This window comes from Cannabis sativa, chromosome 3 (assembly GCF_029168945.1).
Source record: "Cannabis sativa cultivar Pink pepper isolate KNU-18-1 chromosome 3, ASM2916894v1, whole genome shotgun sequence".
Classification (NCBI taxonomy): Eukaryota; Viridiplantae; Streptophyta; class Magnoliopsida; order Rosales; family Cannabaceae; genus Cannabis; species Cannabis sativa.
In genome coordinates, this window is record NC_083603.1 from 68,069,637 (window position 1) to 68,141,725 (window position 72,089).

Here is a 72,089-nt window from a genome sequence, read left to right on the forward strand (position 1 = left end):
GGTTTCATGTTGGTTTATGTGTTAGTTGATGAATGTTGATGTTGTACAGTTTCGTTTTCCATGAAAAATATTTTTTCATTTTTTTGAAAATATTTTATTTGGATTTCTTGTGAATAATTAAGCAATTTTTTTTTTTACGGAACTCGATTCCGATAAAAATTGAGAAAGTTATGAATTTTTGAATGTTGGATGCCATGGCTGTCGAGTGGGTGCATCGAGTGCACCAGGCACTCGGACGAGCCAGGCACGCGCTGACCGAGGTTTCTCGGTCAGGCACCCTGCAGGCGCCGAGAATTCTCGGCAGTTCCCCCCCCATCCGCGCGCGCATGAAGATCTTGGGCAGTTTCCCAAAAGTTGCGATTTTTGGGGTTTTTCCCCAAAAATCCAATTTTTTCATGGGATTGTTTCCCAAAATTCATTTTTTCATTTTTAAATATTTCTAAATTGAAATTTTTCCAATTTTAAATATTTTCAATTTGGAATTTTTCTAATTTTAAATATTTCTATTTTGGAATGTTTCCAATTTTAAATATTTCCTATTATGGTCAGATTTAAAAATTTGTTAACTTCTTTAATATTTATTTATTATTTAATTATAAGATTAGATATTTTGATATTTAAGATATTTTAAATTAAAAGATAGCTTTGTCTTTTTATTTAAAATATTATATTAAAATTATCTTATATGACAAATTAAATAATTAATAAATTTGAAATTAACATAGATATTTTTATAGATATACTTACCATAATATTTTCAAATTCAAAATTTGTTATTTTGTTAAATATTTAATTATTTATAAATTATAAGTCTGAAAGTGATATTTTTCTATATATATATCATTTTTTCCTTATTAGAAATTTATAAATCATATCTTAAATATTTAAATAACATAGATATTTTTGTAGAGATTTGAATATTGCTTAATTTGAGATATTTTGACATATAATTATGGTAATTATTATTCATTTATTATTTTATTCCTAAAATAATAATTATCTAACCAAATCTATTTTAAAATTGGTTTATTTTATTAAATTATAAGATCTGAAAGTGATATTGAAGATTCTTTCCTTTCAAATAATTGATCTTATTAGATACTTAATTTGATTCAAATAAACCTAGACATTTTAAAATTAGTTTCCTTTAGTTGGTTAGTTTAAGAATAATAATTTAATTATATTAATATCTTATTTTCACATCTGTTACATGGACAATGTTTGTTTATTTATATTGTTTATTCAAATTTTTTAACAAACCTATTATTTATCTGATCTAAATTGCTATGATTAACTTGTTGACAGATCCTGATCCAATGATCTGATTTTAATCATAGTCCAATTGACGATAGATCTTATAAATAATTTGTAACAGGTAAATTTTGTACTTCTTTCATCTGTGTAAACCTAGTAACATGATAGGGCCTATCCAAATCATTTGACCTGTGTGAGCCTATATCTTTGCTTTTGGGCTTAGATGCATATAGGAAGCCCATTTAAGTTTATACTAAGTAAATGGACTAGGTTGCTAAAATAAATTTTGACATAAGGAAATTTATTTAGATCCAATTAGATTTGGGCTTATTCAATGAATAACAATTGTTTATTTTAAGGTTAAATTCCTCTCTTTTGGGCCTTGTGTGAGAGTTGGGGGCCATAGAAGTGGGTACGACATACTGAACCCATGTGACAGTCAGTAGTCCCGTGATCCGTAAGGGGAAATACCGGGTAAGCTGTGCAATCCCACACCGCCTGGGGAAGGTCAAGTGGGATGATTTTGAGACTGTGTAGGTATGGGACTGCACAGTTGAAGAGAGCTTAAATGGATTGATTGGTACTACCTATGTCAACAAGGTGCATCTTGTTTTTCGGTAGCCCATCACAAAAAAACTCCACAGTTAAGCGTGCTTGACTTGGAGCAATTTTAGGATGGGTGACCTCGTGGGAAGTTTTCCCAGGAAGCGTGCGAGTGAGGACAAAGCATGCTGGAAACACTCGTGTTGGTCTGTAGGGCCAGTCATCAATCCATAAAGCAGCCAGAGTGGCGTACTCGTGTATAAGAGCCATTCATTCCGTGGGTGTAAGGGCCCAATGGAGGCTTGAAGCGGGGACGTTACAAATGGTATCAGAGCCTTGACCCAGCCGGAAGTGTGGTCGACGAGGACGTCGGACCCCGTAAGGGGGGGTGATTGTGACAGTCAGTAGTCCCGTGATCCGTAAGGGGAAATACCGGGTAAGCTGTGCAATCCCACACCGCCTGGGGAAGGTCAAGTGGGATGATTTTGAGACTGTGTAGGTATGGGACTGCACAGTTGAAGAGAGCTTAAATGGATTGATTGGTACTACCTATGTCAACAAGGTGCATCTTGTTTTTTGGTAGCCCATCACGAAAAAACTCCACAGTTAAGCGTGCTTGACTTGGAGCAATTTTAGGATGGGTGACCTCGTGGGAAGTTTTCCCAGGAAGCGTGCGAGTGAGGACAAAGCATGCTGGAAACACTCGTGTTGGTCTGTAGGGCCAGTCATCAATCCATAAAGCAGCCAGAGTGGCGTACTCGTGTATAAGAGCCATTCATTCCGTGGGTGTAAGGGCCCAATGGAGGCTTGAAGCGGGGACGTTACAACCCAGCTCCCTATCACATGAATTACCCCAATTGTGAAGGCCCATTTGCCTTATTTAAATAATTGTATTAGGTTAATTATATTAGTCTAACCTAATTAAAATTAAATTAGCAACATAATTAACTTTTAAAATATATGAAATTTATTTTTCATTGTAATATTTTAAAGTTAATTTTAGAAAAATACTTAGTTAATGATATATTCTAGATAGTTATTTCTAGTACTAGTTATTATTTCTAATATTAAATAGGAAAATATCATTGATTGTGAAATTAATTGTTTCTTAATTAATTTTGGTACAATCTAAGTTTAGTATATTTTCCTAGTATTAAACTAGAATTAATAATTAAGTTTCCTCTTTACTTAATTATTTGTATCTTTAATTTAATACATTTAATTAAATTGAAAATTTCAATATCTAAGTTGATTTTCATCATGATACTTTAATATTGTTATTTTCCTGTTATTTAATTAAAGTTGAAAATTATTTTAAGTTTGGAATCTTATATTCAGAATAACTTAAAGCTGAATAATTTTCAAAATGTATTTTATTTTATTTTATTAATCATTTCCCAAAATTTCGAAATTGCATTTCTTTAATGCAGAAATTTCGAATTTTATTTGAAAAATGGATTAAAGTTGAAAATTATTTATTTAATTTTGGACCAACTTAAATCAATAATTTTTTCATTTAATGATTAATTAAAATAAATCAACTAAAATATATTATAATTAGAAATTGAATTATTTAGTCTATGAAAGTCTAGATAGATATTATCTGATTTGCTTGAAGTATTTTTCTAGTGTATTTAATTAAATAGAAAATTAATATTTAAGTTGATTTTTAATCATGATACTTAAATATTTGAAATTTTTCATAGATATTTAATTAAATAGGAAAATTATATTTTTGTTGAAAATTAATTTTTATTAATTTTGGACCAACATAAAATTAGAGTAATTTTCCAGGATTTATTTTTATTTTATTTTAAAGTATTTTCGAAATGCAATATATATTTATAGAAAATTAAATTTGAGTTGTAAATTAATTTAAATTAATTTTGAAACAACTTGAATTGAATAATTTTCTAAATATTTATGGAAATTATTACTAAGATGGAAATAATTCATATTATTTTCATATCCATCTAAGTATAATTTATAAATATTACATTAAAATTTATATTTAGAATATTTTATTCTAAATTGGAAATTTTAATTAAATAAATATATATTTAAAATAAATTGATTTAAATAAATATTAGAAGAAAATACAACCCTTCATTAAAATAATGAGCTTTATTATAAGGATATTCGATCTCCATTGTTGGTTTTACATAGCTATTGTTTTAGTGAGTAATCCTCCCTAATGGAGGAACGCTCATTAGCAAGTTAGCACCGTTTAATCTCGAAAGATAAGTAATCTTGTAAATTTTTATATAGTTTATGACCACCCTAATGGTGGCAACTGTATAAGACTTGCAAGAATATGAAACAATGGTGGAAGCTCATAAGATAGAATAGCCTTGACTCTCGCCTAAACGGGACAACGCAGATTCCAATCTTGATCGAATAAAAGGTTGCTAGAATGTTGATCATTTTAGATGAGCTGACAACTCTGTTCAATGAATGGTAGCTTTGACTCTCGCCTAAACGGGACACTGATATCAGTTTGTTAAAAACCTTGGAAATTATTTAGGATTGTATGTTTTCGTATTTTCACTTGTCATTCCTACTTGCTATGTGCTTCATAATTTCTGAATTGTGTATGAATTTGTATTGAACCATGTTATTTCTGTTATTAAATTGTAGTTTAATTTCGAATCTTCATTGTTGGTCTAACTTAGCTTGTTTTTCTAATGAGATAAATCCCTACTGGATTTTCACCATTAGACTAACATAATAGTGTTAGATCTCGAAAGATAAATATTGTATATGCAACATCTAGCTGTTCATCAATTGATGACACCTTAGACTAGTGTTTTACAATATGAAACAAGAAGATTGTATAATTAAGATTACTTTGACGCTCGCTAATCGGAGCATCGTTGGATTCTTATTTAAAACAAAATTATCCTAATTCCTCTTAGCTTATTCATTTCGAATCAGCTTAATGACATATCATTGGATGAATGGTCTATAAATCATATAAAGTCTTATTTTCTCTTAAGAAATTAGATGACGCATATGATTATATTCCCAGAATTCTATACAAAAATGATATAAATCCTCAATCTTAGATATCTCCTACTTGTATAGGCAAATCATAGAGTTAGATTAGTAGTGGTGGTCCAAGAAAGAATGACTAATTATACAGTTACACTTTCACAAGTGTTTCATAACCGTTTTCTATCAATGGATTCAAACTGTATGAGTTTAGTATTCTGTGACCAGAATCCACTTGTACTATTCTAAGAACTCTTTGATGTAACTAAAGTAAGTCATCAAAAGATACAACCACATTTTTTATAAATCTATGGCATTTGTATCTTGTTCATAGTGGTTTTGACAAGATCATTCTCTGCAAAGAGTTAATATGCCTATATCCTTGAAAGTAATTTCATCTCATTCGCAGATGGATGTACATTCAGGGGTGGATATGAGTTTTCATTGTATTCTTAAAACGATCACTCTAGATTTTACCTTATGCAAAAGAAATTTGAAATGTTTGAAAAATTTCATGAATTTCTAGCAATGGTGAAGGTGAGTGGTTAAAGATCTTGCGAACTGATAGGGGTGGAGAAAAAGTTATTAGATATGCAGTTCAAAGATCATTAATTTGATTTTGAATTATATCCAAAATTACCTCCCCAGAAATTTGAGTTGCATATTGATGATTAGTTACTAGTCGTTGCCTAAATCCTTCTATGGAAATAAAATTTCAGAATGATGCAATGGTTGTATACTTAATGTAAATTATTACTAGATTCATGGATGACCCAATCGAAATCTTAAGAAAAGCTAGAACTGCTAACCTTGGTTTGCATGTTTGTTAGCTATTCTAAGTGATTAGGGGTGGAGCATCCCATAGTCATTAGATAAGAAAGTGTTTGTTTAAACAAATACTACTTTTTTAAGAAAATGACTAAGTCTGAAAATAAAGTAGCAAATAAAGGAGATATTTTTTTCTTGATTCCAAAAGTGTTCTATCATCTTATTTTACAAGATGATCCCACTACCTCTGTTGTCTTAACACAACTGAAGAGGTCTATACCATTTAGTTTTCTTAGACATAGTTCACGGTACCATGTCGTAGTGGGAGAGTTTCTAGGAACTCACTCTTCTTATGACTTGGAAGATACTAGTGATTAAAATCCATCGTGAGTTTAAACAAGTAATGGATTGTCAAGATAAGAAACTAAGAAGAAAGCCAATAGAACTATGGTTTGATCCATTCATATGGAGTAACCTAAAGTTTTCTGTTACAAGGACCTGAAAGGAAATTTTTGTTCATAAGTCTATTCAATAGACTTAACAAAACTTCCTGTTCCTAGTATTGTAGGTTTGAGTTTATCTAAACCTATGGCTTGTGGTATACCTGGTAATTACTTACTCTAATGCAAGCATAAGATGCTGGAGCTTTTTCTTTCCAATGGCAATCTATAGAAGCTTCACAACTTCTTAGATATAGAATTTATTTATCTAAGGAAAAGTTTCAACTATTCCAGAAAAGATAAAGCCATGAAAGAATTTCTTAAATCAATAGTGAGAGGTCTCAGATATGCTTTATTATGCCTTAGACCAGACACCTGCTGTTGAGTGGGAGTAATGAGTAAGAATCAGATTAATCCAGGAGAAGAACATTGGAAGACAATCAAGTAAACCTTAAGATTAAGAAGAGAAACTATATGTTAGTCAATAAGGGTGGTTTTGAAATTCTTAGACTACACCACATCAGATTTCGAGACTTGCCTGTGTGCTAGATAATCTGCTGATGAGATGGTGATTACTTTGGGGGTGGAGTAGCGATTTTGGAGAAGTGTAAAAACCTATCTGAAATCTCTTGGTCTACCAGAAAGAGACTGAATGTTAAAAGTTGCAGGAAAGATACTTATTCAGTCTAAGGAAAGTTCTATACATTTGTGGCAGTGTTCCAACTTGCCTTAACTACTAGGGTTACTTCCTGAATAACCAAGAAGTAGTTGTCCAAAAGTATAGAATCCAGTATCCCAAGAGAGTTGACATATAGAGAGGAATTTCACAATATCAAGGATTTTGTGATTAAGGAAGAGTAATGGTGGAGAAGAGGTTGTGTTTAATTCAACCCATCAGATCCTATTACGAGGAGTTTACTACTATTACACTTCATTGGTATATCAAGGTGTTAATGATTATTTGAAATGCACTTTTTGTTTTATATTGGTGCAAGTGGGAGTTTGTTGGGTTTTATGCCCTAAATAAAACTCATTTCACATAATCAGATTTACTTATTAATAAAGATCAGAAATAACATTTTATGTTGCATGGTTCACATGATTTATTTCATGATTATATGTATATAATGTATGAATTCTTTTTAAGTCCAGAACATATGAATTTGATAAGATTATAGTGTTGTCAGCACAGTAGAATATAATCTTAATTATATGTTCAAAAGTTTATTCCCTGAATGTCAGAACACTTGATTTAGACTGACATGGCATAATCAGCGATAGGTATTCTTACACCTTGGAAAAGTGTTATGTCCTTTCCAGGACATTGGCAAAGTTTACCAGTATCGGATGTATGGAGTATACATCAGAAGGGACCGATATTGAACTTTGATTAGATATATTAAAATTTACCGTAATATCTATTCAATTCAATATCACCTGTTGATCCTAGATCAAATGATCTTAATCCTGATATGGTTAGGTTCAATCTCAAGACTGTTATCCGTGTTCTTTGATTTGATTAGTTAAGCCTACTTTTGTGTCACGGTGATATGTACATTTTGGGAACACGGTAGTGCAATTGAGTGGGAGCGCTAACATAAATATGGAATCTATAGCTTCTATTTGGAAAATAGAAAGTAAAGGATGATTTACTTCGAGCTTAACCAAACGAAGATAAATGGTGGAGATCTCATTTCACTTAGCTGAAATATCATTTATACAGGGTTAAGTGTTTTAAGGATAAAATACATTGAAGGTGTAGCGGTAATAGTAGTGCCTTTTCAATGTAGATCATCTATATAGAGGATCATTGATCACATTAGGGTTATAACAATGGATAACTAATGACGTGTCTATATCGTGGAACATATAGAGCGTTCTATATGACTGAGAGTGCAATTCCAAGTTCTAAGTGTGGATTCAATGAGGAATTAATAAGTTAGGGAATTTACTTGGTAAATTCGGTTTGACTTATTGGAAGCTCGGTTATATAGACCCATGGTCCCCATACTAGTTGAGACCATACTGCTTGTAAGACTCAGTTAATTGATTTTAATTAATCAATTATAATTCTAAAAGTTAGACTATGTCTACTTTATGAATTTTCACTAAGCAAGGGCGAAATTGTAAAGAAAAGAGATTCTAGGTTTATTTATTAATTAAGAGACTTTATATGTCTAAATTAATAAATATATTAAATGGCAGTATTATTTAATAATTATTTTCAAGTTATTAAATAATTAGAATTGGCATTTAAAAGGTTAAATTTGAAAATTGGCATTTTTGAGAAAATGGGAATGGAAAATAACAAAATGGGAAAGTTGCAAAGTAAGGCCCAATACCCTTTGTATGACCGGCCCTATGCATAGAAAATTCCATTTGTAGTTTCCATTATTTTAATGCCATGCAATTCTAACCTAAACCTAGAAGGTTTTCTATAAATATAAAGTGTTGGCTTGAGAAAATGTACACACATCTTTTATCACTTTGTTTCCCTCAGAAAATGCCTCCCACGCCTCTCTCTCTCTCTTTTCTTCTCTCTATTTTTCGAAACCTTTGAGTGAATGAGTAGTGCCCACACACATCAAGTGGTACCTCAATCATAGTATGTAAGACTATGGAAATTCTGTATCAAAGAAGGGGAAAAGAAGATCCAGGTTCAGATCTTGGTGATGCTCTGCTACAGAAAGGAATCAAGGGCTAGAGATCTGAACGGAAGGAGTCATATTATTCCGCTGCACCCACTGTAAGGTTTTCTAACTTTATATGTTTTTATTTTCATTGTTTTAGAATTCATATTAGGTTGTTAATCCAACATACATGATAGTAAATATATCCTGGTAAAATTATTTCCAACAGTGAGTTCCTTAATACCCTCCCACTACGATAAGGTATTGTGACTTACTGTCTAAGAACACTAAATTGTATTGACCTCATCGGTTGTGTCAATACAACAGAGACAGTGAGACCATCTTATATAGAATAAGATGATACAACACTTTGGAATTAAGAAAAAAATATCTCCTCTACTTTACTACTTTATTTTTCAGACTTAGTCATTTTCTTAGAAAAGTAGTATTTGTTGAAAACAAACACTTTCTTATCTAAATGACCATAGGATGGTCCACCCCTAACCACTTAGAATAGCTATCAAACATGCAAACATGAGTTAGCAGTTCTAGCTTTTCTTAAGGTCAGGATCAGGACATCCATGAATCTAGTAATGGTTTACACTAGGTACATAACAATTCCATCATTTTGAAATTTTCCTATCACTAAGGTATTTCCCTAGAAGGACTTAGGCAATTGCTAGTAACTAATCAAAGACCTTATACTATTATCAATATGCAAATCGAATTTCTCGGGAGGTAAGTTTGAATACAATTCAAAATTCAAATTAATGATCTTTGAACTGCATATCCAAATATTTTTCCACCCCTATCAGTTCGCAAGATCTTAAATTACTTACATTAATATTTTTCAACATTGCTAGAAATTCATGAAATTCTCAAATATTTCAAATTTCTTTGCATAAGGTAAAATCTAGAGTGATCGTCTTCAAAATATAACGAAAAACTCATATCCACCTCTGAATGTACATCCATATTCAAATATAGATGCTCTTACTTTCAAGATATAGGCATATTCACTCTTTAGAGAGAATGATCTTGTCAAAACTATATGAACAAGATACAAATGCCATAGATTTATAAAATATGATTTTGGTCTTTTGATGACTTAGGTTTATTTACTATGAAAGAGTTCTTAGAATAGTCCAAGTGGATCCTCGTCACAGAACAGAAACTCAAAATCCATACATAAACATACAGTTTGAAACCATTGACAGAAAATGAATGTTAATAACTTGTGAAAGTCATACTATATTGTCTAATGTATTCTAGGAAACTGAATTAAAATTTCTATTGGGAATCTAAAATTTAAAGTCAAAGACTTAAATTTATACTAAATATACATGAGTAATTATTCTAGCTTGGACCACCATTTCTAATCTAACTCTAAGTTTAATTTGCCTAAAGTAAACATATACAAGCAGGAGATTTCTAAGATCGAGGATTTATATCATTTCGGGAAAGAATGTCGGGAATATAGTCATCAGCGTCATTCAATTTCATAAGAGAAATTAGAGTGACATCATAAGTAGATGATTTATAAACCATTCATCCAATGATATGTTATTTAAGAATATTAGAAATGAATAAGCTAAGAGGAATAATTAAAGGATAATTTTGAATAGAATAAGAATCCAACGATGTCCCGGTAGGTGAGAGTAAAGTTATTCTTATTTTATTATTTCTTCATTGTTTTATATTGTAAACACTAGTCTAAGTTGTCATATTTAGATGTACAACTAGATGTTGCATTTAAAAATACTCTGTCGAGATCTAACACTATTATGTTTGTTTGATGGATGACAATCCTTTGGAATTTGTTGCATTAAAAACAACAAGCTAAGTTAGACCAACAATGAAGATTCAAAATTTTACTATAATTAATAAAAAAAACAACATGGTTCAATATAAATTCATACACAATTCAGAAATTATTAAGCATTTAGTAAATAACAAAGACATGTGAAAATACAAAACTATCATATCTTATATAATTTCAAAGGTTTCCAAAAAACTGATACAGTGTCCCGGTAGGTGTGTTGGGATTTATGCCCTAAATAAAAACCATTTCAATGTAATCTAATTTGTTATCAATAGAAGATTAGAAATCATTTATGTTTACATGTAGTTTTCATGTTTATGGTTTAATGTGTACAAAATCTACTAAGTCAGAACATATAGTTATTCACAATTACAGTGATATCAACACGGTGGAATGTAATTATGATTATATGCTTCAAAAGATAATGTCCTTGATTCATCAGTGCACTGGATTTATATTGACGTGATAATCAGCGATAAAGTATACTTACACCTTGTATAAGTGCTATGTTCTTTCCAAGACATTGGCAAAGTATGCTAGTTTCGGATGTATGGAGTATACATTGGACTGGGACCGATATGGAGTATATATCGGTCCCTTCGAATGCATACTCCATACATCCAATACTCGTAAACTTTGTCAATGCCTTGGAAAGGACATAACACTTATCCAAGGTGTAAGTATACCTATCGCTGATTATCATGCCAATCTAAATCTAGTGAACTGACAAATCAGGGAATTAAACTTATGAACATATAATCATGATTATATTCCACTGTGTATAATCATGAACAAATACATATGTTCTAGACTTAATAGAATTTATTCATTAAACAATCATGAAATAAATCATGTGAACCATGTAACATAAAATGCAATTTCTGATCTTTATTAATTAGTAAATTTGATTATATTGAAATGAGTTTTATTTAGGGCACAAAACGGAATAATTATATTTTCTAATATTTAATTAATTAGGAAAATATTTTTAAGTTGAAAATTAATTATTTATTAATTAATTTTTGACGAACTTAAATTAGAATATTTTTCCTAGTATTAAATTAGAATTAATAATTAAGTTGATTTTATATTTAATTATTTAATTTTTTTATTTAATATATTTAATTAAATTGAAAATTAAATATTTAAGTTGATTTAGTCTAGATACTTAAATATTAGTTATTTTCAGAATATTTTAAATAGATAGAAAATTATATTTAAGTTGAAATTTTTTATTTCAGAATAACATAAATTAGAATAATTTTCAAAGTATATTTTATTAATCATTTTTCCATCAAAAAAAAAAATCGAAATTGCATTTATTTAAATGCAGACAATTTTGAATTTTTTTTGAAACATAGATTAAAGTTAAAAATTAATTGTTAATTATTTTTAGATCAACTTAAATCAAGTCAATTTTTCATTAATGATTAATTAAAATAAATGTACTTAAGTATATTATATTTTAATTAGAAAATTAAGTAATTAGTTAGTGAAAGTCTAGACAGTTATTTTCTGTTTACTTGAAGTATTTTTCTTGTTATATTTAATTAAATAGAAAATTAATATTTAAGTTGATTTTATTCAAGATACTTAAATATTTGATAATTTTCTTAATATTTAATTAAATAGGAAAATTATATATGTGTTAAAAATTAATTTATTAATTAGTTTTTTATCAACATAAATTAGAATAATTTTTCTAGGATATATTTTATTTTTATTTTTAAGCATTTTTCGAAAATGTATTTTTTTAAATACATTTGATTTTTCAAATTTTGCTATATATATTTAGAGAAAATTAAATTTGAGTTGGAAATTAATATTTTAATTAATTTTGGATCAACTTAAATTGAATAATATTCATAATATTTATTCAAAATTATTACTAGATGGAAAATAATTTTATTTATTTTCAAATTTATCTAAGTATAATTTAATAAATATTTAACTAAAATTTATATTTAGAATTTTTTCTAAATTGGTAATTTTAATTAAATAAATATATATTTTAAAATAAATAGATTAAAATAAATATTAGATGAAAATACACTTTAAATAATCAGCTTTATTATAAGGATATTCGATCTCCATTGTTGGTTCTACATAGTTCTTGTTTTAGTGAGTAATCATCCGTAATGGATGAATGTTCATTAGCAATTTAACGCCGTAGAATCTCGAAAGATAAGTATTATTTGTAAGTGTTTTATTCCTAGTACTGATCACCCTAATTGTGGCTACTAGGAGTAAGACTTACAAAAGTATGAAACAATGGTGGAAGCTCATAAGATAGAATGGCCTTGACGCTCGCCTAAACGGGACAACGCTGGATTCTCATCTTGATCGAATTAAAGGTTGCTAGAATGTTTGTCATTTTAGGTGAGCTGAAAATTCTATTCAATGAATGGTATCTTTGACTCTCACCTAAATGGGACACTGATATCAGTTTGTTGAAAACCTTGGAAATTATTTAGGATTGTATGTTTTAGTATTTTCACTTGTCATTCCTACTTGCTAAGTGCTAATAATTTCTAAATATGATTTTGTGTTAAACCTTATTGTTATTTGTAGTATCCAACATGACTATGAAAAATCCCATGGTGTCACTGTTGAGTGACAACAAGTTCAATGGAGCTAACTTTATAAAATGGAGAGAGAACATTAATATTGATCTCACTGGTGAAAATGCCCTATTTGTGTTGAATAAAGAAGCTCCTGAGCAGCCAAATGAGAATGCAACCAAGGCAGTCAAAGAAAAGTTCGAGCGTTGGTAGAACGTTAATAACAAAGCTCGATACTTTATGTTGTCTAGCATGGTCGACACCTTGAAAGCAAGGTTTGCAGACACTCTCACAGCTGCAGAAATCATGAACAGTTAGTTGAACTGTTCGAGATGACATCAATTCAAGCTCGCTTTGAGGCGACCAAGAATTTCATCAATGCATAGATGAAACCTCATCAGAGCATGCGTGATCACCTTCTCCAGATGATTAGTTACTTCTAGGAGGATGAGAATTATGGAGCTGTTATAGATCAGACAACTCAAGTGAGTTTGATCTTGAACAGTTTGACTCCAGCTTTTTTGCCCTTTACTTCAAATTATGTCATGAACAAGTTGGAGCTTGACTTTCACGAGTTGATCAACAACCTTCAGACATTTGAAAATTTGATTGGAGGACCACAGAAAGGAGGAACTAAAACTCCTGATTCTGGCAATGTTAATGATACGGCCAAGGCTGAGGCAAACATTGCCTCTGCTTCGAAACCTAACAACAAGAAGAATTGGAAGAATAGCAAGAAGCCTATTAAAGCTGTGAAAATAGTTAAAAAGAAAAAGGCTGTTAATCCCGAGGGAAAGCCAAAAGGAAAATGCTTCTATTGCAATGAAAAGGGCCATTGGAAGCCCCAATGCCGTAAGTTTCTAGCAAAGGAACAAGGTATTTCTTTCTATGCTATAAACTCATGTGTTTTAAAGAATTATTATCCCCTTGGGTTATTAATTCTGGATCTACTAACTATGTTTATTTTCTTCTTATTTCAGCTCCAGCTGCTTAAACTTGGATTGCTATCCTAGTGAGTTGAGTCGGATGGTTGGACAGAAGGGTAGAGATTGTCCAAGATTGAAGATGAAGCTCAGAATTTTTTTAAATTTTTGAATTAATTGTTTTATTTTATGAACAATTTAATTTTAATTATTGGTTTGGGATTTTATTCCCTATTTCATAATTATGCAGACAATTCACTTTTTTTTTTAGAATATTAATAAAGTTTTTCTCTTTTAGTTATGAATTGCATTTATGAATTGAGCTTCATTTTTTTCTTTATCTTAAGTATGCCAATCCCAATTATATTTATATATTTATCATGTTTGTATGTGTTTATATTTTATTATTGATACAAATCTATGGTATAATCATCTCTTCAAAGAGATATACCACATAAACACTAGACTTTAAAATCAATGTTTATGAATAATTGTTAATTCTTAAACAATTATTAAGATTTTGTTTAATAAAAAGATCTTTTGATCTGATAGGGGTGGAAAAAGTTAAGAAGTAATATATGTAGTTCAACGATCTTTTATATCTATTGAACTCTAGTCTATATTCATAACTCTACAAGATCTCTATGACATTTAGGGGTGGATGAAGTTATTGACATATCTAGTTCATTTTGAACTCTAGACTATACTCTATACATGTTGGAAATTATTTTACCAGGATCTTAGATCTACTCACAAGTATGTTTATTAACATCCTAAATATGAACTTTCTAAAACGATAAATTAAACACATATAAAGTTTAAGAAACCTTACATTGGGTGCAGCGGAATATAATGACTCCTTCCGTTCAGATATCTAGCCCTTGATTCCTTTCTGTAGCAGAGCATTATCAATATCTGAACCTGGATCTCTTTCTCTGAATCCTTGATGCTGAATCTCCTTTGCTGATGATCTTTCTTCACGATCTTCCTCACTATGATTGAGGTATCACTTGATGTGTGTGGGCACTACTCTAATCACTAAGAGAGGTTCGAAATATTGAGGAAGAAAAGAGAGAGAGAGTGGCGGCTAGAGAAGAGAGTGGAGGCTCAGGTTTTTCTGATTCAGAAAGTGTAATTTTCCTGAAGCCTTCACTATCTATTTATAGCATTCCTCTAGGGCTTGATTTGAATTATATGGCATTAAAATAATGAAAAAATCATTTAAAAAAGATAACACAAGTGGCCGGCCCTATGCTAGGTGGACTGGGCCTTGATTTTTGCAATTTTGCAATTTTACCACTTTTGTATCTGATTTTCTCAAAAATGCCAATTTCCTAATTCAATCATTTAAATGCCAATTTTAACTATTTAATAACTATAAATAATTATTAAATAATATTGTCATTTATCATATTTATTAATTGAACCATACAAAGTATCATAATTAACAAATATGCCCCTATAAACTCTTTCTTTACAATTTCGCCCTTACTTAGTGAAAATTTCACAAATAGACATAGTCTAATTTGTGAATTATAATTGATTAATCAAAACCAATTACATGAGTCTTACAAGCAATATTATCTCAACTAGTGGGGGGACCATGGGTCTATATAACCGAGCTTCCAATAAGTAGATCAAGAATTTAGCACTAAAATTCACTAACTTATTAATTCTTCGTTGAATCCACGCATAGAACTCAGAATTGCACTCTCAGTATATAGAATGCTCTATATGTTCCACCATATAGACACATCATTAGTTATCCATTGTTATAATCCTAATGTGATCAATGATCCTCTATATGAATGATCTACACTGTAAAGGGATTAAATTACCGTTACACCCTACAATGTATTTATTCCTTAAAACACTTGACCCCGTATAAATGATATTTCAGCTAATGTGAAATGAGTACTCCACCATTTATGTTCGTTTGGTCAAGCTCGAAGGAGATCATCCTTTGCTTACTATTCGCCAGATAGAAGCTATAGATTCCATGTTTATGATAGCGCTCCCACTCAATTGCACTACCGTGTTCCCAAAATGTACGTATCACCCTGACCTAAAAGTAGGCTTAACTAACAAATCAAAGAACACGAATAGCCTTTCAAGATTGAGCCTAATCATATCAGGATTAAGATCACTTGATCTAGGATCAACTTAGGCGATATTGACTTGAATAGATATTACGGTAAGTTTAATAAATCTAAGTCAAAGTTCAATATCGGTCCCTTCCGATGCATACTCCATGCATCCAACCTGAGCTTTACTTTAACCAATGTTCTGGAAAGAACATAGTATTTCTCCAAATACAAGTAAACTCTTGTTGTAGATTATCATATCAGTAAAACCACCGTGTCCGATAAATCTAGGAAACTTTATTCACATAGTCATGTTTACTTTCCAATGTGTTGACGACACAATAAACAGGATCAAGTATGTGAAAAGGGTTTCAGATGAATTTATACATTATGTACATATAATCATGAAATAAATCATGTGAACCATGCTACATTAAATGTTATTTCTGATCTATATTAATAAGTAAATCTGATTATATTGAAATGAGTTTTATTTAGGGCATAAAACCCAACAAACTCCCACTTGCACTAATATAAAACAAAAAGTGCGTTTCAAATAATCTCAACACCTTGATATGCAAATCAAGTGTAGTAGTAGTAAACTCCTCGTAATAGGATCTGAAAGGTTGAATTAACCACAACCTTTTCTCCACTATTACTCTTCCTTTAATCACAAAATCATTGATAATGTGAAATTCCTCTCTATATGTTTACTCTCTTGGGATACTGGATTCTATACCTTTGGCAACTACTTTTGGTTAATCAGGAAATTAACACTAGTAGTTTAAGGCAATTTGGAATGGTGCCAAAGATGTATAGAACTTTCCTTAGACTGAATAAGTAACTTTCCTGCTGGCTTTAACATTCGGTCTCTCTGCGAGTAGACTTAGAGAATTCAGATAGGTTTTTACACTTCTCCAAAATCACTATTCCACCCCCAGAGTAATCACCATCTTATCAGAAATATTTACTAGCACATAGGCAAATTTCGAAATCTGATATGGTGTAGTCTAAGAGTTTTAAACACACCCTTATAGACTAACATATAGTTCCTCTTCATAATCTTAAAATTTACTTGATTGTCTTCCAATGTTCTTCTCCTGGATTAATCTGATACCTACTCATTACTCCCACTCAACACAGTGTCCGGTCTAAGGCATACAAAAGCATATCTAAGACCTCTCACTTGTTGATGTAAGAAATTCTTTCATGGCTTTATCTTTTACGGAATAGTTAAGACTTTTCCTTAGATAAATAAAATCTATACCTAAGAAGTTGTGAAGCTTCTATAGATTGCCATTAGAAAGAAAATGCTTCACATCTTACTAAAGTAAGTTGCTTGCATTAGAGTAAGTAATTACCGGGTATACCACAAGCCATAGGTTTAGATAAACTCAAACTCGTAATACTAGGAACAGGAAGTTTTGTTAAGTCCATTGAATAGACTTATAAACGAAAATTTCCTTTTATGTCCTTGTAATAGAAAACTTTAGGTTATTCCATGTGAATGGATTAAACCATAGTTCTATAGGCTTTCTTCTTAGTTTCTTATCTTGACAATCCATTACTTGTTTAAACTCACAATGGATTTTAATCACTAGTGTCTCCCAAGTCATAAGAAGGTGAGTTCCTAGAAACTCTCCCACTACGACAAGGTACCGCGAATTATGTCGAAGAAAACTAAATGGTATTAACCTCTTTGGTTGTGACAAGACAACAGAGGCAGTGGGATCATCATATGTCATATAAGATGATAGAACACTTTTGGAATCAAGAATTAAATATCTCCTTTATTTGCTACTTGTTTTCAGACTTAGTCATTTTCTTAGAAAAGTAGTATTTGTTTGAACAAACACTTTCTTATCTATTGACAATGGGATGGTCCACCCCTAATCACTTAGAAAAGCTAACAAACCATGGTTAACAGTTCTAGCCTTTCTTAAGATTTTGATTAGGTCATCCATGAATCTAGTAATGATTTACATTAAGTATACAACCATTACATCATTCTGAAATTGTATTACCATAGAAGGACTTAGGCAACGACTAGTAACTAATCATCAATATGCAAATCGAAATTTCTGGGGAGGTAAGTTTGGATATAATTCAAAAATCAATGTAATGATCTTTGAACTGCATATCTACTAACTATTTCTCCACCCCTATCAGTTCGCAAGATCTTTAACCACATACCTTAATGGTGTTTAACCATTGCTAGAAATTGATGAAATTTTTCAAACATTTCAAATTTCTTTGCATAAGGTATAATCTAGAGTTATCGTTTTAAGAATACAACGAAAAACTCATATCCACCCCTGAATGTACATCCATCTGCGAATGAGATGAACTACTTTCGGATGGATATAGGCATATTAACTCTTTGCAGAGATTGATCTTGTCAAAACCACTATGAACAAGATACAAATGCCATAGATTAAAAAAAATGTGGTAGTGTCTTTGGATGATATAGGTTTAGTTACATCAAAGAGTTCTTAGAATACTTCAAGTGGATCCTGGTCACAGAATACCTAACTCACATTCCATACAGTTTTAATCTATTAATAAAAGATGGATATTAAACACTTGAGAAAGTGTAACTGTATTGTATTCTGGAATTAGAAATTTAAGAAAATTTCTATTTGGAATCTAAAATTAAAGTCAAAGACTTAAATTTATACCAAATATAATGAGTAATTCTATCTTGGACCAGCACTACTAATACAAACTCTAAGTCAGATTTGCCCATACAAGTAGGAGATTTCTAAGATTGAGGATTTATATCAATTGGGAATAGAATTTCGGGATTATAATCATATGCGTCATATAAAATGACATGAAATGATTTATAGACCATTCATCCAATGATATATTATGAAAGCTAATTCGAAATGAATAAGCTAAGAGGAATTAGGATAATTTCGTTTAAAATAAGAATCCAACGATGCTTCGATTAGCGAAAGTCAAAGTAATCTTATTTATATAATCTTCTTGTTTCATATCGTAAAAATACTAGTCTAAGGTGTCATCAATTGATGAACAGCTAGATGTCGCATGTACAATATTTATCTTTCGAAATCTAACACTATTATGTATGTCTAATGGTGAAAATCCACTAGGGATTTATCTCATTAGATAAACAAGCCAAGTTAGACCAACAATGAAGATTCGAAATTAAACTACAACTTAATAACAGAAAATAACATGGTTCAATATAAATTCATACACAATTCAGAAATTATAAGCATATAGCAAGTAGGAATGACAAGTGAAAATACTAAAACATACAATCCTAAATAATTTCCAAGGTTTTCAACAAGGCGATATCGTTGTCCCGTTTAGGCGAGAGTCAAAGCTACCATTCATTGAATAGAGTTGTCAGCTCGTCTAAAATGTTAAACATTCTAGCAACCTTTTATTCGATCAAGATTGGAATTCAGCGTTGTCCCGTTTAGGCGAGAGTCAAGGCAATTCTATCTTATGAGCTTCCACCATTGTTTCATAATTTGCAAGTCAAGTATGGTCGCCACCATTAGGGTGATCCATACCATACAAAACACTTACAAACTACTTATCATGCGAGGTTAAACGGTGCGAAATTGCTAATGAACGTTCCTCCATTAGGGAGGATTACTCACTAAAACAAACGCGGTGTAAAACCCACAATGGAGATCGAATGTCTCTTGATAATAAAGCTCATTATTTAAAAAAAGTTGTATTTTCTTTTATTCTTTTTATTTATTCTATTTATTTTAAATATATATATTTATTTAATTAAAATTTCCAATTTAGAATGAAAAGTTCTAAATATAAATTTTAATTTAATATTTATAAATTTTACTTAGATGGATATGAAAATAACATGAATTATTTCCATCTTAGTAATAATTTCCAATAAATATTTAGAAAAAAATATTTAAGTTGTTACAAAATTAATTTAAATTAATTTACAACTCAAATTTAATTTTCTATAAATATATATATTGCATTTCGAAAAATTAAAGTATATAAGAATACAATTTTCGAAAAATGCATATTAAAATAAAAAATAAATCCTGGAAAAATTATTCTAATTTAATGTTGGCCCAAAATTAATTAATAAAATTAATTTACAACAAAAAATATAATTTTCCTATTTAATTAAATATATATAAGAAAAATTTCAAATATTTAAGTATGATGATGAAAATCAACTTAAATATTAATTTTCTATTTAATTAAATACACTAGAAAAATACTTCAAGCAAAAATATCACCTATCTAGATTTTCCTTTGACTAATTAATTCAATTTCTAATAATATATTTTAATTCAATTTATTTTTAAATTAATCAATAAATGAAAAAATCATTGATTTAAGTTGATCCAAGAATTAATTAAAAGAAATAATTAATTTACAACTTAATCTATTTTTCAAGATAAAATTCGAAATTCTAGCATTTAAGAAATGCAATTTCGAAAATTGATTAATAAAATAAAGAAAAAATATATATTTTGAAAATTATTTAAATTTAGTTGAAAAAATAAATTTCAACTAAAAATAATTTTCTATTTAATTAAATGTCATGAAAAAGAAATATTTAAGTATGATGATAAAAATCAACTTAGATATTTAATTTTCAAATTAATTAAATGTATTAAATTCAAGAAATAAATAATTAAGTGTAGAGAATGCTTAATTATTAATCTCTAGTTTAATACTAGGAAAAATATACTTAAAATAAATTGTACCAAAATTAATTAATAAATAATTAATTTCACAATTTATAATATTTTCCTATTTAATATTAGAAATAATAAGTAGTCTAGTAATAACTATCTAGAAAATATCTTATTTGACTAAGTATCTTTTCCACAAAATTTGAAAAAATATCTAATTTAAGTTGTACTAGAAAAATCTAGAACTTAAATATTTTCAAATTTAAATTTAATTAAATATCAAAAAATTAAGTTGTAACCACTTAATTTGAAAATATTCCATTTTAAGTTAATATTTGAAAAGATATTAACTTAAAAAAATATCTAAAGAATCTTAATAACCAATGCCTAAAATTCCTCAACTTAATTTTGAAATTTTGAATTCAAAAGATATTCGCATTTAAGTTGGTTAGTTGAAGATAACTAAATATCAACTTAAATAGGAATATTTAATGAAAAATTTAAATTAAGTTCCAGAAAGAATCTAGATGGTTATAATTCTATATTTAATTAAATACAAGAAAATACATATAGTTTAGCTTAGAATATAAAATTCCTTAAACTATATTTTTCTTAAATTAATTTCAAAATAAATGAAATTAATTATGTTGCTAATCAATTTTATTAGGTTAAACTAGTTTAATTAACCTAGTACGATCATTCAAATCGAGCAAATGGGCCTTCACAATTGGGGTGGTTTGTGTGAGGGAGTCTTTGAGTTCGGTATGTCGTACCCACTTCTATGGCTCCCAACTCTCACACAAGGCCCAAAAGAGAGGAATTTAACCTTAATAAGAACAACTGTTATTAATTGAATAAGCCCAAAACTAAATGGGCCTAAATAAAATCTATCAATGACTATGACATTTTATTTAGCAACATTAACCTATATGCATCTATAATAAAATTAAACACATAGGCTCACACAGGCACACTTTGAATGGGTCCTATCATGTTGCTAGGTCATACACAGATGAAAGAAGATTGTAAAATTTACCTGTTACAAATTATTAACTTGACCAAGGGAGCCATCAGATCATTAGATCTGGCAAAAAGTAACCATGGCTATTTGCAATCAAGTAATAATAGGTTTTAAAAACTTACACATAAGCTAAAACACATACTCCTGCAACAAGGTTAGTTGGATAGTTGGATGTAGGACTTATTTAATTTTAAATTAAATATTTAATTTCTAAAATAATTAATTAAATAAAAAAAATAAAAAAATTTCGAAAATTTTTAAAAAAATTTAAAAAAAATTCGAAATTTTTTAAAAAATTTAAATTTAAAATTAAACCTACAATTTTTGAAAAATTAGGTTTCAACCAACCTAAATATCATTTCAAAAATTTGCTAACTACTTTTAAATTTTAAATGTTATTTTATAAATAAAAATTAAATAAAAAATTAGAAAAGATAAATAAATATCTTTTTCAAATTTTTAAATTTAATTTAAATGAATAAAATAACAAAATTTAAAAAAAAATTAGCAAAATATCTTATATCATTTAAAAATTACATAATTATAAATATCTTATTTTTAAATTTAAAATAAGATAAGATATAATCAAATTTTAAAATAAGATAGATTTTTAAGCAAAAAGATAAATACTAATTCTATTCGTATTCAAATTACACTAATATCTTGAATTAATTTAAAAAAAAATTAAATTAATTCAAAATGATAATTAGAATTGAATTAGGAATAGTAATAGTATATATACAAAACCATACAAAAAATTGGAAGTTAATTCCATGAAAAAGTATGAAAAATTGAAGAAAAAGGAAAAAATCCGAAACTGTACGGACAGTTCTGCGATCATGAAACTATCAAAGACAAATTTCGATTTTGTCAAATCTTCAAAAAATCATAACTAATTCAAATAAAATCCAAATTGAGTTCTGTAAAAGGCTAACTTGCTTAATTTTTTCCATACTATCCAATAAAAATAATGCCAGAACCGAAATAACAATTATTTTTCACGAAAATTTCACAATCATCAATCAATCATCAAATAACACTCAATACAACATGATACCATCCAAAGAACATACAAACAATCGTTTTAAAGTCCAAATTACATGTAAGTAAATCAATTACCATGGCTCTGATACCAGTTGTTGGAAATTATTTTACCAGGATCTTAGATCTACTCACAAGTATGTTTATTAACATCCTAAATATGAACTTTCTAAAACGATAAATTAAACACATATAAAGTTTAAGAAACCTTACATTGGGTGCAGCGGAATATAATGACTCCTTCCGTTCAGATATCTAGCCCTTGATTCCTTTTACGTAGCGAGCATTATCAATATCCGAACCTGGATCTCTTCTCTGAATCCTTGATGCTGAATCTCCTTTGCTGATGATCTTTCTTCACGATCTTCCTCACTATGATTGAGGTATCACTTGATGTGTGTGGGCACTACTCTAATCACTAAGAGAGGTTCGAAATATTGAGGAAGAAAAGAGAGAGAGAGTGGCGGCTAGAGAAGAGAGTGGAGGCTCAGGTTTTTCTGATTCAGAAAGTGTAATTTTCCTGAAGCCTTCACTATCTATTTATAGCATTCCTCTAGGGCTTGATTTGAATTATATGGCATTAAAATAATGAAAAAAATCATTTAAAAAAGATAACACAAGTGGCCGGCCCTATGCTAGGTGGACTGGGCCTTGATTTTTGCAATTTTGCAATTTTACCACTTTTGTATCTGATTTTCTCAAAAATGCCAATTTCCTAATTCAATCATTTAAATGCCAATTTTAACTATTTAATAACTATAAATAATTATTAAATAATATTGTCATTTATCATATTTATTAATTGAACCATACAAAGTATCATAATTAACAAATATGCCCCTATAAACTCTTTCTTTACAATTTCGCCCTTACTTAGTGAAAATTTCACAAATAGACATAGTCTAATTTGTGAATTATAATTGATTAATCAAAACCAATTACATGAGTCTTACAAGCAATATTATCTCAACTAGTGGGGGGACCATGGGTCTATATAACCGAGCTTCCAATAAGTAGATCAAGAATTTAGCACTAAAATTCACTAACTTATTAATTCTTCGTTGAATCCACGCATAGAACTCAGAATTGCACTCTCAGTATATAGAATGCTCTATATGTTCCACCATATAGACACATCATTAGTTATCCATTGTTATAATCCTAATGTGATCAATGATCCTCTATATGAATGATCTACACTGTAAAGGGATTAAATTACCGTTACACCCTACAATGTATTTATTCCTTAAAACACTTGACCCCGTATAAATGATATTTCAGCTAATGTGAAATGAGTACTCCACCATTTATGTTCGTTTGGTCAAGCTCGAAGGAGATCATCCTTTGCTTACTATTCGCCAGATAGAAGCTATAGATTCCATGTTTATGATAGCGCTCCCACTCAATTGCACTACCGTGTTCCCAAAATGTACGTATCACCCTGACCTAAAAGTAGGCTTAACTAACAAATCAAAGAACACGAATAGCCTTTCAAGATTGAGCCTAATCATATCAGGATTAAGATCACTTGATCTAGGATCAACTTAGGCGATATTGACTTGAATAGATATTACGGTAAGTTTAATAAATCTAAGTCAAAGTTCAATATCGGTCCCTTCCGATGCATACTCCATGCATCCAACCTGAGCTTTACTTTAACCAATGTTCTGGAAAGAACATAGTATTTCTCCAAATACAAGTAAACTCTTGTTGTAGATTATCATATCAGTAAAACCCTGTGTCTGATAAATCTAGGAAACTTTATTCACATAGTCATGTTTACTTTCCAATGTGTTGACGACACAATAAACAGGATCAAGTATGTGAAAAGGGTTTCAGATGAATTTATACATTATGTACATATAATCATGAAATAAATCATGTGAACCATGCTACATTAAATGTTATTTCTGATCTATATTAATAAGTAAATCTGATTATATTGAAATGAGTTTTATTTAGGGCATAAAACCCAACAATACACCACAGTATCTCTATGGCACACATATTTTGATTAGACATGGATGTAATATAATTAGCAAACTATTAGAACTTATTCTTGACTCTATTTTTTGTTCCCATTAATATGTTACTGTTGTAATAGAAATTGATACTAATAAAGTTCTTGGACATAAGTATCACAGTACCTTATTTGAGTGGGAGAATTTTAAAATTCTAAGCCCATCGTTATTTGGATGACACTAGTGATCGATTACTATGTTATGATCATGATAGGAACTTTAAAATTCAACTGTGAAAGTAAATCTAACCATTCATATGGATAGAAATAACTTATCAGAATTATGATAATAATATAGTAGAATTTTGCATAGTCTATTCGAATGACTTAGGAAAAAAATTCCCTAATCTTCATGAAATGTTTTATGGTATGTCTAATGATTACTTAATGTTAAGCAAGTATTATACATTAAAGTTAATACTAGAATGCTATGTTGATGACTTAGTCTAGAAAGAACTTATAGTTTCAGACTAAGATAATATGTCACAACAAGATGTCCCTGAGGACCAATAGTAAGAGGCTAAGTTGTACACTATGTATGAACTTAACCAAACTCCTACTGTTGAATGGGAGCCATATAAGATGTAATCAAACAAGGAACATTAGGAGACAGTCAAGGAAGATCTCTGAAAGTGACCTATATGTTAGATGATAAGAAAGTATATTAGAATCCTTATACCTACACCAACTATTCGAGATGGTGGTTACCCTGTGGGTGGAGGGATTATTCTAGAAGGATGTAAAAATCCATCTACAATAATTTAAGCTCCATTAGTGAAGCTACATAACTTAGTTGCTTTCAAAAGCACTGGAAAGTTATTCAACTGAAGAAAGTTCTTAACTGGTTTATCTCTATTCCATTTTTGGATAGAACTAGAGATATGCCCTCTGTATATTCAGATGCACTTAATAAGCAGTGAAGAATTCAGTATCCCTAGATGAGTAATGCATATATAGAAAATAATGTTGCATAATGTTTTATGAACACAAAGGAAGTGATGGTGGAGAAAGCAGTAGCTTACCACAGACTTACAGTTCCAGTAATTTAGGTTTAGTCAAATACACTACACTTGATTTGGATATCAAGACAATTTATTAATTGAAATGCACTACTTTTTTTATGTTAGTGCAAGTGGGAGTTTGTTGGGATTTTATGCGCTAAATAAACCCATTTCAATGTAATCAGATTTGTTATCAATAGAATATTAGAAATCATTTATGTTTACATGTAGTTTTCATGTTTATGGTTTAATGTGTACAAAATCTGTTAAGTCCAGAACATATAGTTATTCACAATTACAGTGATGTCAACGCAGTGGAATGTAATTATGATTATATGCTTCAAAAGATAATGTCCTTGATTCATCAATGCACTGGATTTACATTGATGTGATAATCAGCAATAAAGTATACTTACACCTTGGATAAGTGTTATGTTCTTTCCAGGATTTTGGTAAAGTACGCTAGTTTCGAATGTATGGAGTATACATTGGACTGGGACCGATATTGATCTTTGTAAAGATATTATAATCGTACTGTTGTATCTTTCTAAGTCAATATCACTGGTTGATCTTAGATCAAAAGCTCTTAATCCTGACATGCTTAGGTTCAATCTCAAGAGTGTTATTTGTGTTCTTTGATTTGTTAGCTAAGCCTACTTTTTGGTCTGGGTGATATGTACCTTTTGGGAATATGGTAGTACAATTGAGTGGGAGAGCTAAACATAGATATGGAATCTATAGCTTCTATCTAGACATAGAAGTGAAACGATGATTTCCTTCAAGCTTGGCTTAATAGAGATAAATGGAAGAGCTCTTGTTTCAGTGATTATAGTAGTTTACTGAAATATCATTTATAGGAAGCTAAGTGTTTTAAGGATAAAATATATTGAGGGGTGAAACGGTAAATTTTTCCCCACTCGGTGTAAATCATCTATAGAGGATCTTTGATTATTGGGATTAGAACGATGGTTAAATGTTTATAATGTATCTATATCATGGAACAAGGAATTAATAAGTTAGGGAATTTACTTGGTAAATTCTAGTTCTGCTTATTGGAAGCTCGATTGTATAGGCCCATGGTCCCCATACTAGTTGAGACAATACTGCTTGTAAGACTCAGTTAATTGATTTTAAGTAATCAATTATAATTCTAAAATTAGACTATGTCTAGTTTATGAATTTTCACTAAGCTAGGGCTAAATTGTGAAGAAAAGAGATTCTAGGATTTATTTGTTAATTAAGAGACTTTATTAAGTCTAAATAATAAATATGTTAAATGACAATTTTATTTGATAATTAATTTTTAGATATTAAATAAATAATATTGGCATTTAAGTAGTTGAATTTGAAAAATGATATTTTTGAGAAAATAAGAGAAATAGTTAAAAAAAATGATAAAATTTCAAAGTGGGGGCCCACATCCATGGCCGGCCACTTATGGCTTATTTTACCATTTATTTATCATTTTTTAATGCCAAATAATTCAAACATAAACTTAGTTGAGTTCCTATAAATAGATAGTAATGGCCTCAAATTGAAAAATGATAAAAACACTTGCCTTCAGTCAAAATTTTGAGCCATCTATTCTATGCCATTTGAATCCTTCATTTGTCTTTCTCTATCTCTTCATAATTTCGAACCCTATAGTGATAGAGTATGTGCCCACACACATCAAGTGGTACTCAATCATAATGTGTAAGGCTGTGAAGAATCTAATCAAGAGAAGGAGAATCGGGCTCAGATCTTGGTGATACTCTACTATAGAAAGGATAAAAGGGTTAGAGATGTGAGCGGAATGAGTTATTTAATTCCGCCGCACCCAATGTAAGGTTTCTCAAACTTTATTTGTGTTTAAATTATTACATTGCTTTAGAAATTCATATTTTGGATGTTAAACAACATACATGGTAGTAAATCTAGATTCTTGTAAAACATAATCCAACAGAAAGCGTGTATATGGACGGATGCTTGTGCACGATTTTTGAATTTTCTCTAACAACAGATTTATCTTGATGAATTGTATTTTTTATTAAAAAAAAATACATCACGAAATAGTTCTTTTCAGGCAAATTTCATTTGATATTACATGTATATATATCAGGGAGAATAGCACTGCAAAGTTTTTATTAATAATTAATTTTAAATTGCACATTAAAACTACGTACACAAAGATTAATTTTTGTTTTCTTAGAGCGGGACTGTTATTTTATGCAGTGGTGGACTTAGATTTCAAAGTGAGGGGGGCGTAATTTTTTTTTGGTAAGTGAGGGGGGCAAAAAAGTAAACTTAAAAAGAAAAAAAAAATGAATTTAATTGAATTAAAACTCTTGTCCTCTAACCTATATGTTAAGTAGCTTAGCCATTACACCAAAATTAATATTATTCTTATAAATATAATCTTTTATTACAAATATATGTTATAACAAATTAAATTGCTTATATATTTTTTTTCCGATTCAATACTAATAATTTATGTCAAGGTGTTTTTATACATTATTAATTAGTTTTATTGCTAAATATAAATATATATATCCGTAATTTTTTTTTTTTTTGAAACTAATTAAATACATATCAATTTGAATATAAATTATTATTAATTTAAAATTCTATGACAGCCATATTGCCACACATTTTAAATAAAATATTATACTATAAAATACATATATCATCCAAAACATTTCTATTTTCTTAGAGAGTATGATTACAAATGCGCAATGCTATAAAATCATATAGCACTACTATTGGTGCGAACATCTACAGTTGAAAAGCTCACTACTATATAGAAAAACATACTATACATAATTAGGGTTAGTTTGAAAATAAATTTAAAAAGAAAACATGTATAATATGAATTCAAGTCTAGCCAGAATTTAAAGACAAACTGGTAATACATATTGAGTTCAAACATACAGTACGAACCAGAATTACACAGAACAAAGCAAGCATTAACCATACAGACCCTTACAAGTTTAGCCTTTACTGACGATAATACAAATAAAGATAAGTAACTAATAACCCAAATATGCAGACTACAGTGGTGCTAATATTAATAACTTCCCTACATATTAGCACCCAAAAGAAACCCTTTCCCATAAAAGATGATACAAACCCAAAAGGAAATGAAACAAGTTTTTTCAACTTTTCAAATGATAAAACTAGCACAACATAAAATATATATGACATGACAACATGGCTTAAGAGCTAGGGGTATGCTATATCAGTAAACCCTAGGAATGACCTTGCAAACCAAAGAGTTCTTCATCTCCAAGGAAAGTTTCAGAGTCTCAGACAAGTCAACCCCAGAATCATTATTAGCAGGAACCCATTTGAAGCTTTGGAGCATCTGAGCTAGCCATAGCTCAACTGTGGCTAACCCCATGGCTTTACCTGGGCAAACCCTTCTTCCAGAACCGAAAGGAGCCAACCTAAGATCAGAACCCATTATGGAAAACACAGCACTACGATCATCACCTAGGTCTTGTTTGATCATAAACCTATCGGGGTTGAAGCGGTTGGGCTCGGGCCAGACCTGTTCATCATGGGTTATACTCCACATGTTAACAACAGCTGTGGTGCCAGCCGGGATGAAGTGTTGGCCTATGTTAGTGTCGTGGATGGAGAGCCTGGCCCATGATAGGAGAGGCCCAGGTGGATGGAGCCTTAGGGTTTCTTTCACAATGGCTTGGATGTAAGCAAGTTTTGGGAGGTCAGAATCAGATACCTGACGGTGATTTCCGCCAATCACCGCATCTATTTCAGACTGTGCCTTTGATTGGATCTCTGGGTGGAGAATCATTCTTGCTAGAATCCATTCCAGGAGGATTGCTACTGTGTCTGTTCCTCTAAATATCATTTCCTGGGAAAAAGTAAAAGAAAAAGATTCCATAAAATTAAAACAAATTTATAGACTTTAGCATCATATGTAGTGCATGGGAAACATTAGAAAACTAGGATAACGTACCAGTATGTATGTATTTGTACTGAATATGTACCTTATTTTATGTATATGTGTGAGTATATATATATATATATATATATAAGAAAACCAAACCATGCAATCTTCATCAATATATATATATGTGTATAGATTGATTAATTTCCATGTTCAGATAAAACCAGACGCATCATTTAAAAGTCACATGAAGATCCAGATTAATATCACCCAAAAATAAAAGTGACATGTAAAAATGAATTAATTTAATAATTAATATAATATTTACCCATAACACTGCAATCATATCCGAGTTACTGAGTCGATTTTCCTTTTCTAAATCGAGGAGTACATCAACAAAATCACGGCCATCCTCATCCTCAGATTGATCGGAACCCTTGATCGGACACGATCCTCCATGAGTAGCATTAATATTATGAGTCCTTCTTTCCCTATGCTCCTCAATGATTTTTCCAACGAAAACATTCACTCTAGATACAAGTTTCTTACACCTCTTTTTCACTCCTTGAATATCCAATAACCCCAAAAGAGGAAAATGGTCACTCCAGTTAAAAATCCCAAGTAATTCATACCCTTCACTAACCAACCCTTCCAGTTCCGCCGCCTCGTTACCAGCGCCGGAATCACTACGATGACTTTGGCCCAGTTCAGTAACAAACTCATAACTTCTTCCAAAAACGCTCATCATTACATTGTTCAAAGACCCGTAATGCAAGAGTTTCCTGACTTGAATTTCCCCATTCATCTGCATCAAGACCCTCATGGCTTCCACCATTTCGACCCCGATCCTTGCCCGAAACTCGCCGAAACAGGCTATTCGTCTCGGGCTGAACAAGTGGGTCGCAGAGATTCTCCTCAGGTTCCTCCAGTACTCCCCGTAAGGAGCGAAACCCATGGCCCGGTGAAAGAGAAGCTCGTAAGCCGACTCCTTAACGGGTCGATCTGCGAAGGCTGAGCTGTTCAGAAGCTCTTTCGCCGTTTCTGGTTGGCTCGAAACAACAAAACGGGTGAATCCGACTGAGAATGCCATTAACGATCTCGCTCTGAAGCTCTCTGAAAGCTTAGCGAGAACCCGGTGGGTCAAAGACCCATTACAGAAAGCCAAAACCAGACCGATGAAAGGAAGACCTGAAGGTCCAGGAATAGCGGTGGGAGCATGGCCATGGTGACCAACTCGAGACTTGGACAGAGCCCAAGCAATCCCACCGGGTGAAAGGCAGAAAGCGAAAACGGCGACGAAGAGAAAAGAACAGAGCAAAACGTTGAAGTTGAGAAGCAACGAGGAGAACCCGTTTTGAGGAATGAATAGGAAACAGGATTCCCACGACATTTTTTTTTTCTTTTTTCTTTTCTTGTGTAGCAGTGTTTGTTTCGTGAGAAAACAAGAGACAAAGGTGAGAAGAGAGAAAGTGAAGGGGTGAGGTAATTCAGGAGTTCAGACAAAGGGCGTGAAGGTGTGTTTGTACAAATGATTCGGAAGAGGAAGGGCTTATATAGAGAATACTCATCATGGAAATGGTGCATATAATAGTGGGCTGTATGTAAGCTATTTAACCCTGGTTATAAAACCTGAGTTTACCCTGGTTAGCTTTTGTATTAATTCTTCCAAAGGGTGCTTATATTTACACCCCTAATCTAAATACACCCAATTTTATTTTATTTTATTTATTTGAATAATATTTTTTATAATCACACCCCTTTGTATTTACATACTAGGCAAAATAATCTGATTATAGGAAATATTATGAAGGAGAATATAATTATAGAGAAATGTGTAAACTGTGTTTGGCTGTGTAGGGTAATATGTAATCATATTACTGTTAATTAAATTACACTGTTTGATTGAATACAAGAATCTTATATATATTATTTTGAAATATTAAAATAAAAATATTTTTTTTATTATATCTATTTAATGTTAATTACATATAAAAAAAAATAGTTATTTATTAAAGAAATATATTTATTAATTAGTAAACATTAAATTTTATTGTATTTTTTATTAATTAAAATGATCATTTCTCTATATTTTATCGCTATGTTATTTATTTTTGTTCGATATGTTATTTATGTACATCATTCGCATAAAATTTTTGCATAATAAATATATATATGTGATTGCTAATAATTTAAAATAACTCAGTTAAAAAAAATTGATCTCACAGACTAAATTTATATATCATAATATTTTATTAATAATAAATGATAATATTATTAATATTTAAATTTATTTATTAATTTAAAAATGTTATTCAAATTAATATGATGGAAGGTAATAATTCAATCCTACTCTTTTTTAAGGTATGAACATTACCCTCCTCAAGGGTAGTTATATTACTAGGGGAATAACATTCCAAGACTAAACCCTCCAAACAAACAAGGTAATGTTTCACATTACCATTCCCTTACTAGGATTAACCTATTCCAAACGGGTTTCTCTTAAAAAATAATAATACACCCCATCTAATAACTATCCAATTAAAGATTTTTTTTTTTCAGTTCCCTTTTTTTTTTTTTTTAATCTCTTCTTCTTTATTTTTATTTTAAATAATAATTACTTTTTGTAGATTAAAATATACATGCATATACATCTCAAAAGAGTTCTCTTTTATAATAATTATAAACAATCAATCAATATTTTCATATACATAACAATAAACAAAAATTAAATGATTAAAATAATAAAATCTTACATACATTAAATAATTAAACATATAATTTTTTATGCGTTTATTAAATGTTCTTCATTGATGAAAGTTCAATTGTTTTTTCTATTAATATGAATTTTTCTTAAAACTTGAAGAAGGAGATTTTTAATTTTAATGTTATAAGTAAATGGGGTGTAATTATTAAAATAAAAATTAAAATAGGCTCATCATTTAAAATTGTATATTTTGGTAATTTTGTTCAAGGATAAAAATGTAATTAAAATTTTTATTTAAAATAAGTTGTATTTATAACTTATTAGGGTGCAAATATAATTTCACTTTTCCAAAAATATATATACTATTGTACCCTTATAATTGTATCTCAATTTAATTTTTTTCAATTTTTTTTATTAATAATCTTGAATTTATTGTATCATTAATCTTTATTTTGATTTATTTTATTTTTTTAAGAATATAAAACATTAAAGGTTGGCCATTTAGTTATAGATAAACATTAAATTACGTGTGTTTCGGGATAGTGCATGAGAAATGAGTCAGTTCCCTATCTCTCTATTTTGATTTGTTATCTTGACTTCTCTCTCACTCTCTCTGTGATTTGTGCATTCATGGGTCCACCTCTCTCTGCCATTGGAGAACCCATTCTCAGCAGAGGAGAGATTCAGCTTGGACTATTGGAGAACCTCTGTGGTGACGGTAGAGTCGGGGATCTCAAATCTCTGATCTCAGATCGCATCTCTCTCTCTCTCTCTCTCTCTCTCTCTCTCTCTCTCTCTCTCTCTCTCTCTCTCTCTCTCTCTCTCTCTCTCTCTCTCTCTCTCTCTCTCTCTCTCTCTCCCCTCCAGATCTCATCCCTATCTCGATATCTGGTATGGTTTCATCTCTAATTTCATCTTTTCTTTCGTGTTGTTTCCGAATTTATATACAATTTCAGGTGATTATTTTTGTTAATTGATGTTGAGAAATGGAGTAGCTGGTTTAGTTGGGATTTTATGCCCTAAATAAAACTCATTTCAATCTAATCTGATTTGTTATCAATAAAAGATTAGAAGTCATTTATGTTTACATGTAGTTTTCATATTTATGGTTTAATATATACAAAATCTGGTAAGTCCAGAACATATAGTGATTCGCAATTACAGTGATGTCAACATAGTAGAATGTGATTGTGATTATATGCTTCAAAAGACAAAGTCCCTGTTTCATCAATGCATTAGATTTACACTGATGTGATAATCAGCGATGAAGTGTACTTACACTTTGAATAAGTGTTATGTTCTTTCTAGAATATTGGCAAAGTATGCTAGTTTCGGATGTATGGAGTATACATTGGACTGGGACCGATATTGAACTTAGTAAAGATATTATAATCTTACCATTGTATCCTTCTGAGTCAATATCACTGGTTGATCTTAGATCAAAAGATCTTAACCATGACATGCTTAGGTTCAATCTCAGGAGTGTTATTCATGTTCTTTGATTTATTAGTTAAGCCTACTTTCTGGTCATGGTGATACATACATTTTGGGAACATGATAGTATGATTGAGTGAGAGCGCTAAACATAGATATGGAATCTATAGCTTCTATGAGGACATAGAAGTGAAACGATGATTTCCTTCGAGCTTGGCTAAATAGAGGTAAATTGAAGAGCTCTTGTTTCAGTGATTATATTTTAGTTCACTGAAGTATCATTTACAGGAAGCTAAGTGTTTTAAGGATAAAATAAAATGAGGAGTGAAACGATAAATTTATCCCTACTCGGTGTAAATCATCTAGAGAGGATATTTGATTATTGAGATTAGAACGATGGTTAAATGTTTATAGTGTATCTATATCGTGGAGCATATAGAGCGTTCTATATGACTGAGAGTGCAATTCGAAGTTCTATGAGTGAATACAATAAGGAATTAATAAGTTAGGGAATTTACTCGGTAAATTCTAGCTCGGCTTATTGTAAGCTCGGTTGTATAGGCGCATGGTCCCCATACTAGTTGAGACCATACTGCTTGTAAGACTCAGATAATTAATTTTAATTAATCAATTATAATTCTAAAATTAGACTATATCTAGTTTATGAATTTTCACTAAGCAATGGCTTAATTATGAAGAAATGAGATTCTAGGTTTTATTTATTAATTGAGAGAATTTATTATGTCTAATTAATAAATATATTAAATAAAAATTTTATTTGATAATTAATTTTAATTATTAAATAATTAGTTTTGGCATTTAAATGGTTAGAATTGGAAAAATAGAATTTTTGAGAAAATAATTGAAAGATTGTCAAAAGTGAAAAAATTCGAAAGTGGGTCGGGCCCATTAGTATGGTCGGCCACTTGGTTGGTAATTTGCACTTAATTTTTCTATTATTTTAATGCCTAATAAATCCTATCCTAAACCTAGGTGGTTGCCTATAAATAGATAGTGATGGCTCACAGTTAAAAGATGATGAAATTTCTTGCCTTCAGAAAAATTGAGCCATCTATTCCTTCTATATTCAAACCACTTCTCTCTTCCTTCTTCATCATATTTTTCATATCTTGAGTGATAGAGTGAGTGCCCACACACAGCAAGTGGTATCTCAATCATAGTGTGTAAGGCTGTGATGAATCAAGAATCAAGAGAAGGACATTCGGGCTCAGATCTTGGTGACACTCTACTACAGACAGGATACAAGGGTTAGTGATCTAAGCAGAAGGAGCCATTAATATTCTACTGCATCCAATGTAAGGTTTCCTAAACTTTATATGTGTTTATTTACATTGTTTTAGATATTCATATTTAGGATGAAACCTCCACTTTCCATTCCCATCGGGAGTACCAAAACAATAGAATCATGCTTCGACTAGTAAATCTAGATCCGGGTAAAACATATTCCAAAAACTGACCTCAGAGCCATGGTAATGATTTACTTTCATGAAATATGAGTTAAAACGATGTTTTGTGTTGAATTAGATAGTTTCATGATGGTTTATGTGTTTATTTGATGATAGTTTAGAAATAGCAGTATATGTTGTAAAAATATTTTTTACTTCGATATGGAAATATTTTTACTGGAAAGTAGACAAAAAATTAATGAATTTTGGCTTTTACAGAACCTAATTTGGATTTTTTATGAATTAATTATGATTTTTTGAATTTGGATGAAAATATCTTGTTTTGGATGCACGTGTGCACGCGCGGGGGATGAGTTTTCACTCGGACAGCAAGCGCCTTTAGACACGGGCTGACCCAGGATTCTTGGACATGGCCCTGTTCGAAGAGCTGCTCATGCCGAGCTACCTCGGCCAAAACAGGTTGCACGCAGCCCCTTTTCTCGGCCATTCCCTTGCATCCGCGCGCGCAGGAGTATGTAATGTGTTACGTGCGGTCCAAGAGAGCACGTTACAAGCTAAGTGATGTCCACAAGTTGGCCAAGTGGTGGTCAAGTGGTGGCGCATGTTGTGGTGCATGCGGGCGGCATGCTGATGCTTAGTTTGTAGGTAGTGGAATTTTCATAAATATCTTCAATATTGTCCAGAACGGGACGGGACTTGGTGTTTGCCATTTATTTGGGTCTAAAAATAGAATGGTGCAATCGGTTTGGCGAAACTAGGTGATTTGGTATATGGTTTTTCCCATATGTCTACAGAGCTAAAATCATCTATGTTCCTGGTAGAAGGCTAAAAGCTCAGAATGCTCTTTAAGAGGGTACCCTGGTGTCAGCTCTCCTCCACCCCTTGCACCTTGGTGCTAAGTGAGCTACTACTAGTCAATGGGGCTAGTAGGGCAGGCATATGAGGATCACGGAGGGACTCATATGTCTCCATGAGTTGGAGTACACATGGACATTATCGGCCCGACCCGGTAGTGCGTCGAAGAATACTGCCAGAGGTTCACTGGTACGTTTCTCTTGGCTTGGCGGTATGCCACTTGCACAGGACATGGCCAAGATCCTCCAAGAGACGTTGTGGTGTGCCTTGGCCATGAGTCTCAACACGAGATGACACGAGTGGTCATTCGTGGGCTAGTTTGCATACATGCATGGGACAGATGCACCATGTTGGAAAGGGACAGAGGTCTAATGTATGCAACTAGTTTGGTGGCTTGTCTTGAGGGCCTGCCACCATGCGTGGAGGCATGGTGCCTTGAGGATTGGTCCATGGACGTATGGGAGTCCTTGGGCAATGAGGAAGACTATTTGGACAGTATCGAATGGGGCATGATAGAAGCGTTGGCACGTTAGCTTGGTGTTGGCATCTTTCCACACATGCTACCTTTGTCACGAGTGACAAGGTGAGCGTTGGTGATGGAATTTGTCTAACCATGGTGGGAACCTGTGGACACTGCGAGTATATTGGCTAGAGAGTCTCGATGCATGGATGCACTCATGGATGCTTACGAGCATGACTCGGCGGGAGTTGTTCGAGAGACGGAAGTGTGCACGAGGCACACGGTTACGCGAAAAAGGAGCCCATTGTTACTCGGATGGTTGGAAGGCTGACCTTGGCTTATAGAAGTCAAGGTGCCGCACGGGTGTTCTGCTGCCTGAAAAGGTGAGCCCGTGACAGTTGGTGTCAGAGCCAAGTTCATCTCAGTTGGAGGTGAACCCTGTTTGCCTATCCTAGAGAGGATGTAGGCGGGTGCACGGATCGAGATGGTCTGAATGTATGAACAAGACGTTGCTGAGCCAGTTAGTCTTTTAAAGAGGACCAGTAGGCTGAGATTGAGTTAAGACTGGGTTGCTTTTCTTCATCAGAATATTGGACATCCTAGAGAGGAGACGTATATGGTTGCTTCGAGTCAAGTTCAGAGATGCTAGAAAGACAACTACCACATGCAATTGTGGAGAGGCGCAACAGAATGTTTGAAACTCGTTGGCATGATACAAGATTGAGGGGATAGTCCATGCTGTATGCTTTGTACCCTAGGCCAAGTTTGCCTGAGTGACATCGTAAGCTGCAGGAGGTGCTTTTGTTGAAAGGGGAGCTTGTTGGCAGGAATGTGGAAGTAGTGCAAAGACCGTCAGATTCTTGTTAGTCACGACAGAGGTCGAGAGTCGATAACCGAGATGGTTCAAATGGGATAGACATGGGATGCCTCAGTTGCTATATTGTGTGTCGAGAGGGACGCACATGGAGACCAAGGCAGGCAGATCCCGCAATCGTCAGAGAATGGTTGTACTTGGAGGTGTTTGCATGTGACTTGTATTTGATCCATATGGAAGCGCTGAGGAAGTTGAGTGGAATGTGTTGGCTTGTTAAAGCGCCAGAGGGCGTAAGTCACACAAAGGCATCAACAAAGATGCGGAGTTGCGCAATGAATGCATCAAAGAAGCCAGCAGGGCTGAGAAGATCGAGCGCAAGCGTTAAGATGGCGCTAGAGTTTGAGTGGAGGCCAGAGGGCTGTGCCAATGAGACTTAGTAATCATGTTTACTTGCGAAGGTCAAGAAGTGTGCTAGAGTTTGCATGAAGGCCAGAGGGCTGGATCATTGGAACTTTGTACATTGTGGGAGCCAGAAGGACGTGATGCAAGTGTGAATCAGTTGGATGGCTGAGCAAATTTTGCATGCATGTAGAAATCGACAGGGGTGCTATATGAGATAGTTGACTTAAGAGTCACATCCTGCGGGATGCACTTTTAGATGGCACGGTGTGCATGAAGAGTCGGGCTGTTAGGCATTTGCATGTGGGCATGTTGTCGAGGACGCCAACAGTTGAAGTGGGGGAGAGACCTTCATAGTTCACTCAACGGACTACCTATTCATTACAAGCATCGAGATGAGTATCATGGAGATTGATTGTTGTTCACAATGTAAAGTCAAGAAGACTCGGGACACAGGCAGTGCCAGTTATCTAGGGTGAAAGTCTGCGAGACTCAGGTACTAAGATAACACCATGGCAATGTTGACCTAAGGTGAAAGTCAGTAGGACTAAGGTACTGAAGCAACACTGAAATGTCGAGGGCGAAGAGTCCATATGACCGAGGCATTAGTTTAACATCTTCATCAAAGTGACATGAGGAATGGAGGAACCGTATGCGAGTATGCAGTTAGCTTGCAAGCTATATCTTGAGGGACATTCCTCTATGAGAGAAGTTTTTCCCAAGTTGAAGTGGGGGAGCCCACTAATTCATATGTTTGAAGAATCAGGGTACTTGTTCAGTTTTGGTGTGTGAATCCAGAGGGAAACACTACAACATATGGGTTGTTCAGTGCGAAGACTTGCATGATTGCTGCAAGCAGCAGATAGACAATATGCAAGGGTGTAGTCTGCGATCAAGACTGAGCTAGTTTGCGGCATGTTATGGGCATGTTTTGTGTTTATGGGGACACTGGTGTTGTATGGGACACTGTAAGCCGAATGGTTCAGAAAGCATATGCCGATGGGAGATAGCGGATTGGGACGACTTCAAGTCTTAAGTGTAAAACTGGGTGTTATCAAGTTGATTTTGGAGAGATAGACTTGTGACACAGTTTTGTGAGCCGACATAAGCAGGAGCTCAGAGGAGCAAGTATGCAGTGGGTTAGTGACGCCTTTTGCATGAAGTCGTGGGTGTGCAGTAGGGCCGGAGGGCCAATGTTGTGAACTTCACGAAGAAATCTTGTGCAAGAGTGCACTTGGTACTGCATTGGGTGCAGTTGCCTTGCAAGCCTCGTCCAAGTGGGAGGCACCAAACTTTTTCCTGCGATGAGAGTGTCTTGCTCGATTGCCATCAGGAGGATGGTGTGCCATAGAGTTGGCGTGTGAAGTTTCTGGAGGGACTTGTCCAGAGGGACTTGGCTTCAGTGGAAGCGTGTTCTGTAGGTGCCGTTGGGAAAAATTGGTTTCCGAACCTCATCTCGAGGGGTGCACCATACTTAGTCCTTATCGAAAGGAGTATGCATTGGACGATTAGCGAGTGAGCTACAATCAGAGGATGTGGTAGCTTCAGGGTTAGTGTTGCAAGGGTAACTTGGTTGGCTGGAGGGACGTTGTGATGGACTCGAAGGAGTTCATGTTGGGAGAAGTATTCTAGTGCGGAGGCACTACTCCATGGGTTGTTCTGAGTAGTGACAGTGGCATAGGGTCTTTGATCAAGTCCAAGAGTGGGCGAGCGAGATCGTCACCAAGAGGGTGGTTCTACGGAGGTAGAGGGACAAGTGCAGACTTAGGATTCGGGAGAAGCTTGGGGTAAGCTTACGAGTTGAGATCAGGAAGAGTTGCCTGCTGGCCGTCGATGAGGTCATCGACATGTTGAAGTGGGGGAAAATGTTACGTTCGGTCCAAGAGGGCACATTACAAGCTAAGTGATTTCCACAAGTTGGCCAAGTGGTGGTCAAGTGGTGGCACATGTTGTGGTGCATGCGGGTGGCATGCTGATGCTTAGTTTGTATGTAGTGGCATTTTCGTAAACATCTTCAATATTGTTCGGAACGGGACGGGACTTGGTATTCACCATTTTTTTGGGTCTACAAATAGAATGGTGCAATCGGTTTGGCAAAACAAGGTGATTTGGTATATGGTTCTTCCCATATGTCTATAGAGCAAAAATCATCTATGTTCCTAGTAGAAGGCTAAAAGCTCAGAATGCTCTTTAAGGGGGTACCCTGGTGTCAGCTCTCCACCACCCCTTACACCTTGGTGCTAAGTGAGCTACTACTAGTCAGTGGGGCTAGTAGGGCGGGCATATGAGGACCACGAGGGGACTCATATGTCTCCATGAGTTGGAGTACTCATGGACATTATCAGGCCGACTCGATAGTGCGTCAAAGAATGCCGCCAGAGGTTCACTGGTACGTTTCCCTTGGCTTGCTTGTATGCCGCTTGCACGGGACGTGGCCTAGATCCTCCAAGAGACGTTGTGGTGCGCCTTGGCCATGAGTCTCAACACGAGATTACACGGGTAGTCATTCGTGGGCTAGTTTGCATACACGAATGGGACGGATGCACTATGTTGGAAAGGGATAGATGTCTAATGTATGCAACTAGTTTGGTGGCTTGTCTTGAGAGCCTGCCAACATGCGTGGAGGCATGGTGCCTTGAGGATTGGTCCATGCACGTATGGGAGTTCTTGGGCAACGAGGGAGACTATTCGGACAGTATCGAATGGGGCATGATAGAAGCGTTGGCTCGTTAGCTTGGTGTTGCCATCTTGCCACACATGCTACCTTGGTCACGAGTGACAAGGTCAGCGTCGGTGTTGGGATTTTTCTAACCATGGTGGGAACCTATGGACAGTGCGAGTATCTTGGCTAGAGAGCCTCGATGCATGGATGCACTCATGGATGCTTGCGAGCATGACTCGGCGAGAGTTGTTCGAGAGACGGAAGTGTGCACGAGGCACACGGTCGCGCAAAAAATGAGCCCATTGTTACTTAGATGGTTGGAAGGCTGACCTTGGCTTAGTGAAGTCAAGGTGCCGCAGAGGTGTTCCGCTGCCTGAAAAGGTGACCCGTGACACAATGTATACCCCTGTGCACCAATCTTGTTTTTTTTCATATCTTTTGATTCAAAAATTGTTTTTCATTGAAACAAAAGTTAAATTTTGGTAGAATTTTGTGTAGAATCTGAATTTGCAATTAAAAATCTAATTGTCAGAATAAAATTAATTTTTATTAATTTTTTTAATTAATTAAAATTAGTTTTAGATATTAGTAGGCTTTGAATTTTAAAAAAATTGATTTCTCAAAAAATAGCCTTATGGTTAATTTTAAAATTTTAGATTATTTTATTTATTTTAATTATAAGATCAGATTTTACATTTTATTATTAAATTTGAATGATCTTACTTTGATATTAAAATATATTTTTTAAAATAATCTTGTTCAAATTTTAAAATTTGCTAACCATGTCATTTTTTTTTTCAAATTTGTTATTTTTGAAATATATTTTATTAATAAAAATTATAAGATGAGGAATATGTTAGTTTTAACATTTTATCTTATTAGACTTTTTTTTAATTAAAATTATATTTTGGCAAAAATAACATGAAATTTGAAAAATTGATTAGTTTTGGTTTGAATAGAAATTTTCGGGTTTCAAACCATAAATTTTTCAAACTTATTTTATTTTATTAATTTTAATAAAATTAGAAATATTCTAACCATATAAAAATATCTTATTTTCCAAATAGTTTATTTTGTAATATTTAAATTTATTAAATTATAAGACTTAGAATATAATATTAGGAATATCTAAATTTAAAATTCAAGATATTATATTATATTAACTTATTAGAAATTTAAATAATTTAAAATTTTTGAATAAACTTGAAATTTGAAAAATTGGTTAGATATATATATTTTTTTTTAATTTAGTTAGAATTTAGGGAATTTAGGAGTTTGTTAGGTTTTTGATTTTTTTTTTCAAATATTCTCTAACAACCTAAATTTAAATTCTAGTTAAGTTTTTTTTTTTTTAAATTTGAAAATAGAGAAATATTAGCCCACTTTCCAGATTTTCCTGATTATCTGATACTTGTTTGTTTGTATTGTTTGATTATTTTATTATATATTCAAAAAAAAATTACAAACCTATTATTTATTTTATCTAAATTGCTATGATTAACTTATTAACAGATCCAATGATCTGATTTTAATCATAGTTCAATTTTCAATAGATCTTATAAATAACTTGTGACAGGTAATTTTGCAATTTCTTTCATCTGTGTAAACCTAGTAACATGATAGTGCCCATCTAAATCATTTGACCTGTGTGAGCATATGTGTTTGCTTTTGGGCTTAGATGCATATAGGAAGTCTATTTAAGTTTCATTAATTAAATGGACTAGGTTGCTAAAATAAAATTTCACTTAGGTAATTTTATTTAGGCCCAATTAGAATTGGGCTTATTCAATTAATAATAATTATTTATTAAATGGTTAAATTCCTCTCCTTTGGGCCTTGTGTGAGAGTTAGGGGGCCAGTAGTAGTGGGTACGACATGCTGACCCAACCCTCCCTCACATGAACCACCCCAATTGTGAAGGCCTATTTGCCTTATTTAAATAATTGTATTAGGTTAATTATATTAGTCTAACCTAATTAAAATTGAATTGGCAACATAATTAACTTTTAAAATATATAAATTTATTTTTTCATTTAATATTTTAAAGTTAATTTTAGAAAAACACTTTATTAATTGAAATATATTCTAGATAGTAATTTCTAATACTAGTTATATTTTCTAATATTTAATTAGGAAAATATTTTAAGTTGAAAATTAATTTTTTTTAATTAATTTTGGATCAACTTAAATAAAGAATATTTTCCTAATATTAAATTATAATTAATAATTAAGTTTCTTTTATACTTGATTATTTAATTCTTGTATTTAATACATTTTATCAAATTAAAAATTAAATATTTAAGTTGATTTCTTTCTTGATACTTAAATATTATTATTTTCGTAATATTTAATTAAATAGAAAATTATTTTAAGTTGGAAATTTTAATTTCAGAACAACTTAAATTTGAATAATTTTCAAAATGTATTTCATTTTTATTTTATTAATCATTTTTTTACAATTCAAAATTGCATTTTATTGAAATGCAGAAAATTTAGAATTTTTTTGAAAAATAGATTAAAGTTTAAAATTAGTTTTTTTAATTAATTTTGGACCAACTTAAATCAATGATTTTTTTTTCATTTAATGATTAATTAAAATAAATGAACTAAAATATATTATAATTAGAAAATAAATTAATTGGTCAATGAAAGTCTAGATAGTTATTATCTATTTTGCTTGAAGTATTTTTCTAGTGATATTTAATTAAATAGAAAATTAAAATTTAAGTTGATTTTCATCATGATACTTAAATATTTGAAAATTTTTCTTAATATTTAATTAAATAGGAAAATTATATTTATGTTCAAAATTAATTTTTATTAATTAATTTTGGACCAACATAAAATTAGAATAATTTTTCAGGGTTTATTTTATTTTATTGTAGAGCATTTTCGAAAATTATATTTATTTTTAGATACATTAATTTTCGAAATGCAATATATATTTATAGAAAATTAAATTTGAGTTGTAAATTAATTTAAATTAATACAACTTAAATTGAATAATTTTCTAAATATTTATTGAAAATTGCTACTAAAATGGAGAAAATTCATTTTATTTTTCAAATCTATCTAAGTATAATTTTATAAATATTAAATTAAAATTTATATTTAGAATTTTATTCTAAATTGGAAATTTTAATTAAATAAATATATATCTTTAAAATAAATAGATTAAAATAAATATTAGAAGAAAATACATTTTAAATAATGAGCTTTATTTATTAGGATATTCGATCTCCATTGTTGGTTCAACATAGTTCTTGTTTTAGTGAGTAATCCTCCCTAATGGAGGAACGTTCATTAGTAATTTAACACCATAGAATCTCGAAAGATAAGTACTATTTGCAAGTGTTTTATTTTTAGTACGGATCACCCTAATGGTGGCGACTATTAGTAAAACTTACAAAAGTATGAAACAATGGTAGAAGCTCATAAGATAGAATAGCCTTGACTATCGCCTAAACGGGATAATACTGGATTCTCATCTTGATCGAATAAAAGGTTGCTAGAATGTTTATCATTTTAGATGAGCTGACAACTCTATTCAATGGATGATATCTTTGACTCTCGCCTAAACGCGACACTGATATCAGTTTGTTGAAAACCTTGGAAATTATTTAGGATTGTATGTGTTTAGTATTTTCGCTTGTCATTCCTACTTGCTATGTGCAAATAATTTCCGAATGAGATTTTGTGTTGAACCATACTTGATTTCTATTTATTGTTATTTGTAGTATCCAACATGGCAATGACCAACCCCATGGCGTCACTGTTGACTGATAATAAGCTGAATGGATCTAACTTTCCCAAATGGAAAGAGAACATTAACATTGCTCTCATTGGTGAAAATGCCCTGTTTGTGTTAACTGAACCGTCTCCTGAGCAACCGGGTGAGAATGCAACCAAAGCAGTAAAGGAGAAGTTCGAGCGTTGGCAGAATGCCAACAACAAAGCTCGATACTTCATGCTTTCTAGCATGGTTGACATCTTGAAAACAAGGTTTGCTAACACTCTCACGACTGCAGAAATCTTGAACCAGTTGAATGAACTATTCAGGATGGCATCAATTCAATCTCGCTTTGAAGCGACAAGGAATTTCATCAATGCACGGATGAATCCTCATCAGAACGTGTGTGATCACCTTCTCCAAATGGCGAGTTACTTCCAAGAAGCTCAGAATCATGGAGCTATTATGGATTAGACAACTCAAGTGAGTGTGATCTTGAAAAATTTTACTCCAGCCTTTCGACCTTACACTTCAAATTATGTCATGAACAAGAAGGAACTTGACTTTCACGAGTTGGCAAACAACCTTTAGATATTTGAAAATTTGATTGGAGGACCACAGAAAAAGGGATCTAAAACTCCTAATTCTGGGAATGCTAATGGGGTGGCTAAGGCTAAGGCAAACTTTGCCTCTACTTCCAAACCCAAGAACAAGAAGAAGTGGAATAATAGCAAGAAGCATGTTCAAGCTGTGAAAATAGTTAAAAAGAAAAAGGCTGCTGCTCCCGGTGATAAGCCAAAAGGAAAATTCTTCTATTGCAATGAAAAGGGCCACTGGAAACCCCAATGCCCTAAGTTTCTAGCAAAGAAATAAGGTATTTCTTTCTATGCTATAAACTCATGTGTTTTAGAGAATTATTATCTACTTGGATTGTTAATTCTGAACCTACTAACCATGTTTATTTTTCTGCTTATTTCAGCTCCAGATGCTTGAACTTGGATTGCTATCCTAGCGAGTTGAGTCGGATGGTTGGACAGATGGGTGCAGATAGTCCAAGATGAAGATGAAGCTTGGAATCTTCTATTTTTTTTAAAAAAATTATTATTTTGAATTAATTTTTTTATTTTAAGAACAATTTGGATTTCAATTATTGGTTTGGGATTTTATTCCCTATTTTTCATATTATTGCAGACAATTCCTTTAATTTTGGAAAATTTTATAATAAAGTTTTCTCTTTTGGAAATGAATTGCATTTATGAATTGAGCTTCATTTACTTTATCTTGTGTATGCCTATACCAATTATATTTATATGTTTATAATGTTTGTATGTGTATGTGTTTTATTAATGATACAAATTCTTTGGTATATTAAACTCTGCAAAGAGTTAATACTACATAAACACTTAGAATTTCAATTTATAAAATAATTATTAAGAATTTGTGTAATAAAAAGATCTTTTGATCTGATTGGGGTGGAAAAAGTTAAGAATAATATGTAGTTCATGTTGGGTTTTATGCCCTAAATAAAACTCTTTACAATCTGATTAGTTATCAATATAAGAAATTTGAAGTGATTGATGTTTGCATGAATTCTACATGCTAATGGTTTAAATATGTTTATTACATTTACACACAGAATCAGTTAAATCCAGATCATATGTTTATTCACAATTACAGTATCGTCAACACAGTGGAATGTGATTGTGATCATATGAATCAAAAGAATTGGTCCCTGTTTCATCAGTGTTATTGGATTTACACTAATGTGATAATCAGCGATGATGTGTACTTACACTTGGAGTAAGTGTTATGTTCTTTCCAGGACATTAGTAAAGTATACTAGTTTCGAATGTATAGAGTATACATTGGACTGGACCGATATTGCAACTAAGTTAAGATATTACAAACTTACCGTTATATATATCTTTCCAAGTCAACATAAGTAGTTGATCTTACGATGAAAAGAATCTAAATCCTGATATGCTTAGGCTCAACTCAGGAGTGCTATTCATGTTCTTTGATTTATTAGTTAAGCCTACTTTTAGGTCAAGGTGATACGTATATTTTGGGAACATGATAGTATGATTGAGTGGGAGTGCTGAAAATAAATATGGAATCTATAGCTTCTACTGGTGTATAGAAGTCAAGTGATGATTCCCTTCGAGCTTAGCAAATAGAAGTAAATGGATGAGCTCTTGTTTAACTGACTAATCATTAGATCACTAAACACCATTTACAGGTAGCTAAGTGTTTTAAGGGGCAAAATACATTGAGGGGTGAGAACGGTAAAGAAATCCCATCTCGATGTAGATCATCTATATAGAGGATCTTTAAATCACAATAAGATTATAACAATGGTTAAATGAGATAGCATATTGATATCCTGAAACATACAATATGCTCTATATAAGTCTGAGAGTGCAATTCTAAGTTCTAAGAGTGGATTCAACGAAGAATTAATAAGTAGGAATTTACTTGGTAAATTTGGTTCACTTACTAGAAGCTCAGCATATAGATCCATGGTCCCCATTCTAGTTGAGAACATTCTGCTTGTAAGACTCATTAATTGATTCGTGATTAATCAATTATAATTCTAAAGTTAGACTATGTCTAATTTTATGAATTTTCACTAAGCAGGGGTGAAATTGTAAAAGAAAAGAGTTTCTAGGTTTATTTATTTATTAATGGACTTTATATGTCTAATTAATAATTAAATTAAATGACAATATTATTAAGAATCTATTTTAGTTATTAAATAATTAGTTTTAGCATTTAAAAGGTTAGAATTGTAAAATTGGCGTTTTTGAGAAAATAGAAATAAAATTTGATAAAACTGCAAAATCAAGTGGGGTCCACTTCTACACCTTGGCCGGCCACTTATTGAGGTTTTTAAAATTAATATTTTCATGTCAAATAATTCCTAACCTAAACCTAGTAGTTGCCTATAAATAGAAAGTGATGGTCAGTCAAATCACATGTTTTTCATTAGTTTTCTGACAGAAATTTCTCTCTTCAGAAAAACTGAGCCTTCCCCACTTTTTATACCTGGCCGAAACCCTCTCTCTTCTTTTCCCTTCATTAATTTCGACCCTAGTGAAAGAGTAAGTGCCCACACACAGCAAGCAGCAACTCAATCATAGATTGGAAGACTGTGAAGGATCAAACTTGAAGAAGAAGGACATTAGGGCTCAGATCTTGATTATACTCTGCTACAGAAAGGATACACGGGTTAGAGATCTGAGTGGAAGGAGACATTAATTCCGCTGCATCAATGTAAGGTTTTCTTAACTTTATATTTGTTTTATTTATCGTTTTAGAAAGTTCATATTTAGGGTGTTTAAACAAACATACTTGTGAGTAGATCTAAGATCCTGGTAAAATAAATTCCAATAACTGGACTCAGAGCCATGGTAATTGATTTACTTGCATGAAATTTGAACTTTATAACGATTGTTTGTTATTTTGATGGTTTCATGTTGTATTGAATGTTATATGATGATTGATTGATGTTTGTGAATTTTCGTCAAAAATAATTGAAATTTTGTTTGTGGAATTATTTTTATTGGATAGTATGGAAAAAATTAAGCAAGTTACTTTTTTACAGAACTCAATTTTGATTTAATTTGAATTAGTTATGATTTTTTGAAGATTCGAAAAAAGATAAGGAACTGTGCACTCACACGCGCGCGCAGATTCAGACAAATTTCTTGTCTGAATCCTTCATCCGCGTGCGGACCTAGAGTCAGGTGCCTCCCTACGTGCGCAGACCTCGTCTGGTGCCTCCCTACGCGGGCGGACACCCTGCAACATCCCCTGTTCCGCCGAGTTTTCTCGGCTGTCACTCAGGGCTGCGCGGGCGGACAGTATGCTTGGCATACTGTCCGTACAGATCTAAAATTTTTCGTTTTTCTTCGCTTTTTCATACTTTTTCATGGAATTAACTTCCGATTTTTTGTGTAGTTTTGTATTTATAGATTTACTATTCCTAATTCAACTCTAATTATCATAATGAATTAATTTAATATTTTTTTTAATTTAATTCAAGATATTAGTGTAATTTGAATTTGAAATTAGTAAATATCTATCTTTTTGCTTAATTATTTATCTTATTTTTAAATTTGATTATATCTTATCTTATTTTTAAATTTAAGGTTAGATATTAAATTTTTTAAATTAATTTTTTTTAAAATAATTTGACCTTATTTAAATTTAAAATAAGATAACTATAATCATGTAATTTTAAAAAGGTGTAAGATATTTTGCTAACTTTTAAATTTTGTTATTTTATTTATTTAAATTAAATTTAAAATCTAAAAAAGATATTTAATTTATCTTTTCTAATTTTTATTTAATTTTTATTTATAAAATAACATTTAATTTTTTAAAAGTAGTTAGCAAATTTTTGAAATGATATTTAGGTTGGTTGAAACCTAATTTTTCAAAATTGTAGGTTTAATTTTAATTTTTTTTAATTTCGAAATTTAAATAAATATTTTTTTATTTTCGAAAATTAATTTTTTTTTATTTTCGAAAAATAAATTAATATTATTATTTATTTTATTTTTCAAAATAAAATATTTATTTTATTTATTTATTTAATTACTTTAATTTTCGAAAATTTATTTATTTAAAATTAAATAAATCCTACTTCCAACTATCCAGCTAACCTTGTTGTAGGAGTATATGGTTTTAGCTTGTGTGTAAGTTTTCAAAACCTATTATTACTTGATTGCAAATAGCCATGATTACTTTTTGCCAGATCTAATGATCTGATGGCTCCCTTGGTCAAGTTAATAATTTGTAATAGGTAAATTTTACAATCTTCTTTCATCTTTGTATGACCTAGCAACATGATAGGATCCATCCAAGCGTGTACCTGTGTGAGCCTATGTGTTTATTTTATTATATAGATGCATATAGGTTGTTGCTAAATAAAATGTCACACCATGATAGATTTTATTTAGGTTCATTTAGTTCTTGGACCTATTCAATTAATAACAGTCATTCATTTTAAGGTTAAATTCCTCTCTTTTGGGCCTTGTGTGAGAGTTGGGAGCCATAGAAGTGGGTACGACATACTGAACCCAGCACCGCCTCAGATGAACTACCCCAATTGTGAAGGCCCATTTGCCTGATTTGAATAACTGTACTAGGTTAATTATATTAGTTTGACCTAATAAAATTGAATTAGCAACATAATTAACTTTTCAAATATATAAAAATTTATTTTCATTTTAATATTTTAAAGTTAATTTTAAGAAAAACACTTTTAGTTTTAGATATTATTTCAAGACAAACTATTTGTATTTTTCTTGTATTTAATTAAATATACAATTTTAACTAACTAGATTCTTTCTCGAGCTTATTTAATTAAATATTCGTATTTAAGTTATAAATTAGTTGTATCAACTGATTTTTCTTATCTAACTTAAATTTGAATATTTGATTTAAAATTTAAATCAAGTTGAGGAATCCTAGGCATTAGTTATTAAAGATTCTTAAGATATTTTTTAAGTTAATATCTTTTCGAATATTAACTTAAAATGGAATATTTTAGATATTTTTAGGTTAATATCTTTTCGAATATTAACTTAAAAAGATATCTTCAAATTAAGTGGTTATAACTTAATTTTTTTTTTTTGATATTTAATTAAATCTAAATTTTAAATATTTAAGTTTTATATTTTTTCTATATAACTTAAATTAGATAATTTTCAATTTTTTTTTGAAAAGATACTTAGTCAAATAAGATATTTTCTAGATAGTAATTTCTAGACTACTTATTGTTTCTAATATTTAATAGGAAAATTTTATACATTGTGAAATTAATTATCTAAATAATTAATTTTGGTACAATTTTATTTAAGTATATTTTTCCTAGTATTAAACCAGAAATTAATAATTAAGCCTTCTTTACACTTAATTATTATTTCTTGAATTTAATACATTTAATTAACTTGAAAAATTTAAATATCTAAGTTGATTTTCATCATGATACTTAAGATTTATTTATTTTTCATGACACTTAATTAAATAGAAAATTATTTTAGGTTGAAATTAATTTTTCAACTTAAATTTAAATAATTTTCAATATATATATATTTTTTCTTTATTTTCTTAATCAATTTCGAAAATTGCATTTTATTTATGCAAATATTTTTCGAATTGATCTTGGAAAATAGATTGAGTTGTAAATTAATTATTTATTTTAATTAATTCTTGGGCCAACTTAAATCTATGATTTTTTCATTTAATTGATTAATTTAAAATATATATTATTAGAAATTGAATTAACTAGTCAAAAGAAAATCTAGATAGGTGATATTTTTGCTTGAAATATTTCTTTTCTATTTTTTATTATTTTTTCAAAAATTGTATAGTTTTTATACTTTAAATTTTCGAACTCAATAAATATATTCTCAAGGAAATTTTTAAGTTGCCAATTAATTTAATTTAATTCAACTTAAATTAATTTCCTTAATATTTATATTTAAGATTATTACTAAGGTGGAAATAAATAAATTTATTTCAAGCACCATCTAAGTATAATTTATAAATATTATATTAAATTCTTAATTTTGAATTTAAATTCTAAATTTTCGAATTTAATGAGAACTTATTTATTAGAATAATAAAGAAAATACATTTTAAAGAATGAGCTTTATTATTATTAAGATATTCGATCTCCATTGTGGGTTTTACATCGCGTTTGTTTTAGTGAGTAATCCTCCCTAATGGAGGAATGTTCATTAGCAATTTCGCACCGTTTAATCTCGAAAGATAAGTAATCTGTAAGTGTTTTATATGGTATAGATCACCCTAATGGTGGCGACCATATTTGACTTGCAAATTGCGAAACAATTGTAGTAGCTCATGAGATAGAATAGCCTTGACTCTCGCCTAAACGGGACAACGCTTGATTCCAATCTTGATCGAATAAAAGGTTGCTAGAATGTTTAACATTTTAGATGAGCTGACAACTCTATTCAATGGATGGTAACTTTGACTCTCGCCTAAATGGGACACTGATATCAGTTTGTTGAAAAACCTTGGAAATTATTTAGGGTTGAATTTTTTAAGTATTTTCTCATATCATTCCTACTTGCTATGTGCTTATAATTTCTGAATTGATTTTGTGTTAAACCATTATTGATTGATTTCTATTATTTTGTAGTATCTTGTATTATCAAAATGAATCCCATGTTATCACTGTTGACTGAAAACAAGCTGAATGGATCTAACTTTAATAAGTGGAATGAGAACATTAATATTGCTCTCATAGGAGAAAGTGCCTTGTTTGTTTTAACTGAGTCGTCACCTGAAGTGCCTGGGGACAATGCTTCCAAAGCTGTGAAAGAAAAGTATGAGCGTTGGCAGTAAGCAAATGACAAAGCTCTATACTTTATGCTTTCTAACATGGTTGACACCCTCAAAACTCGGTTTTCTAAAACCGAGAAGGCTGCTGAAGTTATGATGAAGTTAAATGAGCTATTCGGTAAGGCATCATTTCAGTCACGCTTTGACGCGACTAAGAAGTACATTAATGCACGGATGGACCCTCATCAAAATGTGCGTGACCATGTTCTCCTTATGTCAAGTTATTTCCAAGAAGCCCAAGATCATGGTGCTGAAATGGACAGTGCTACTCAAGTAAGTCTTATCTTGAATAGCCTGACTCCAGCATTTCTACCATACACATCAAATTATGTCATGAATAAGAAGGAAATTGACTTTCATGAATTAGTCAATGACCTTCAAACTTATGAAAATTTGATTGGAGGACCCAAGAAGAAAGGGAGTAAACCTCACAATCCTGGGAATGGTAATGGGACGATGAAACTTGAAGCAAATGTTGCCTCTGCTTCGAAACCCAAATCGAAGAAGAAGTGGAAGAACACCAAGAAGCGTGCAAAAGCCATGAAAAACAAAAAGGCTGCTGCTTCTGGTGATGCTACACCTAAAGGAAAGTGTTTCTACTGCAATGAGAAAGGTCATTGGAAACCCCAATGTCCTAAACTTCTTGTAAAGAAACAAGGTATTTCCATTTATAAACTTTAAAATTTTTAGTGAATTATTATCCACTTGGATATATGATTTTGGACTAACTTTGTTTATTTGTTTTCTTCTTCTTAAAGGCCAAGCTACTTGAACTCAGATGAGCTGGATCGGAAAGCTAGACCAAGGGTGAAATCGTCCAGATGAAGATGAAGCTCTTCAATTTTTTTTTTTTTGAATTAATTGTTTTAGTTTAAAGACAATTTGGATTTCAAATTTTAGTAAGGGATATTTATCCCTGTTTTTCTCATATTGTTGCAATATTTTTTTATTATTTATTATTAATAAAGTTTCTTTATTTTTGAATTCAACCATTGCAATTTATGAGATTGAGCTTCATTTAATTTATCTTCATCAACTATTACCACATTATATATGTTTGTATGTGTAAGTGTTTTATTATTGATGCAAATTCTATAATATTTACAACTCTTCATAGAGTTATATTAAATAAACACTAGAAACTATTTCTATGTTTATTAATAATTATTCATTCTAATACAATTATTAAGAATATGTTTAATAAAAGGATCTTTTGATCTGATAGGGGTGGAGAAAAGTTAAGAAAACTATGCAGTTCAACGATCTTTTATATCTAATGAACTCTGGATAGTATTCAACTCCACATAAACTCTATCACACTTAGAGAATAATGATCTTTACAACCTTTATGGGTGGATCATAATCTCAATATACTTAGGGGTGGAGTTCATCCACAATACCCTATATGTATATACTTAGGGGTGGAGTATATTCCACAATTTCCTATGTAACACATATTTTCTTTAAACATGGAAGTAATATAATGAGTTAGCTATTATCAATATAAATTCTTGATCTTGATTGTATGTTCCATTACGATTTTATTGTTGTAAGTAAAAGTTTGATACCTATGAAAGTTCTTTGACAAAGTTTCACACTACCTTAATTGAGTGGGAGAATTTTAAAATTCTATACCCATCTTCATTAGGTTGATACTTGTGATAGGTACTTAAGAACACTACTGAAAAGAAAATCTAACCATACACATGGATAGGTATAACTTATCACAATTATGAGAATAAGATAGAGAACTCTAGTTCAGTCTATTCAAATGACTTGAACCTAGAATTCTTAATACTCGTGAAATTTTATGGTATCTTAATTTTGATTACTTAATCTCTGACATGTTCACTTCAAATACTAGTCTGTCATGTTGTTGACTAAGTCTTTACTTAAAGTTTCAGACTAATACAAAAGTCACAACTAGGTAACTCTCCAAACAATCAGAGGTTAAAAAAAAATATTATTTAACCAGACATCTGCTATTGAGTGGGAGCTATTTGAGATGTAATCAAATAGGGAACATTAGAAGATATTCAAGAAAGATTTATGAAAGTGATCTATACGTTAGATATTAAGGAACTGTGTATCAGTTGTCCTTTTATCTCACCAACTCATTTCGAGATCCTTGAGATGGTGCTTACTTTGGGGGTGGAGGAGTTATTCTATAATAATTCAAGCTCTACCAGAGAAGAGTTATAACTTTGTAGATTCGAGATTACAAGAAAGTTATATCACTGAAGAAAAGTCTACACTGTATTATCTCAATTACATATTTTAAAATATGAGAGATATGTCTTCTGTTAATTCAGATGTACTTTTAAAACAGTAAAGATTTCAGTATCCCTTGATGAGTAAGGCATATTGTAAAGGATGTTTCATAAGAGTATTTATGAATTAGTTTCCAGAATTTTGGGTGGATTCAAATATACTACACTTGATCTGAAGATCAAGACATCAGATTGACCTATTTACACAGTTTGTTTTATATTAGTGCAAGTGGGAGTTTGTTTGGTTTTATGCCCTAAATAAAACTCTTTACAATCTGATTCATTATCAATATAAGAAATTTGAAGTGATTGATGTTTGCATGAATTCTACATGCTAATGGTTTAAATATGTTTATTACATTTACACACAGAATCAGTTAAATCCAGATCATATGTTTATTCACAATTACAGTATCGTCAACACAGTGGAATGTGATTGTGATCATATGAATCAAAAGAATTGGTCCCTGTTTCATCAGTGTTATTGGATTTACACTAATGTGATAATCAGCGATGATGTGTACTTACACTTGGAGTAAGTGTTATGTTCTTTCCAGGACATTAGTAAAGTATACTAGTTTCGAATGTATGGAGTATACATTGGACTGGACCGATATTGCAACTAAGTTAAGATATTACAAACTTACCATTATATATATCTTTCCAAGTCAACATAAGTAGTTGATCTTACGATGAAAAGAATCTAAATCCTGATATGCTTAGGCTCAACTCAGGAGTGCTATTCATGTTCTTTGATTTATTAGTTAAGCCTACTTTTAGGTCAGGGTGATACGTATATTTTGGGAACATGATAGTATGATTGAGTGGGAGTGCTGAACATAAATATGGAATCTATAGCTTCTACTGGTGTATAGAAGTCAAGTGATGATTCCCTTCGAGCTTAGCAAATAGAAGTAAATGGATGAGCTCTTGTTTAACTGACTAATCATTAGATCACTAAACACCATTTACAGGTAGCTAAGTGTTTTAAGGGGCAAAATACATTGAGGGGTGAGAACGGTAAAGAAATCCCATCTCGATGTAGATCATCTATATAGAGGATCTTTAAATCACAATAAGATTATAACAATTGTTAAATGAGATAGCATATTGATATCCTGGAACATACAATATGCTCTATATAAGTCTGAGAGTGCAATTTTAAGTTCTAAGAGTGGATTCAACGAAGAATTAATAAGTAGGAATTTACTTGGTATATTTCGTTCACTTATTGGAAGCTCAGCATATAGATCCATGGTCCCCATTCTAGTTGAGAACATTCTGCTTGTAAGACTCATTAATTGATTCGTGATTAATCAATTATAATTCTAAAGTTAGACTATGTCTAATTTTATGAATTTTCACTAAGCAGGGGTGAAATTGTAAAGAAAAGAGTTTCTAAGTTTATTTATTTATTAATGGACTTTATATGTCTAATTAATAATTAAATTAAATGACTATATTATTAATTATCTATTTTAGTTATTAAATAATTAGTTTTGGCATTTAAAAGGTTAGAATTGTAAAATTGGCGTTTTTGAGAAACTAGAAATAAAATTTGATAAAACTTCAAAATCAAGTGGGGTCCACTTCTACACCTTGGCTGGCCACTTATTGAGGTTTTTCAAATTAATATTTTCATGCCAAATAATTCCTAACCTAAACCTAGTAGTTGCCTATAAATAGAAAGTGATGGCTCAGTCAAATCACATGCTTTTCATTAGTTTTCTGACAGAAATTTCTCTCTTCAAAAAAACTGAGCCTTCCCCACTTTCTATACCTGGCCGAAACCCTCTCTCTTCTTTTCCCTTCATTAATTTCGACCCTAGTGAAAGAGTAAGTGCCCACACACAGCAAGCAGTAACTCAATCATAGATTGGAAGACTGTGAAGGATCAAACTTGAAGAAGAAGGACATTCGGGCTCAGATCTTGATTATACTCTGCTACAGAAAGGATACAAGGGTTAGAGATCTGAGTGGAAGGAGACATTAATTCCGCTGCATCAATGTAAGGTTTTCTTAACTTTATATGTGTTTAATTTATCGTTTTAGAAAGTTCATATTTAGGGTGTTTAAACAACATACTTGTGAGTAGATCTAAGATCCTGGTAAAATAAATTCCAACAGTTCAACGATCTTTTATATCTATTGAACTCTAGATTATATTCATAACTCCACATGATATCTATATCACTAAGGGATGGACCATGATCTCTATATCCCTTAGGGGTGTATCATTATAACTATATACTTACGGGTGGACTATACTATTGAAATATGTAGTTCATTTTGAACTCTAGACTATACTCAATACACCACAGTACCCTATGACACACATTTTAATTAAACATGGATGTAATATAATGAATTAGCAAATTATCAGAATATATTCTTAATCCTAATTTATGTTCCTATTAATATTTACTGGTGTAATAGAAGTTGATACCAATAAAAGTTCTTTGACATTGTATCACAATAACTTATTTGAGTGGGAGAATTTTTAAAATTCTAAACCCATTTTCATTCGGATAACACTTGTGATAGGAACTTTAAAATACAACTGAGAAAGTAAATCTAACCATTCATATGGATAGAAATAACTTATCAAAATTCTGAGAATAAGATAGTAGAATTCTTGCATAGTCTATTCGAATGACTTAGGCAAAAGTTCTTAATCCTCATGAAATATTTTATGGTATCTCTAATGATTACTTAATCTTAAGCAAGTATTTTACATTAATGTTAATACTATATTGCTATGTTGTTGACTTAGTCTAGAAGGAACTTACAGTTTCAGACTAAGATAATATGTCAGAGCAAGAAATCCCTCAAAACAATAGTAAGAGGTTAAGTGTACTTTTATGTATGAGTTTAACCAGACTCCTACTGTTGAGTGGGAGCTATCTAAGAAGTAATCAAACAAGGAACATTAAGGGACAATCAGAAAAGATTTCTGAAAGTGACCTATATGTTAGATAATAGGGATGTATATTAGAAATCCTTAAATCTACACCAACTCATAAAGAATCTGAGATGGTGGTTACTCTGGGGGTGGAGGAATTATTCTAGAAGAGTGCCAAAACCCATCTATAATAATTCAAGCTCCATCAGTGAAGATATATAACTTTGTAAATTCGATATTACCAGAAAGTTATTCAACTGAAGAAAATTCTACACTATGTTATCTCTATTTCATTCTTAGATAGAATTAAAGATATGTCTTCTGTTTATGCTGATGGACTTAATAAGCAGTAAGGAATTCAATATCCCTTAATGAGTAATGCATATAGCAAATAATGTTGCATAATGTTTTATGAACATAGTTCTAGAAATTTGGGTTGAGTCAAATATACTACACTTGATCTGAAGATCAAGACAATAAATTGATTGAAATGCACTACTTGTTTTATGTTAGTGCAAGTGGGAATTTGTTGGGATTTTCTGCCCTCAATAAAACCCATTTCAATCTAATCTGATTTGTTATCAATAAAAAATTAGAAGTCATTTATGTTTATATGTAGTTTTCATGTTTATGGTTTAATATATACAAAATTTGGTAAGTCTAGAATATATAGTCATTCGCAATTACAGTGATGTCAACACAGTAGAATGTGATTGTGATTATATGCTTCAAAAGGCAAAGTCCCTATTTCATCAATGCATTGGATTTCCACTGATGTGATAATCAGCGATGAAGTGTACTTACACTTTGAATAAGTGTCATGTTCTTTCCAGAACATTGGCAAAGTATGCTAGTTTTGGATGTATGGAGTATACATTGGACTGGGACCGATATTGAACTTGGTAAAGATATTATAATCTTATCGTTCTATCCTTTTGAGTCAATATCACAGGTTGATCTTAGATCAAAAGATCTTAATCCTGACATGCTTAAGTTCAATCTCAGGAGTGCTATTCATGTTCTTTGATTTGTTAGTTAAGCCTACTTTTTGGTCAGGGTGATACGTACATTTTGGGAACATGATAGTATGATTGAGTGGGAGCCCTAAATATAGATATGAAATCTATAGCTTCTATGAGGACATAGAAGTGAAACGATGATTTCCTTCGAACTTGGCTAAATAGAGGTAAATGGAAGAGCTCTTGTTTCAGTGATTATCTTTTAGTTCACTGAAATATCATTTACACGAAGCTAAGTGTTTTAAGTATAAAATACATTGAGGAGTGAAACTGTAAATTTAACCCTACTCCGTGTAAATCATCTATAGAGGATCTTTGATTATTGAGATTAGAACGATGGTTTAATGTTTATAGCGTATCTATATCGTGAAACATATAGAACATTCTATATGACTGAGAGTGCAATTCCAAGTTCTATGAGTGGATGGAATAAGGAATTAATAAGTTAGGGAATTCATGCGGTAAATTCTACTTCGACTTATTAAAAGCTCGGTTGTATAGGCCCATGGTCTCCATACTAGTTGAGACCATAGTGCTTGTAAGACTCAGATAATTGATTTTAATTAATCAATTATAATTCTAAAATTAGACTATGTCTACTTTATGAAGTTTCACTAAGCAAGGGCTTAATTGTGAAGGAAAGAGATTCTAGGTTTTATTTATTAATTGAGAGATTTTATTATGTCTAATTAATAAATATATTAAATGAAAATTTTATTTGATAATTAATTTTAATTATTAAATAATTAGTTTTGGCATTGAAATGGTTAGAATTGGAAAAATGGTATTTTTGAGAAAATAAAGGAAAGATTGTCAAAAGTGGAAAAATTCCAAAGTGGGACCCATTAGTATGGCCGACCACTTGGTTGGTAATTTACACTTAATTTTTTTATTATTTTAATGCCTAATAAATCCTAACCTAAACCTAGGTGGTTGCCTATAAATAGATAGTGATGGCTCACACTTAAAAGATGATGAAATTTCTTACCTTCAGAAATATTGAGCCATCTATTCCTTCTATATTCAAACCACTTCTCTCTTCCTTCTTCATCATATTTTTCATACCTTGAGTGATAGAGTGAGTGCCCACACACATCAAGTGGTATATCAATCATAGTGTGTAGGGCTGTGAAATATCCAGAATCAAGAGAAGGACATTCGGGCTTAGATCTTGGTGATACTCTGCTACAGACAGGATACAAGGGTTAGAGATCTGAGCGGAAGGAGCCATTAATATTTCGCTGCACCCAATGTAAGGTTTCCTAAACTTTATATGTGTTTATTTACATTGTTTTAGATATTCATATTTAGGATGTTAAATAACATACATGGTAGTAAATCTAAATCCTGGTAAAGCATATTCCAACAGATTTTGGTTGTGGTTTAAGATATTCAAGTAGCTGAATCCCACAACAATCTCTACCCCATATCAAAAGGTCCCAAAAGAACCCTAATCATTTCTTTGCACACTTACATTCTAGATATTGATATTTTTGCTTCCCTGTTCATAATTGCTTACCTATTCTTTTTTATTCTAATCTTAGAAAAATCGAATCTTTCAATCTTCTTTTGGTTGAAGTGATATATCTATATATTTTATAAATGAATCTTCTTTAGGGTTTTTATTATTTTTCGCCTTTCTATATTTCTACCGATTAATTTTTTTGAAAAATTATATATTTATTTCGTTCGATAGATTTTATTAGGATATTGAATTCTCGTCACGTTTTTTCTAATGTGCTTGTTTGCTTACTGGGGGTCTCTTAATTTATTAAATCAAGTTTGTTGTAATTTCAAATTCTTAACTTAAGAGCAGTAGAGTGGTTGGTGTTCGGAGATTAAGAAAATTTAATTCTATGTTCTTGGGGAGAGGCTGAATTGGAAAGTAATAGTTGGATAATCGGGGTAGTTGATCTGATTTAATAACTTTATCTTGCAGTTGATTTGGGTGTAGTTTTTTTCTGGTTTATCTTGAGTTTGTAAAAAGGTTTCTTGGTTATTTAGTCTTCTTGCTTGGATGTTGGTTTAGTTTTGAAGGGGAGATTTTGATGGTAATTATAGTTTTTTAATTCTAGATCATTTTGAGCTTTTGCAATTTTAGTTTTTAAGTTGATATGATGGTTAGTTGGTCTTTTCTGTTAGTTTGAATGCTTTTATTTTGTTTTGTTTTGTTTTTTTTTCAGGAATGAAAGTATCAATTTGATGAATGAGTTGGGCCATTGTTTATGGCTTTGGTGCCTTTCAAGGTTTTTGAGCCTAATATATGGCTGGCCCCTAATTATTTAGGGTAATTAGGTTAAAATATTAAGATATCATGAAATATAAAATATTATGAAATTTAAAGTTAAAAGTGTTTGCAAAGATTTTACTAATTGGTTCTAAAAGGGCTGACTTTTGTAAATGTATGATTTAAGGAAAAATGTAAGTGAATCTAGTATTATTTAGGGGGTTTAAAGATTAAATAGTAATAACTGTGACTCATTGTGTTCAAGGTATGATTTATGAAAATGTTTAAAAAAATTTAGGTATTATTTAAGAGGATTAAAGATTTAAATGATAATAGATGTGATGGCCTAATGTTTAATTAGGATGGATTGGGATCTATCTATTTGCAAATAGGGGAAGTTGTAAAAATTATGAGTAATCAGTCTCTAAGGATATAATATGAAATTTATTAAGTAAATAGAGTAACATAAATAATTTGGAGGGCTCTAATATTAGTTATATAATCAAAAAATAAGGAAAAATTAAACTATAATACTCAAATTGGATGGTGATTATATTAGCAGATTCATTGTACTTCAATTTCCAGAAATTACAAATGACAATAAATATGAGTTTTATTATAGATACCGTAATATTATTTAGTGTATAAATTATAAATGTGGAGATTTTAAAATCAAGGGAGGTGGGGACATTAATAGTGAATTGGGAATATTTTGTTTATTTTATTATTGAAATAAATGGGCATTAAAGGATAACAAAGTATTGAGTTTTTTTTTTGTTTTTTTTTAAATAAAAATCCTAAGATCTATTAATTAATAAATTCGTTCAAAACAATAGAATGCACTTCAGAGGCACAATCCTCCAACTGAAGCACGCGACCTGTAGAGAAACAAGAGTCTCTTGCCAAGCAATGAGCCAACTTATTTGCAGATCATTTTACAATACACAAATTGTGAAGGCATAAAATACCGCTCTGAGTCGCTTTGACACACACTAACCTATTTGTTTCCAACATGACTCTATCCCACGAAAGAGTTGCAATCCAACTCAATGCTTCTTTAATGCCTATTATCTCAACAATTTCGGGTTGAACACATCCAATCTTCCCCTTCTTGAATGCTTCTACCATAGAACCATAATGATTCTGAGCTACACAACCCATGCCGAAAGACAAGACTCAAACAAGAAAAAACTAAAAGGATAAGACTAAAAAACCATGTCAAAAGACAAGACTAATGGAAAAACTAAATTAGTTTCAACACATAAACACGATCACAACATTAAAATTAATTAATGAATAAACTCCTTATAAGTCTAACCCCATAAAAATATAAATTGGAATTACACTAATAATAGTAAATTAATAAATGAAAACAAAAATCTGAAACGGAGGACGTCCTTGAGCCGAACCGAACCACTCTCAGACGACTGCTCAACTTTGGCATCAATCAAGAAGATCAATACAGTAGTCTTCTCCTCAAGTTTATTGTCTATACCATTGCTTTAGGCTTGCCGAAAAACTCTCCAATTTAGATTGTGTGTGCATGAATTCTTGAATGGGAAAGATGGTGGACAGCCGATAAAACAAGAGAGAGGGAGGACGCGATTCAAATCAGTTATCTTTCTTTTAGATGAGTTTTTTTGTTTTTTAGTTGTATAAGAAGATACCAATTTAAATAATTTTTATAATAAATTGAATGGCTTTAATATTTAAGAGATTTGCCAACCCATCTATTTAAATAATAAATAAGGAATTATTATGTCAAAAAACTAAATTGGATTATGATTTATTAATTAATATTAATTTAGTTTGTATTGACTATAATAAATAAGATTTTTATTAAAATTAGATATATAAAATAATTTTAGTCTTGTTGTATAAATTATAAATATGGGGATTTAGTAATCAATGGGAGATGGGATATTAAATATGAATTGGAAAATTTGATTTATTTCATTCTTATGAAGATTCTGAAATAAGTGGGTAATTAAAGTTTAGGAGTTTAATATGTATGAGTTTTATAGTTTTTTTAGTATTGAAAGATAATAATATGAATAGTTATATATAGTACTGCTAAAGCACTAAGTGATACAGTATTAATTTTTTCTGACAACTATCTATCTAATATTAATTAAATTTAGATTATTAATAAATATATGATTAAGTAGTACTTAAGAATGAGTATTGTTAAATGTGAAGATTGCAATTTTAAGTTTAAAGGAGATAAACACAATTTTAGTCAAATTTAGGTTGAATAAGATTATAGGTACTATGTTTTATACTATAATTAAAATAATAAATAATTTGAATTTATTAAGATTTTTGACATATTTTTTTGTCTAAAAATAAGTAAAAGGTTTTAAGAGAGGAAATGAAATAATTAGTATATAATATGTTGAGTATTTAAGGAATAATGGGTATTAAAGAGAAATTTTACTTATGGTTGTTTAAAAAGGGTAATGGTAATACAATTTATCATTGTTAGATAGGTATCACAATTATATTTTATAATTCATTGTATTAGAATAATAAATATAAGAAAATATCTGATATCTTGAGTACTCATGGGATAATGGGGATTAAAAGGAAATTGTAATAGAATGCAAAGAAGGTCATAAAATATAATGCTATAATTTAGTTCCTACTAGCCAAAGGGTAATCCCTTTGGCTAGTTCTAGTATTTCTATAGGTGGTCTAGTTGCAAAGTACTTGGTGTTTATTTAATTTTGTTTAGCTTGATAATTTTTTAATTAAAGTTTTATTATGGTTGTCTGATGTGTTTCAAGTGGAATTACAGTTTATTCAGATTTGTTAGTTTTGGTAACAGCTAGCAACAATGGGAAAATATATATCAATTGAGTTAGGAGTGTTATTTGAAGATGTTATAGCTTTATTGTCTAAATTTCTGGGGACAGTTTTGTCCCATGTGGCTTGCCCTAAGTATTTAGCGGCCCATGATTTGGCAAAGCAGGCTCTGCGGTTAGATGATGAGCTATCCTGGTTCGAGGAGGTTCCAGCACCGATGGCGGACTTTTGCATCGTAAATTCATGAGTGATTCTAATCACTTTGACAAAAAAAAAAATAAGGGTTTGCTTGGTAAGTTTTTTTTTTTCAAACTAAATTATGCGCAGGGAGCATTTTCAATAAAAGTTGTTTATGGAATTATTTTTACCACATATGCAATGTGATGATTATTTTTTATACAATTTTATCAACACTATTATCTATATTTAACAACAATCGTGTGGTATTATTTTATATTTTTTTCTTTCTTTTTTTCTCAAAAAAGTTCCTTTATAGTATTATTTTATAGTATTTAATAAAATTTGCAAAGTTCTTTTTTGGCAAGTTAGATGACAAAATGTTTTTCTTTTATGGTAAGATTGTTCTGCATTCATACCCGATTTTCTTACCTTGTTTATTCGGTTTTTATTGCTCTTTTCTTTGTTAGGAAAGATGCATTTTTCAGCTGGACTTTTCTTTGTTTGGAAACTTCTTGTAAGAGAAGCAATTCTTTTATGGCAAGTTGGTTTTTAAAGGAAACTTTGATTATTGCCTTTTTCTTATTGAATTCGATTGTGTCTTGATACAATCAGAATATATAAGCTGTTTATGGCAGGAATCATTTACGTTTACATGTAGTTTTCATATTGATGGTTTAATGTATATAATTTCTGTTAAGTCCAGAACATATAGTTATTCATAATTACAGTAATGTCAACACAGTGGAAGACAATTGTGATTATATGCTTCAAAAGATAATGTCCCATGATTCATCAGTGCACTGGATTTATACTAATGTGACAGTCAGTGATAAAGCTTACTTACACCTTTGATAACTGTTATGTTCTTTCCAGAATATTTGCAAAGTATGCTAGTATCAGATGTATGGAGTATACATTGGACTGAGACAAATATTGATCTTGGTAAAGATATTATAATTTACAGTTGTATCTTTCTAAGTCAATATCATTGGTTGATCTTAGGTCAAAAGATCTTAGTCCTAACATTGTTAGGTTCGATCTCAAGAGTGTTATTTGTGTTCTTAGAGTTGTTAGTTAAAGCCTATCATTTAGTTCGGGTTACACGTACAACTTGGGAGCATGATAATATAATTGAGTGGGAGCGCTAATCATAGATATAAAATCTATAGCTTCTATCCAGACATAGAAGTAAAATGATAATTTCCTTCGAGCATGGCGTAATAGAGATAAACGAAAGAGCTCTTATTTCAGTGATTATATTAGTTTACTGAAATACCATTTATAGGAAGCTAAGTTTTTAAGGATAAAATACATTGAGGGGTGAAACAGTTATTTTTGTCCCTACTCGGTGTAAATCATCTATAGAGGATTTTTGATTATTTGGATTAGAACGATAGCTAAATTTTTATAGCGTATCTATATCGTGGAACATATAGAGCATTCTATATAATTGAGAGTGTAATTCAAAATCTATAGTGGTACAAAGAGAAATTAATAAGTTAGGGAATTTACTTGGTAAATTCTAGATCTGCTTATTGGAAGCTCAATTATATAGGCTCATGGTCCCCATACTAGTTGGCACAATGCTACTTGTAAGACTCAGTTAATTGATTTTAATTAATCAATTATAATTCTAAAATTAGACTATGTCTTATTTATGAATTTTCACTAAGTTAGGGCTTAATTGTGAAGAAAAGAGGTTTAAGTGTTTATTTGTTAATTAAGAGATTTTATTAATTCTAATTAATACATATATAAAATGGCAATTTTATTTGATAATTAATTTTAATTATTAAATAAATAGTTTTGGCAATTAAGTGGTTGAATTGGAAAATATGGCATTTGTGAAAGAATAGGATAAATAGTGGAAAAATGGTAAAATTGTATGTGGTGGGCCCACATCCTATGGCCGATCACTTATGCTTACTTTTACCATTTATTTATAAACTTTTTAGAACTAAATAATTCAAACCTAAACCTAGAAAGATTCCTATAAATAAATAGTTGTTATCCCAATTTTCGCACTCTAACGTGGCATCACATGCTGGTGACAGGTGGACTTGATTCTCCATACCTGCCCGAAGGAGATGTTCTGAGCATATACCGACACAGACGAGGTCCTCCCAGCCGAGCAGTGGACAATCCGAGCAGCATATCAACACTTAGCAATTCAAGCATTTGCATCGTGAAGCATAAGAGCGATCCCTATAAATCTGCAGTGTTCATGGAAATTTGAGTTGTGACTGGAACATAGACATTAGGATCTACAGTCTGTGGGTCTTAAGGAAGAACTGAAGATGCAGATGGTGCAATCAGGGTTCTTCTCGTGTTGACCATGGCATTTGATCAGATTTGATATCGACTCTCTCTTAATGAAAGTACCAAACTGTTGACCTCAAAAAGTGGCCAACCAACAGCGTGGTTGTATGAATCTGATCTCTGCCATGTGTTACACAATTAGAACATAAAAGTAAAGAACACAAAGACTTTTATCGATATTCGTCCCCCTTAGTTAGCGGGTAATGACCTACTCCCCTTTTAGTTTTATTGATTCCGAGAGATAATACTAATTAGATCACTATAGCTGGGCTCTGATACAAATCTCTTAAGGTTACAAGGTAGGAATTAAATATGTCAAATCTCAAGTATTGAGAGATGCTATAGTGGGCGTGTGAATGGTAGGTAGAGAGTATTATCGAACTTAGAGCTTGACGGCTTGAATGAGACTTAGCATTTAGAACTTAGGTTTTCTAGGGTTAAGTTAAGGCTCTTTATATAGGAGAGCATAAATCCTAATTTACCAATAAAATAAGTAGATATTTACATATTATATTGCTTAAATATAAAAGACTAAATTTCCCTTAAACATAGATGTTTTTCAGCAACTTTATTGGGCTGTTAAGGCCCAATGAATACCCCAACTCCCAGTCTACACATAAAACTTTGCATAGAATCTTGCTAGGTCCAATCCTGGCTAGCCGGTCTTGTGTTGTCTTGAGGCTGGCCAACCTTAGGGTTATTGGTTTGTGAATTGTCGTCCTGTTTGAGTGTTGGGGACCCCGTTGGCTAAGGAATTAACTTGACCTTCTTGTTAGTGAGTTGTATTGCAACATGGCACTAATTTTTTTCACATAAGTATGCCACGTGAGGTGAGCAAAGATTAGGATAACACATTCTTAGCTATTGGATCTTTCTTATCAGCCCATTTAGCTTTAACCCTAAATGTATTGAATCCCTATAAATAGAACATTAAGGGTTTTGATTCAAAAGACGACTCTAGACTCTCTCTTATGTGACAAACTGAATCAAAAGCAAACCTATTACTTTCTATTATTCTTTTCGAATTCCTCTTGAGATTTCTTCATAGAATTTCATGGTGCATGGTGAATTGAGAGTATGCCCACTCATGTCAAAGCAATACCTAGCATAGTTAGGAAGACTGTTTTTAACCATATTGAAGGAGAGAAGACCCTGGTTCAGATCTTGATAATGCTCTGCTACAGACAAGAATCAAGGGCTAGAGATCTGAATGGAAGGAGTCATTAAATTCCACTACCATCAATGTATGGATTTCTTAATCTCTTATATGTTTATTTCATTATTTTAAGAAATTCAAATTTGGGATGTTAGATTATAGATTATAATCAAACATACATGTTAGTAAATCTAGATCCTAGTAAAATAAGTTCAACCAAGCGTAAGGTGAAGCTAGTAGGACCATGTTTTCTCAGTACCTCTCCAGCTTGTAAACTCGGTCTTCTTGCAATTGGTGCGCATGGGTTGAGGCTTCATTCCATAAAATTAAAAGATCTCCTCCTTGTAGGCACCTCAATTTTTTTGATCTTGCTAAAAATATATCCAACTAGGAGCTTGTAAGCCAGAGATATCAATTGAAAGGGGGCTATCACGATCCGTGCAATAAATTTTGCAAAGTAAGTCCTCAAGGGGAGATGTGCCTCGCTTACAATGTGGGCACAACTCTAAGCACTGAACCCATTTGTGCTCACAAAAGTTGACTCTTCTGCAGTAGATAGCCTATGCCACATCAGCCCTAGAATGTTCTGCACTCCAGATTCGGTGGCATAAAACTCCATCATGCCATATGATCTGAAGCTGTTAATTCTTTGGTCAATCTCCCAGATGGAATCATTTTACACAGGTGTGGGAGGCGGAGCGTTGGCTTTCCCTTTTCCCTTGATTTTTTTATAGGTACCTAGATGGATCAGCCTTTGGAGTAGTCTCTAAGGTAAGGTCCTATTAAAGTTCCCCAACTGGAGCCTTTGTTGAAACTTCTTCATTAGCCACCTCCTCTGTGAGAGAAACCGTTGGATTTTCTTTTATATTCACTACCTCAAGGTAGAATTCATCGTTCAAATCAATCATTGGAAAAATGACATGAAAAGAAAAATTAAGAAATTGCATGCAACATCCAAATGATTATATGGACATCGGGGAAGACATCCCCTAAAATTGCTTGGAGAGGTCCATGCCAGACCTTTCACTTCCAGAAGCTAGTCCTCGCTAGACGATGACTCGAAGTAACAGATTGGGAATCTAGGGGAAAATTACCAAAATAATTTCAAACAACTTCCTGAAATCAAACCCATGCAGAGTCCTAGTAACTTCAAATAGGCACACAAATGATAAATAGTCCTAACATTCACTCAAAAGTTCATTCTACCTGGTCCAAACCCTAATTTCAAAATCCTGAGAACATGCAAAGGTCTACTAAATTTAGATTGCATACCCTAACTGTCTAGGCAGTACCAGCCCTCCCTTAGCAGAAAAGTTTCAAGATAACCCTGTCCTAGAAATGTAACCCTATGGGTATCATTTTTCCATTCAAATGTATCAGATATCGTAGACCTAGCTTGAACTAATCATTTCTATCCAAGATACGAGACAGCAAGATTTAGCAAGCGTCGGGATACTTACTTGATGTATGAGTGGAAAGGGAAAGGTTTTTTTGGAAATCTGCCCAGGAGTTGTGTACCCAGTCAATCACGTGACCGAACCCGACTTGGACGTAAAAATCCTCATCGGGCTTGGGTTGGAAAAGTTCAAGATTTAGTGACACTGCATTTGGAAAATAGGTTAAACAAAATTCTAAGAAGTACTAGATTAGGCAGTCAAAAACTTCTTGCATTTATAGATGGGAACAATTGTAAGGTCGAAGTTTTTCTAGGAATAAGGGACTCTGATTTGAAGTTTGAAAGTAGAGATTTTGAGAAGTCTGGAGTAGTAAAAAAAGAGAAAATAGGTTTGATGGATCTATTTATATTTCAGCCAAATCCATGCAATTTAAAATCAATGGTCCAGATCCTCCCTCCAAAAAGTACGATTTAATCTAATGGATGGGAAGTTGAAAAAATGGCATTTAAAACTTGCGCAGGGCATTCATTAGTCATCATTTCTTGTGTTGAGCCTAGTGTGTATTAAAGGAGGGTCATGTCAATAGACCTACCATCATTGTAACTTCCTCTGAAAGATGCACCCCCTAAACACGTGTGTTGTCAATGGATGTATTAAACACACAGGATGCATGCCACGCCAGTGGCACCATTGGTTCTTTATCCTTTAATTGATGGCAGCTTAATACATCTGCAATACCCATGTGTTGTAAACTTATCTCTAAAAGTCAAAAGAATATTGCACGCTCCCGCTACTCAAAGAGTCTCAAAAGTTTGGAGGTAAATGTTAATCGTGTTTTTGAATGGGTGACATGCGGCATGAAAAGGAAGAGATAACCTCAAGATCTCTCCAATGAAGTCCACTCAATTATACCAAGGCACAGAGAAGCTTTGCAGATCTAGGAATATGTCAAAACTGAGATATATGTAGAGATTCACATTGCCTTAGTATAACTACCCAGACACGAAAGACTTATTACCACTTCGGGACCCAGAGTGGCCAAAGCTCAAAGTTTTCCCAAGTGATAGTCGAATGGATACTTGAAGGGCCAATCATTGATGCTAACCGCCCAAAAGGAATGCGGACATCTGCCTTACATATAAACCTGGATCGCCCAGCGACAACTATGCTTTTTCTGATACAAGATCAGATCTTGTTTCCTGTGCCAACACATGGTAGTGCGCACACCTCATACACCTTTTTGCTAGATGGTTATTCCAGGAATTTACTTTTTAAAGTTAATCCAACTACTACAAAACCCCCTTTAGAGGCAGTTTTTAAGCCCTTTCAGCGTCGGTTTTGGCAAAATTTGTTACCGACGCTGATCAGGGCGACGCTAAAGGGTTTTAAAAAACTGACCCCATATATACCCCTATGGCGTCGGTTATTATCTAGGAACCGACGCCATAGGTGGCGTAGGAACCGACGCGATACATGCGTTTTTTCAGTTTTTTAATTTTATATAATTTATTAATTTATATATTATTTTATTTAATTTAAATTTAAATTACATATTTATTTTTTAAAAGGTAAATTAAATATTATTTAAATTAATTTTAAATTTGGCTAAAATACATAATTTCATTTCATAAAAGTAATTAAATATTACACAAACATTAATGTAAAATTAGTCCAAAATATTAATAAGTTAATAAATCTTACTACAAGTTAATCTAAAAAAATTACATAGGGAAGAAAAATTCTTGGGCCTTTCAACCTCAATCGTCATCGTGAATCACCGCCATAAATCGTTCTATCCACAGTCGCTGTAATGGTAACAATTCAATTTTTGGATCGTATTGCCCTTACCCCCAAACTGTTAAAAAAATTAAAAATTTATATTAGTTTATATATATGTATATTATATATTTGTTATTATAATAAATACTATAATCAATAATTAAAATTTACATCTATTTGATCTTGTATGTAACGGTTTGGGTTTGCACGTGTGACGATGTCAGTCATGTATTTCAAAACATAAAAACCACATTCTTGACTTTTAGGTTGTCTTGGACAATTTGCTAGTGAAATTCCTTGCCACGGGCCAAGATACTCATGTGTGTCCCCTATATATCTGAATGCACTGTTTGAAAAATTATATTAACATTTCAATTCATTAGTTAATTTAAACTTTTTACATAAGAAGTCATTAAATTATTTCCTTCCGATCATTTGAGTAATTTCTTCAGGAATTGGGCGGCCACGTACATGGTCTAAATGGATAATTTTCTCTAGCGTAACGACCTCTAGCGTCCAATGCGCAATAGAAAATTATATTGGAATATAAGTAAGATAGTATGAAAATAATTTGAAGTAATAATATAGAAATGAACAATTAACACTAAAGAATTAAATAGAGTTTACCTGATATTCCAAGGAATAAAGAACATTTGATGGTTGTTATTCATCAATTAACCAAGTAGCCAATCGTCTTGCCGCATTATTAAAAGACTGACTCTTCTATTCATCGATTATCTCATTCACTACGAGAAGCTCTGGGTTGTAAAACTTGAAAATTTTTCTCATACCATTGATGCTCTCCCAGATGTGCCTGCCAAAAAAATTGTTAAGTATTAGTGTCTTATAATAATTTGACTAGAATTTGATATATAAAGTTAACTAGATTAAAGAAGAGTATACATCATTCCAAACAACATTCCCTAGTTGCCGATGAAGTCACACGTAACAACCTGTTGCAAATCCTCTCCAGATAACGTGATGTGGGTACGCGGTGCTATGAATCCTTTGGGTACAGGAATTGTGATTATATCACATTTATCTTTGAGGTTTAGGAATTCAACAACCATCCATTTTAACGATTTAGGGATCAAGTCCATCTTCGTTTTCGAGAATAATTTATCTTCCCGTGCACCACTGCCTTGTGGAGAAAGCATAAGAGCTTTCCCCTTCGACGCATCACATCTTAAAGACGGTTGAGCGAGTGGACCCTAAACAAAACAAAACATAATATATCAAATTTTATCCAAATTCTACCAAAATTTCGACAGCATAATGGCTGTAATTGAATGCCCCCAAAAATTATAAACATGCTTGTATAACGACAAATAACACAGATATAACAATAGTTTGTTCATCCATCCCACTGCAGCTCATATATTCGCAGAACCTACTTCACTATGGTTGAATATTGAAGATATTCAAACTCCACTAATCATTAATAATTAATTTATAAGAGAAGTTACCTCGGATGTTAGAATTAAGTGCTTAGGCCAAGGAAGGAACATGTGTGGTACGTCCCTAACATATCTGCACCCTTTAATTGGGATTGGGATTTTAGCGTCCTCTTCCAGCATTTCCGAAACCAGAATCCGGGCATGTGAATCATCGTATGGCGTGCAGTGAACAGTGATGTCACCCTCATGCTCGTACAGATACGCTCGGGCCACAATGTTGTCGATGTTGTTAGAGCAGAGATATACTTATTGATCATGGGCCGCATGGTCATCGAAATTGTACAAGAGTGCTGGCTCGTTGAGGGAAATAAACTCCTCAGCATATGTTTGTGGTCGACCCTCATCCTCATGAACGTATGGTTGTGGAACATACGCCTCACAAGCCACCTCTCCTTCTTCCTCTTGTTCGGCAGTGGTTCTCTTCTGTTTCAGGGATTGGACTTTGGCTTTTAATTTTTCAATCTCCTTCTGTTGCCGAACCACAACATCAGGCACTTCCCTTTTCTTCATGCCAAACAGTTTAGATGCCCTGGTAAGGAACCTGCAAATCATAAAATGCAAATTAGTTACGATTTTATTTGTGTAACTAAATAAATAACACTTAAAATAATAGCATACCCAGCAGCCCTGACACATCCAGGATGCTCTGGTGTCCCGAGCGCCTGCATCAGGATATCGTTTTGGCCCTGGATTTGAATTTGTCCCTAAGTAAGCTTCTCCTCTAATTGAGCCTAATGCACACATATATTCAAGCAATTAGTATGTGAATTATATATACTAACTCATTAGTAGAACTCAATTAAGGATTAATATATACTTACTATCTTCTCTGTGATTTCCTTGTCGTAATCAGTGACAAGTTTTCAACTCTTGGTGCGAGATTTGATCCAAACACGGTGGCGGGGGGGATCTGGAACGTCGAGATCCTTTTTCTACATTATTTTATAACAATTAAATGAGTAGAAATTAAATTTTATAGCACATTATTAGAATTTAAGCATTACTTACCACAGCTTCCCATACGTTCACCATTCCACTCCGACCACTTCGATGTCTGGATTGGATTTTCG

General features: G+C 31.7%; 1 protein-coding gene and 1 long non-coding RNA gene across 2 annotated transcripts; one reads left to right on the plus strand and one right to left on the minus strand.

Moving 5' to 3' along the window:
* Positions 1–28,623: 28,623 nt before the first annotated feature.
* Positions 28,624–31,240, minus strand: LOC115709619 (cytochrome P450 78A5). Its single transcript, XM_030637758.2, has 2 exons — positions 29,975–31,240; positions 28,624–29,610 (listed from the first exon to the last, which is right to left on the minus strand). The coding sequence occupies exons 1-2, from the start codon at positions 31,034–31,036 to the stop codon at positions 28,972–28,974; spliced, it is 1,701 nt and encodes a 566-aa protein (XP_030493618.2). The 5' UTR covers positions 31,037–31,240; the 3' UTR covers positions 28,624–28,971.
* Positions 31,241–32,555: 1,315 nt separating this feature from the next.
* LOC133035843 (uncharacterized) lies at positions 32,556–45,383 on the plus strand. The gene is made up of 3 exons (XR_009686963.1): positions 32,556–35,100; positions 44,139–45,005; positions 45,111–45,383. It is a non-coding gene; the product is annotated as an uncharacterized LOC133035843 (long non-coding RNA).
* The last annotated feature ends 26,706 nt before the right edge of the window (positions 45,384–72,089 follow it).

Excerpts from the sequence above, each read along its gene's own strand:
- LOC115709619 (XM_030637758.2), bottom strand. The coding sequence starts at position 31,036 with ATGTCGTGGGAATCCTGTTTCCTATTCATTCCTCAAAACGGGTTCTCC. Across the intron at positions 29,611-29,974 it reads ATATGATTGCAGTGTTATGG|GAAATGATATTTAGAGGAAC; the intron begins GTAAATATTATA and ends ACTTTTTCCCAG.